The sequence below is a fragment of the Salmo salar genome, chromosome 04 (genome assembly GCF_965601325.2).
Source record: "Salmo salar chromosome 04, fSalSal1, whole genome shotgun sequence".
NCBI lineage: Eukaryota > Metazoa > Chordata > Actinopteri > Salmoniformes > Salmonidae > Salmo > Salmo salar.
The window spans coordinates 20135729-20207244 of NC_138294.1; the positions used below are offsets into that span (position 1 = coordinate 20135729).

General features: G+C 45.2%; 3 protein-coding genes across 11 annotated transcripts in view; 2 read left to right on the plus strand and 1 right to left on the minus strand.

Moving 5' to 3' along the window:
• Positions 1 to 10277: 10277 nt before the first annotated feature.
• LOC106610205 (SMAD family member 1) lies at positions 10278 to 34803 on the plus strand. Of its 3 annotated transcripts, none has more exons than XM_045716575.2 (7): positions 10278 to 10415; positions 23320 to 23938; positions 26454 to 26759; positions 27846 to 27962; positions 30573 to 30794; positions 31843 to 32099; positions 32266 to 34803. In XM_045716575.2, exons 2-7 carry the CDS (start codon positions 23539 to 23541, stop codon positions 32407 to 32409), a joined length of 1446 nt encoding a protein of 481 aa, XP_045572531.1. In that variant the 5' UTR covers positions 10278 to 10415; positions 23320 to 23538; the 3' UTR covers positions 32410 to 34803. The 3 variants fall into 3 exon arrangements, with proteins under 3 accessions (XP_045572531.1, XP_045572532.1, XP_045572533.1); XM_045716576.2 differs by having other exon boundaries at positions 26454 to 26747; XM_045716577.2 differs by having other exon boundaries at positions 26454 to 26735.
• A 1678-nt stretch (positions 34804 to 36481) lies between these two features.
• mmaa (metabolism of cobalamin associated A) lies at positions 36482 to 46083 on the plus strand. 3 transcript variants are annotated; one of them, XM_045716578.2, is made up of 8 exons: positions 36486 to 36837; positions 36955 to 37001; positions 37119 to 37568; positions 37842 to 37964; positions 38450 to 38620; positions 38897 to 38982; positions 42043 to 42192; positions 45470 to 46083. In XM_045716578.2, exons 3-8 carry the CDS (start codon positions 37157 to 37159, stop codon positions 45770 to 45772), a joined length of 1245 nt encoding a protein of 414 aa, XP_045572534.2. In that variant the 5' UTR covers positions 36486 to 36837; positions 36955 to 37001; positions 37119 to 37156; the 3' UTR covers positions 45773 to 46083. The 3 variants fall into 3 exon arrangements, with proteins under 3 accessions (XP_045572537.2, XP_045572535.2, XP_045572534.2); XM_045716581.2 differs by lacking the exon at positions 36955 to 37001 and having other exon boundaries at positions 36482 to 36837; positions 37133 to 37568; XM_045716579.2 differs by lacking the exon at positions 36955 to 37001 and having other exon boundaries at positions 36484 to 36837.
• Positions 46084 to 60772: 14689 nt separating this feature from the next.
• Positions 60773 to 71516, minus strand: part of LOC106610221 (zinc finger protein 827) — a 108601-nt gene continuing 97857 nt past the window's right edge. For 4 of the 5 annotated variants that reach the window (XM_082974171.1, XM_082974169.1, XM_082974170.1 and 1 more), the window contains 3 exons: positions 69011 to 69220; positions 67997 to 68174; positions 60773 to 65232 (listed from right to left, as the gene is read on the minus strand). In XM_082974171.1, the coding sequence (XP_082830297.1) occupies positions 64266 to 65232; positions 67997 to 68174; positions 69011 to 69220 (1355 nt within the window). In that variant the 3' untranslated portion in view covers positions 60773 to 64265. Of the gene's footprint in view, positions 65233 to 65666; positions 65718 to 67996; positions 68175 to 69010; positions 69221 to 71516 lie in introns of all 5 variants that reach the window. The other variant, XM_082974172.1, reaches the window with a different exon arrangement.

Here is a 71516-nt window from a genome sequence, read left to right on the forward strand (position 1 = left end):
CTCCCTTTGAATAGGAGAAAAACATTTGGAAACTCTGAGCTTGGTACACGCCAAGGTGACACTGGCTACGTCTGAATTGTTTGGCTTTTTTTCTCAATTTTTTTTATATTTCTTTTGTTCTCTCAGCATGGTTGGGAAGGGCCCATCAGTCAACATTTCACTGTTGGCCTACACCTGTTGTTTACAAAGCATGTGACAAATAAAATTTGATTTGATTTGAAATGGAAATCTTGGTGAGATTGTGGAGGGATCGGTTGGTTGGCCCTCCGGCCCCTGGTATAAAGTAGTACGCTATACAGGGAATAGGGTGGGATTTCAGATGCAGCCACTGTCATTTTCCAGAAGGTGACCCCCTCCATGTCACTGTCCTATGGGGACTAACCGAGAGGATGGCTGAGAGATCGGTTATCTCTCAGCCATCCTCTCCAGCCTACTCGGAGGACTCATAAAGTGTAGTATATAGTAGACAAGAGGATATAGGAGATCTGTAGACAGCAGACCTGGGTTCAAATATGATTTGAAATCTTTCAAATACTTAACTGTTGATTTGGCCTGCCTGTGGTTCTAGATGGACTGGGTTTACAGCTGTGCGACTATTCTACTGGTTCCATTGCGCCAGGCAAGCTCAATAACACTCAAATAAAGAATTTGAAGTGATTTCAAATAGTATTTGAACCCAGGTCTGACTGTCACTGTGCTGTCCTGAGAGGGTTGCTGTGGTAATTGGCCATGATCGATGGGACGGGTCTCCCCCTTAGGCCTAGGCTGCACACTGAAGGAGGTGGGAGAGAGAGGGGGGGGGGGGGTGGAGATACTAGAGGATAGAGATGGGGAGAAGATATATGAGGGGGGAGATACTAGAGGGGAGAGAGGGGAAACATACTAGAGGAGAGAGGATGGAAGATAGAGGAGGGAAGATATTAGAGGGAGAGAGAGAGGGGGGAAGATAGAGAGAGAGGGGAGATATTAGAGAGAGAAATGGGTGAAAGATTCTAGAGGAGAGGGGGGGTAATATTAGAGAGAGAAAGGGGGGAAGATACTAGAGGAGAGAGAGGGGGAGGGGGAAGACAGAGGAAGAGTGAGAGAGATGGGAAGATATTAGAGAGAGAAAGGGGGAAGACACTAGAGAGAATGGGAGATAGGGGAAGATAGGGGGAGATACTACAGGAGGGAGAGAGGGGGTGAATAACTAGACTATTGGAGGGGGTAGCGAGGGAGGAAAGAGTGGTGGTCTGTCTGCCCTGGAGGGAGTAAAATGATGCAACAACCCCTAATCAAGAACGATTGGATTGGAGCAGTTAACTGAGCTTGTAACCACATTACCCCTGACCCTAACCCCACTACCGCCTCCCTCCTAAAGTCCCTCCACCTGCCTCCCTCCTAAAGTCCCTCCACCTGCCTCCCTCGGGTGCAGGGCAGTGAGGACACAGCTACATGCAGCCCAGGGGGGCTAAGGTGTGGCGCTACAGAGATCAATCCACCACTGGTCTGGAGGTGGGTGGCATGACATCATCATTCAGTCTCTCTCTCTCCCCTAAAGGTCAACAAAGCAAGGGAGGGATGTCCCCAAGCTTCTGCTTCTTTAACAAGTGTTCAATTCAACAGCCCTGCTACACCCACACATACTGACATTTTAACAGGCATTTCATGACGGATGAAACGTTATAATGTTCATTGAACCATTTGGTTGTATGCCTCTTAATTGCGTGCCGCGTCTCAAAGTTCTGGAAATCAGCAGCCCTTTTATTTGTTTGTCTTACCAGACCTGCTTTGAGATGGTGCAGTTATCACCTGATATTCTGTTCGACTGGACAGGGTGTCCTTACTCCATGACCGTCATTGTGTTGTAACAATAATACGTTTTTCCTTCATTGAGCTAAATCTGTATCACGATCCATTTGAATAAGTCATTTCTATCTAATGACTACCACAGCTGCCCCGCTCCTTGTGATACTCTGTACTCTTTGACGGTCGACCCCAAACGTACCTAATGATCTAATTCCAACCACTGCCTGAGTGATTCTTACTTTTTATTATCTTAATCAGTCATCACCGCTTTGTTTGGGAACTGTGATCTATTTTTGCCCGCTGCTGTTACAGTACGTTCTGGTGTTTGGAGGCCAATCCAGGAAAAGAGGTGACGTCATGATGCTATCGCTTACAATGCTCTCCCTCAACTCCCAGATGTACTCACGTGTGTGTGTGTGTGTGTGTGTGTGTGTGTGTGTGTGTGTGTGTGTGTGCGTGCGTGCGTGCGTGCGTGCGTGCGTGCGTGCGTGTGTTGTGTGTGTGTGTGTGTGTGTGTGTGTGTGTGTGCTGTGTGTGTGTGTGTGTGTGTGTGTGTGTGTGTGTGTGTGTGTGTGTGTGTGTGTGTGTGTGTGTGCGTGTGTGTGTGTGCGTGTGCGTGTCTCGTGAGAGATGACCTCATCACTGCACTCCATTAAAACAACATCTAAGTAATCTAGCAGTTTTAGCTCGGGTTTTTGCCTCATTGTGACCCCGACTACAACAGCAGATCCATATTTAGTATGACATACACTACTGTACTATATCAGTGTTGTGTTCTGTGTTTATATCAGAGATAGAATGGTGCTGGATGTACAGTATGAGATGCTTTGCTTTAGGTTGTTCTGTCATCACCAGGCTATAGTTACGTGATCCGTTTTCTCCACTTCCTCCATTAAAGATCCATTAACTGGTTGAGGAGAACCTTGCGCGGTACATCTTGTCACCCCTGACATCACCTCACAAGAATATTGTGTTGAACCCTCCGTAAATGAAACCCATTACCCCATTCCCCTTATTAATGGAGCTTCTGAATGAGCGTTGTGTGCTTCCACGTTGTGTCCTCTTCGAAGGCCTTGAAGGATGTTCTGTGGTCTTCTAATCACATCCGTAACACCAAACGTGGATGGGTCATGAGATGTATGCCTGAAAGTGAAGGTCTATCTGAGAATTCACCGGCATGTGTCTAATAAAATACAACAACATCTCACAGTTAGGAGAGGCCCAGTGTGTCACCAACCCTTCTCTGTTGTAGCCCACACACCCATGGCTTCAGGGTGGATCCTTCCTTTCTCTGTTGTAGCCTACTAACCCATGGCTTCAGGGTGGATCCTTCCTTTCTCTGTTGTAGCCTACTAACCCATGGCTTCAGGGTGGATCCTTCCCTTCTCTGTTGTAGCCTACTAACCCATGGCTTCAGGGTGGATCCTTCCCTTCTCTGTTGTAGCCTACTAACCCATGGCTTCCGGGTGGATCCTTCCTTTCTCTGTTGTAGCCTACTAACCCATGGCTTCCGGGTGGATCCTTCCCTTCTCTGTTGTAGCCTACTAACCCATGGCTTCAGGGTGGATCCTTCCTTTCTCTGTTGTAGCCTACTAACCCATGGCTTCCGGGTGGATCCTTCCCTTCTCTGTTGTAGCCTACTAACCCATGGCTTCAGGGTGGATCCTTCCTTTCTCTGTTGTAGCCTACTAACCCATGGCTTCAGGGTAGATCCTTCCCTTCTCTGTTGTAGCCTACTAACCCATGGCTTCAGGGTGGATCCTTCCTTTCTCTGTTGTAGCCTACTAACCCATGGCTTCAGGGTAGATCCTTCCTTTCTCTGTTGTAGCCTACTAACCCATGGCTTCAGGGTGGATCCTTCCTTTCTCTGTTGTAGCCTACTAACCCATGGCTTCAGGGTGGATCCTTCCCTTCTCTGTTGTAGCCTACTAACCCATGGCTTCAGGGTGGATCCTTCCTTTCTCTGTTGTAGCCTACTAACCCATGGCTTCAGGGTGGATCCTTCCCTTCTCTGTTGTAGCCTACTAACCCATGGCTTCAGGGTGGATCCTTGACTGACAGACGTGAGCTGCTGTCTGATGCTGACTATTCCATTCATCCACCAAGTGAACGTGGCAGCTGACGCTTCTCCCCAAAAGTACCCCCCCCCCTCCAACCCGCCAAACCCTGGGGACAGGGGCAGCCTAGACCACCCTCCATGGTGCCCTGCCTTGGGGACCTCTACTGGGGGGGTAGTTGGGTGGGGGTGGGGGGGCAGGTGACCAGCCCCAACTGTGATTTTTAGACACAGCCGACAGTCTGCTATCTCAGTTTACATACGGCAGGTTCACAAATAGCACATTGTCCTCAGAGACAAACGGCAATCACCAGTGGACCTGTGATCAAATCAGATCAGAGGGGTGAGGAGAGAGGAGTGGCGTGTGTGTGTCCTTACAGGCTGGGGTTTGAGTCATACTGGAGAAGTGACATAGTAGGGTACTACTGATGCATTCTGTTGTTGCATACCGTGTGTGTGCACGTGTTAGCGCATGGGTGTGTGTGTCTGCCTTGTTATTTTGCAATTTAGAGAGTCATGATGACAATTGCCAATGATAGACACACAGCAATATGCTTGTTGCGGTCACTGACATGAGTGAGTGACACCTGAATGTTACAGTACGCTACTGAGGAAGGCTTAGGGCATTGTGCTGTGCAGTGATTGGATGGAGATAGTAATCCCTCAGCCCTTAGAGAGACAGTTTTAATATTATCACTCCCAACATTATTTCTAGAAGGACTAGTGGAAAGCCGCGTCAAGAGAGGCGCCCGTTTGAAATGCGAGCTGGCTGATACACTGCCTGCCAGAATGCCTGTCGTTACTGAAAAACCTACCAGGCCTGCCAAAGTCCTCTGGTGGGAAGGGGGGAGAGCAACGTCCCCACTCGCATCGCCGCCCGGTCTCTCTCACTCTCATCTAAACACGTCTGTCATCGTTCGTCGTAGAGCATTCCGATGCCCGTGCCAATTCATGGACGTCTATGGAACGCTGTGCTGCAATCCAACCTTCCAGTTATGCTCTTCCTCATGCCGTCTAGCCTAGAGACAGGCTGAGTTCCAATGCTTTTAAATGGGCCAATGGCACGCTGTCCTCATGACCTCTGATCTCAAACAACTAAGTGAAATCAAAGTGGCTGACCATGCGCCCACAACATTAAGCGTATGATATTAAATGCCCACAGTCACTAACCATTGGTTCCACCTCTTATTGGTTCCCACCTATCGCGTCTAATTTTAGTCATTTTATATCAGTGGTCACTAAGGAGTGGACGGACAGGTTTAAGATGAAAACAGGTGTACCAGGATCATAAGTCTCACTATACCAGTGATGTCAATGACTCACACTACTAACCATTGGTTCCCACCTTTGGTTACCCACCTATCGTCTTATTTTAGATCAGTGGTCACTAAGGAGTGGACAGAAAGGTTTAAGATTGAGTCGGGTGTAGTAGGTTATCTTTTTTTTGGTTAGGGTTGGTCTCGGGTAGAGCTGATCCTGGATCTGTGCTTAGAAAGCAACGCCTTCCATTATTTAGTACACAGGCAGTGTGTGTTTGTGTGTGTGTGCGTGCATGCCTGTGTTTGTGTGGTAAAGAGAGATGGGAAGGTGACGACCTCTCAAAAAGATCTTTTCTCTTCTCTGTCACTCCGAGGTATCCAGCTGTGTGATGACCTAACAATAGGACCTGTCATAGAACATCTCAGGAAAGACACACACACACACACACACACACACACACACACACACACACACACACACACACACACACACACACACACACACACACATCACTAGAAAGAATGGTGGTGGGACAGCGTATGTGTCACGTCCTGACCAGCAGAGGACGTATTGCTTAGTCTAGGTCAGGATGTGGCAGGGGGTTTGTGTTTGTTAAATGTTGGGTTGATGATTGGGACTTCCAATTGAAGGCAGGTGTGTATAGTTGCCTTTGATTGGAAGTCCTATATAGGTGTGTGTGTTTGTCTTTGGGGTTGTGGGGAATTGTTCTGTGTTGAGCCTATGCTTTGCCAGACTGTTGGTTGTTCGTTCTTTGTTATTTTGGGTGTTCATTTTTGATAGTTAATAAAAGTCAAGATGAGCCTGCACATACCTGCTGCGTTTTGGTCCTCTTCTCTCCAGTACGACATTTTTAAGGATGAGTACGACTTATTTTATGACAGTATGGAAGATGAGGGGGTTGACTCTATTTCCCAGTTCTTCCCATAGTCCTGCTTTCATGAAATCTCTAATGACTAGTTTTACTATGATATTACAATGCAGATGCATTTTCCTTTTCTTGTGTCAACAGTTATTTGAAGAACAATATGATAAGGTATCTATTGATTATGAGTAGACAAATTAGTTTAATCAAAATTAGGATGAGTTAAACATTCCATGAAAGGCCAGTGTCATACTGACCGTGATCCGCCATAATCTAGGAGTCTGTCATTCTATTCCACACCGATCTCAACAAACCATTTCTGTATGGACCTTGCTTCGTGCACAGGGGCATTGTCATGCTGAAACAGTAAAGGCCCTTCTTCAAACTGTTGCTACAAAGTTGGAAGCACAGAATGGTCTAGAATGTCATTGTATGCTGTAGCGTTAAGATTTCCCTTCACTGGATCTAAGGGGCCTAGCCAGAAGCATGAAAAACAGCCCAATACCATTATTCCTCCTCCACCAAACTTTACAGTTGGCACTATGCTTTGGGCAGGAAGCGTTCTCCTTGCATCTGCCAAACCCAGATTTGTCCGTCAGACTGCCAGATGGTGAAGCGTGATTCATCACTCCAGAGAACACGTCTCCACTGCTCCAGAGTCCAATTGCGGCGAGCTTACCACTCCAGCCGACTCATTACGTGTGGTGATCTTAGGCTTGTATGTGGCTGCTCGGCCTTGGAAACCCATTTCATGAAGCTCCTGATTTAAAGTTATTGTGCTGAAGTTGCTTCCAGAGGCTGTTTGGAACTCAGTGAGTGTTGCAACCGAGGACAGACGATTTTTACGTGCTACGTGCTTCAGCACTCAGTGGTCTCATTCTGTGAGCTTGTGTGGCCTACCACTTCATGCTGAGTCTGTGTTGCTCCTAGATGTTTCCACTTCACAATAACAGCACTTAAAGGTTGACCGGGGCAGCTCTAGCAGAGCAGAAATTTGACAAACTGACTTCCTGGAAAGGTGGCATCCTATGACGGTGCCACGTTGAAAGTCACTGAGCTCTTCAGTAAGGCCATTCTGCTGCCAGTGTTTGTCTATGGAGAGTGCATGGCTGTGTGCATGATTTTATACACCTGTCAGTAACAGGTGTGGCTGAAATAGACAAATCCACTAATTTGAAGGGGTGTCCACATACTTTTGTATATATAGTGTATATCAGCAAATGCACACATTCTTTTGCAATCAAGTAATCAAAATAACTTGTAAAGGTTCTGATTCAAATAGGTTTGATACATTGATTACTATTATCCTATGCTTACACTGATAGTCTGTCTGGCACAGAACATGTGCATTGTTTTATCTCTGTGTTTATCAGATATGATGGTGCCATAATGCAAATATTTGCATGAAGGGTAGCTGCCAGCTTTGCAAACAAATTAATTTACGGTATTTGGACAGTGAGTTGCAGTCTGTAAAAGTACAGCCAGAACAAGAGAGAGCAAACAGACATTGTTGCTGCTCTAAAACAGCAAAGTAATCAAATTTGCTGACAATTTTATTCTAATTCCGGGCTCCTCCGAGAGTCCTTGTCTTTCCTCCTCAACTGCTCCCAACACGCTCGCGCATCGCACTGTTTTCCCAGATTTCACTTCACATTCACGTGCAGCTTGCTCTCGCCTCACTCAGACATTCTGTCGCCAGCCCCGTGACGTAACCTGCGCTAGTAACTTCCACTTTCAGCGGTTTTCCTCCGCCGCTAGTAGTCCTGAGGAGAATCTAGTTCCACCGGCTTGTCTCTTGTTTGCTGCCGGAGGCTATTCCCTCCAATTTGCCAAATAGCCATTTCAAACTTGACCGGTGAAAATTCTTGACCGGTAAAAATTCAACGAATTTAACATCATTCATCTCAAAAGGAAGATCTATTTAGCCTATTTCTTATCAATTATGCCAATGGTAATTTTACGATAATGACAGGTTCACTGTCATCATGGCATAGGCCTATTCTATTCTGTTCTATTCCAGTATGTTATTTTCTATTGTAGACTATCATGTCATATTGTAGTGTATTCTATTCTTCTTTTTGCTTCATTTTCTTACAGGCTTCCAGATGTAGGCTAGGCTATGGTGCACTATCCCACATATTGTAAACGGTCAGTAATTATTATTAGCCTATGTATTGAGCCTATTTATCAATTCAGTCAATACATATAAAATGGGTTTATGTCTGCAGTCTAGTATCATCTCTTTCACACAAATCTGAGAGAGGAAATTAAACTTAATGTTCCTGTCGTCCAGCCTGCCTGCTGCCTGCCTGATACCCTAACGTCTATTTTCATGCATTAGCATGCAGTATTAATGAGATGGTTTGATGAATCGTTGCAGCTTCGTTCTCTCTGACAGTGCAACTATCAAAATGGAGGGTTGATACAAACTAAGCCGTCTTTCCCCACATTTAACACAGGCCCATTGTTGTTAAGTTGTAACACAGCTGTCATTCTTCACTTTACTTTAAAACACTGTCATTAGGCCTAGGCCCTAGAGCAAGGTGTTCATTTGAGATGGGACCCTATATGAGGACATGACGGAACATGCTCTTTGTGCTTTGTGTTGACACTTGCCTTAGACACTTTAGTTCTCCCGACTACATAAATAGTGCTTATCGCGCCACAATCAAAGGGGAACTAAGAACAAGCTTAGCACAGATCAGTTCAAGAGTTCAGATCAGTTCCATCAGATAATCACACCAGTGTTATCGCTCTTTCTCTCATATTTGCAAAAGATTACTGATCCAGTTCTGAGACAGAAGGTGTATTTTTAACTTGCGATGATAATAGGCTTATATTAGGTCTACAGTAAATTGGCATATTCTGGTTATTGAATATATACTGAACAAAAATATAAACACAACATGTAAAGTGCTGATCCGATGTTTCATGAGCTGAAATAAAAGATTTCTGGGAAATGTTCCATATGCAGAAAAATATTATTTTTCTTAAATGTTGTGCACAAATTTGTTTACATCCCTGTTCGTGAGCATTTCTCATTTGCCAAGATAATTCGTCCACTTGACAGGTGTGGCATATGAATAAGTTGATTAAACAGCATGATCATTACACGACTGTAAAGTGTGCAGTTTTGTCACACAACACAATGCCACAAATATCTCAAGTTTTGAGGGAGCGTGAAATTGGCATGCTGACTGCAGGAATGTCCACCAGAGCTGTTGGCAGAAAATTAAATGTTAATTTCTCTACCATAAGTCACCTCCAACGTCGTTTTAGAGAATTTGGCAGTATGTCCAACCGGCCTCACAACCGCAGACCACGTGTAACCACTCCAGCCCAGGACCTCCACATCCGGCTTCATCACCTGAGGGATCGTCTGAGACCATATATATTTCTGTCTATAATAAATCCCCTTTGTGGGGAAAAACTAATTCTGATTGCCTGGGCCTGGCTCCCAAGTGGGTGGGCCTATGCCCTCCCAGGCCCACCCATGGCTGCGCCCAGCCCAGTCATGTAAAATCCATAGATTAGGGCCTTTCAATTGACTGATATCTTTATATGAACTGTGACTCAGTAAAATCTTTGAAATTGTTGCATGTTGTGTTTATATTTTTGTTCAGTATAGTATAAGAATGTATATGTATACATGCTTGACTGTAAGTAACTTTGAATAAAAGCGTCTTCTAAATGGCATATACTATTATGCAGTATTACAGCAGAATAACCTACGTTTTTATGTCGGTTATATGCATTCATTTATCATTTATTCTATGCATTCCTTCGACAAGAAATTATCACAATCTGTATTTACAGTGTGTGAATGTGTGTGGCCATTTTGTTGAATCAGCAATACATCAATGGCAATAAATGTATCTTTAGAAAAAATGCAACTGTTCATCAAAAACGGCTGTGCCAATCCATCTGCAAGAATGTTCTGCTATCTAATCACAATGAATCAAACCCTCAAATGTTCACAGCTCCGTAAAATAAATATGATAACTGTACTTCTTTTCTCATTCATGCAATTTGCACATAAAAGATGCAGCACATAATTGTATCTTTTAACGACAAACATCGGATTCAGATGAGTATGTAGTCCTCTACAGGCAATCAATTTGGCGCTCCTCTAGAGTCTCCACTGCCAAAATAGCAAAATAGCTAGCCCTCTTTTTTTTTTTAACTCCACGAAATAATACATTGTTTTATAGTTACATAATCCATTCCACAGTGCATGAAAATGTTAGATGTGTAAAAGTAGGTCTTGTTATTCATGGACCGCCCCAAACTGTATCCCGCGGCATGATACTGGCGCTCCGCGGAGGGTGCGCCGGCCCTGCGACTCCCTGACGCCAGCGCGAGTAGACCGAAGACAGGCAGCTGTATAGTATGGACGCGTTGAGAGCGAGCTTCATAGCTGTTTATAAGGTACTGTAAACTTTATTTTTCACCCGTCAAAACATAAACAACCTTGGGGGAATGTGTATGTTCGGTTGGCTAGATCTATTGCTTATAAGAAAATTGTATTTGCAACTTATTAAAAGGGATAGAGACAGTGAAAGTGTATTTTGAGGCTTCAAACTTTTCTGTCTATCATATTTGGCAACAGAGATTGATTGGCAATTAACGTTAGTAGAATGTGGGATTCATTTCATATTTGTAACATTGTATTTTCGTGTATTCTACAGTTGGAACACGTACTTGTGAACAATATTAATAGTGTGCACAATGTGTGTATTTCAAAGTGTCGGTCTGCTTTGATGGTTAACCTTTGTGATGCATTGTGTTGGTATGATGTTTGATATGTCTGTCCATCTGTATTTGTTGTGATTAAATCTTAAATGCTACTGATGTAGGCCTCTTGTACTCAGAAATAGTATCAACAATCAGATTTGTGACACACATGTTTACTTTCCATCTGTAAATGTCATGCAGATTATTTGATTTATGTTCATGCATCATGCATGTAGCAGCAAAACCAAGATTTGCGATATTTAATTGGATATTAACAGTGATCTTCATCTCAACGTCAGTGTCCATTTGGAGGGAAGCTGTGTCTCATTGCTAAATGACTGGCTTTAAATAATCAACATAGGCTATCTATCTTTTCCATCGTGTGTTTGCGCGCGCGTGCACATGATTGTGTTAGTGTGCGTGTGTGTGCGTGCAGCGTGGTGTGTGTGTGTGTTCCGTGGCTCATGGATGCAGAGCGAGCCTGTGTGTCTGTGAGACCCTGAGCAGCAGGGCCAGATCTCCTGACATCATTGAAGATGACATATCAGATTACTCAAAGGACTGGAATTTGTCCTTGTCCATGATTTAGTACAATTGTTGAATCCTGCTGCATTCTTGTCAAATTCAGGTTTGTGTTTTATTATAAAAGAACAATTTGTTTCTGTTTTTTTTTTGCGGGGCACACTGTAGACTGACAGTTTGGCTTTATTCAAACTTTTAAATAGATATAAGGATTGTGATGCAATGCCTGTGTTACATAGTTATAAAGATGTGATATTTCTGGAATGGTCTGATAACAGATAGATGTTGGGTTCGCTAAAGACAGGATAATAGAAGGAGTGAAAGGGACATGTCTACTGGATCTCTAAATCCTAGTGTTGATAGTGATATTGATCATTCATATGCAATATTATCTCAGAGAATGAGGTATTTTTCTGTGTAGTTAACACTGTAAAAATGAGTCCAGTCTTAGCGTAGACATTTAACCTAGATCTTATACAGAGGAAATGGGACATTTCTCAGTTCCTCTTCTGTTCATCTATAGGTGGACATCTCCTGTATTCAGTCTGGTACAGCACATGGTGGACTTGGAGAGACATTTCTCCCTTATAGGAATAAACAACTTAACCACATTCCAGTCTCCAGCCATAACATAATTCTCAGTTCAGACAGAGGCATCCTCAGAATAGCCCTTCTCTATATGACCGACCTATTCCATCCCAGACCCCTCATGATGTGTTGGCCTGAGGTGTCCTCCCGACCATCCCAACCACCACAAACAACGCTTACCCCAAATCCCTGGGATGGTTGGGATAGCTGATTGAAAGCCCATGTGTTGGTTACAGTGGGTGAGTTATGTCTGTGGCTAATGTGAGGTGTGGTGGATGTGTGTGTGTGCGCATGTGTGCGTGTGTGATAACTGACCCTAGATTTGTGTAGACCTCCTGGGTCAATGCTGTGTCTAGTCACCAAGGGCAACACCTCTCCGTCTTCCTGTCTGTCTGTCTGGTTATTTCTGTCTACTGTAGAGACTGGGGAGGTATGGTTGTTTGGGTGTTGTGGTGTCGTGGTGTTGTGGGTAGGCCTAGTTCGTGAGGGCTTGCTTGCCGAGACAAATTCTCCCGGCTGCTTTTTGGAGATTCATCGATACTCATTCATTGAATTTTGATGTCCAGTTTTGGCACTTGATGATTGTTATCTGTGTATTAATGAACACATAATACATGGAATAGATACACCTCCTCCATGGCGATGGCTCAGGCCACACAGAGTGAGAGGGAGACAGCACAACGAGGCCATACAGTCACTATTTGTGTTGGGCTGCTGAGCTGACTGTTAGAGGGAACACTCTTGTGTGAAGTGGAAGGTTTACGCCGAGAGGCTAGACAGTGTGTGTATTAACGAGAATTTTCATCCCCCTTCGCTCTCCTCCCTCGTTCCTCTCTCTCTCTCTCTCTCTCTCTCTCTCTCTCTCCTCACTCTTTCCCCCCTCTCTCTCTTTCCCTCTCGCTCTCCCTCTTTCGTCTCTCGGTCTCTCTGTTCACTCTTTTTCTCTCTCTCAGACACACTTGCACATGCACGTACACACGAACGTCCACACGAGCGAACGCCCGCATACACACCCTCCTCTCCCATCCCTCTCTCCTCTATTTGTTATCTCTCTCCATCTCTTCATCCCGCTCTCCTCTCCTCTTTACCTCTCTTCATCCCTCTCTCCTCTCCTCTTTATCTCTGCATCTCTTTATTCCTCTCTCCATCCACTCCTCCCTTCATAGCCAGCGACTCAATTGAGTGGGGGCTAATGGAGGCCCCGTCCAGGCCCTGCTGATAAATAATGTAACTTCTTTATAATGCCCCGTCTCTGGGGAGAGAGCAGAGAGCATCATTACTGGCTCCTCATCCTACAGCCCCGGCCCCTAAATTGATTAACAGCACTGACTGAAGCAGCTAGCGCAAAATGATCAATGGGGTTGGTAGGGATTGGTGGCTAGCAGCTAGCGCAGGCTTGGAATGGCGCAGGTCAGGCTAACAGGCCTTGTCAATGACATGTGATCATGGCCTAACCTATTAGATCCCTCTGACTCCCATTAATTCTGCCTGGCTATGCTAACTACTCACCAACGGGTTAGCGTTAGCGGCAGTTAGCGCACTAACCCAATACAGGCTGAATGAATGGCAGGCAAGGAAGGGAGATAGATAGATAGCTCTGCCTGGGCACTTTTATGGAGCTCTTGTGTAAATGGCGGCGTGTGTTTCAGCTTAAATGGGCAGAGGGCGGTTAAGAGTGGGACCTGTCCTCTACAGATATTTGTGTGATGCTTCATTGGGCCCTACTTGTGTAAGTGAGAGGCGTAACACTGCATCCCAAATGGCATCCTATTCTCTATATATTACACAACCTATAGGGCCCATAGCACTATGTGCACTGTGTAGGGAATAGGGTGCCATTTGGGACACACACTAAGTATGTGTTGGGTAAGAGAGGTTAGAGAAGGGGATGGCAGGGCTGGAAGATGTTTGGGATGTTAATGTGATTTAGGGAAGAAAGAAAAGTGTAGGTCAGGCTTACCTTTAGGAGGGGGATCGGATATCAGATTATCACAGATCTACGGGGTCGCCTGTAGTAACCAACGATCAGTGATCAAATAATGACTTGTAGTAACCATTTATCAGATAATGTGTGATCTAGCTTGGTAGTTATTGTGTCTGATGACTAATAAGGTGATACTGAAACGTTACCCATCACATTACTTTTAGTTTCTCATTTACATTTTTACCACTCCTGTTCTCAGAACATTCTGTATAAAGCTAATATAAGTTTATCAGAGTAGCCCAAACCCTCCCCCATTCTATACAGTCCAGAGTAGGGCACAACACAGGCCCCCATTCTATACAGTCCAGAGTAGGGCACAACACCGGCCCCCATTCTATACAGTCCAGAGTAGGGCACAACACCGGCCCTATTCTATACAGTCCAGAGTAGGGCACAACACCGGCCCTATTCTATACAGTCCAGAGTAGGGCACAACACCGGCCCCATTCTATTTTGACTGGTCCACAGACAACCAACCCCATATGAGCATTGTCTGTTTCAAGCGTCAATACAATCCCATTTTGACCTTTACGCTGGTCAAACTCTAATCATATATCGGTCATACATTATAGATCCTCCTTGGAGATTAGTAGATTCTAATGATGGCAAATGACAGAAGAAACGTCCTGTTTTATTTTGACTGAAATAGCTAAATAAAAAGTACAGTTTTTAACTGTGAGCGAAAGTCACACCTATACCCTTCAGATCCTCAGGTTTGGAAATACCCAAGTAAGGTCTGGACTGGAGAAATCCAGAAGATCTAATCCAAGTGTATGATGTTGTTGACAGTAGGTGATTGTGTAGAGAGGCCTGTCTGTCCAGATGTTCCTGTTGCAGTCTATCACTCTCTACTTTCCTGGAATCCTCCATCTGAATTGGATTACAAGTTGCAGCTGGTCTGGAGCATGTGGTGTGATGGGCTGTCGACTGACTGACTGACTGACTGTCTGACTGTCTGAGTGACTGACCAACTTACTGACTGACTAACTGTCTGACTGAGTGACTGTCTGACTATCTGACTGAATGTCTGACTGACTGTCTGACTGACTATCTGACTGTCTGACTGACTGTCTGACAATCTGACCGATTGTCTGACTGACTGACTGTCTGAGTGACTGTCTGACCGACTGATTGACTGTCTGACTATCTGACCGACTGACTGACTGTCTGAGTGACTGTCTTAACGACTGTCTGACCAACTGTCTGACTGACTGACTGTCTGAGTGACTGACTGACTGACTATCTGTCTGATTGTCTGACTAAATGTCTGACTGACTGTCTGTTTGACTGGCTGACTGGCTGACTGACCCATCAAAGCAGGGTTGTGTTTGAGATTGACAGACAAGAGCTGTCTATGGTCTTGAGTTGTGTATCATTGCTTTTTCATTTTCTCTCCTTCTCCGTTCATGGAAGGGAATCTCATCCCAGAATGGCGGGAAAACCTGTAAGAGAGAGAATGGTTTATTTCAAATTCAATAAGGCCACATAGTATCAATGGCAGCTAATGCTGAATTATTTGACACAATTTACAAAAGTCATAAATATACAATAAAATCTACAACTTAAAAATACATATTTTCTGGAAAAATGTGTTGGACCGCAGAGTGAAGGAAAAGTAGCCAACAAGTGCTCAGCATATGTGGGAACTCCTTCAAAACTGTTGGAAAAGCATTCCAGGTGAAGCTGGTTGAGAGAATGCCAAGAGTGTGCAAAGCTGTCATCGAGGCAAAGGGTGGCTACTTTGAAGAATCTCAAATATAACACTTTTTTGGTTACTACATGATTCTATGTGTTATTTCATAGTTTTGATGTATTCACTGTTATTCTACAATGTAGAAAAGAAAAACCCTTGAATGAGTAGGTTTGTCCAAACTTTTGACTGGTACTGTATATGTATACCGCACAGGAGTCTGGTAGCACCTCAATTTGGGACGACGGGCTGGTGGTAATGGAGTGAGTGGAATTAGTGGAATGGCACCATGTGTTTGATTCCATTCCACTTGCACCGTTCCAGCTATTATTATGAGCTATTATTATGACAATGTTTTTACCATCCCTTTCCAATCATAATCCTTCCCATCCCCCTGTCCACCCATGGAGAGGTCGTCAACCCTATAGGAAATGTGCTGCCCACCATGAGAGAGCGAGAGAGAGAAGAAACATCTGTCCTCTCTTCTTCAGTCCTCTGAATGTTCTCCCTCTCCACCTGTGGAGAGACCTGCAGGCCTAAACTGGAAGTGATGTCGCTGCTATGCAGGCGGTGGTGATGACAGAGACAGAGAGAAAGATCCTATAGCTACAGTTGAAGCCGGAAGTTTACATACACTTAGGTTGGAGTCATTAAAACTCAAATTACTTGTTAACAAACTATAGTTTTGGCAAGTCGGTTAGGACATCTACTTTGTACATGATAAAGTAATTTTTCCAACAATTGTTTAGAGACAGATTATTTCACATATAATTGTCACACCCTGACCATAGAGGGGCCTTGGTTCTCTATGGTGTTTAGGTCAGAGTGTGACTAGGGGGGTGTTCTAGTCATTCTATTTCTATGTTGGTGATTGTATGGTTCCCAATTAGAGGCAGCTGGTAATCGTTGCCTCTAATTGGGGATCATATTTAGGAAGCCCTTTCTCCCACCTGCTTTGTGGGATATTGTTTCAGTTAGTGCTTATGTGTACGTCACGGTTGTTGGATGTTTTGTTGTTTCACTGGGAATTAAAATTATGTGGAACTCAACTCACGCTGCGCCTTGGTCCGCTCTGTACGACGATCGTGACAGAATATCCCACCAAGCAAGGACCAAGCAGCGTGTGATGGAGGTAAAGGAGTTTTGGACCTGGGAAGAAATCATGGGAGGACACGAGACCCTTCCTTGGCGGGAGTCGCAGAGGACTCAGGAAGGACAGCGGCCACAGAAACCCCAAGATTTTTTTTTTTGGGGGGGGGGGGGCACGAGGGGTGGTCGGCCGAGCCAAGGAGAGCCAGAGCCCGCCTGGGAGTCGATGGAGCAGTGTGAGGAGGGATATCGGAGAATGATGTTGGCGAGGAGTATGCTGCAGCGCAGGCGTGCTGAAGAGCGTGACACCAGTCCGGTGCCATCTGTGCCAGCTCCCCGCACTCGCCTTGAAGAGCCAGAGACCATCAGGGAGGCGATGGAGAAGTTGGGAGAGAGAGGAGAGAGATGTTGGTCAGGTGTGTTCTGCACAACATTCGACCTGAAGAGCCTGTCAGCAGTCTGGTGAGTCCTGTGCCAGCTCCCCGCACCCTCCCTGAAGTGCGTGTCACCAGTCCGCTGCCACCTGTGCCCGCTCCACGCACCAGGCCTCCAGTGCGCCTCCCCAGTCCGGTACGTCCTGTGCCGGCTCCACGCACTCGACCTGAAGAGCGTGTCATCAGTCCGGTGCAACCTGCGCCGATGCCCAGTCCAGGCACAGTGTCCAGTCCTGCTCCCTGGCAGGAGCCTTCCTCTGCGCCGGTGCCCAGGCACGGCATCCAGTCCCGCTCCATGGCAGGAACCCTCTGCGCCAGTGCCCAGTCCAGGCACGGCGTCCAGTCCCGCTCCAAGGCCGGAGTCTTCCTCTGCGCCGGTGCCCAGTCCAGGCACGGTGTCCAGTCCCGCTCCATGGCTGAAGCCTTCCTCTGCGCCGATGTCCAGGCACGGCGTCCTGTCCAGCTCCAAGGCCAGAGCGTTCCTCTGCGCCGGTGCCCAGTCCAGGCACGGCATCCAGTCCCGCTCCAAGGCCGGAGCCTTCCTCTGCGCCGGTGCCCAGTCCAGGCACGGCGTTCAGCCCGGCGCCATGGCCGGATCCAGGGTCTGGGCGGGGGCTATGACCCGCACCGACACTAGTCACCCCCCTACCCTCCCCATCTGGTTTCATGTTTTGCGGCCGGAGTCCGCACCTCCAGGGTCTGGGCGGGGGCTATGACCAGCACCGACACTAGTCACCCCCCTAACCTCCCCATCTGGTTTCAGGTTTGGCGGCCGGAGTCCGCACCTTTGGGGGGGTACTGTCACGCCCTGACCATAGAGAGCCCTTGGTTATTGTGTGTAGAATCTAAAGTTGTTAAATGTAACGTGAACAAGTATTATTACTAAAAGAAGCTTTCATCTCAAACCCGACGTCCCGAGTCATTACTTTGAAGATAGTTATTCTATATGGTATGTTCTGTGTTAGTTTGTTGCCCAGTCAGGCAGAGCTTATTTGATATCCTGTGTTTCTCAGTTTTTTTGTGAAATGGTTTGTATTATTGTGTTTCATTGGTTCCCAGGGGTGAAGGGGAAGGCACCTAGGGAGTGCTTAGGCAAGAGGCCCGCGGGCATACATAACCTGTAGTAGTTTACTGTCTATGCACACTAGGTAAGACCTGGGCGGACCATCCCCTGTATTTTGGTTAGTGCACCAGGTGGTGCTAGATAGGTAAGTAGTGGGTAGGAGAGGGGGCTTTAATATTTACTTTCTTTGCTTTGGTTCCGTCCAGCCCCTTTTCCCCAAAATTACCGTGCGATGGAATAAACTCCCTGTAAACGGTAATTCTCTGCCTTTTGTCATCCTTACTCACACCTACAGTCCCATACCTCTTTCACACCACGGAGAGTTGAGTTGTAGCAGGGTGTTGCGTTCCCTCTTCCTAGAGGTGTGCGTAACAGTGCTGTACTTCACGTTCGTTGGATGTTTTGTTTCACTGAAATAAAATTATGTGGAACTCAACTCACACTGGGCCTTGGTTCGCTCTGTACGACGATCGTGACAATAATTCACTGTATCACAATTCCAGTGGGTCAGAAGTTTACATGCATTAAGTTGACTGTGCCTTTAAACAGCTTGGAAAATTCCAGAAAATTGTTATGGTTTTAGAAGCTTTGATAGGCTAATTGACATCATTTGAGTCAATTGGAAGTGTACCAATGGATGTATTTCAAGGCCTACCTTAAACTCAGTGCCTCTTTGCTTGACATCATGGGAAAATCGAAAGAAATCAGCCAAGACCTCAGAAAAAAAATTGTAGACCTCCACAAGTCTGGTTCATCCTTGGGAGCAATTTCCAAACGCCTGAAGGTACCAAGTTCATCTGTACAAACAATAGTACGTAAGTATGAACATCATGGGTGTCACGAGTGTGTGTGTAGGAACGGACCAAGGCGCAGTGTGCGTATCATTCCACATCTATATTATATATTGAAACTTAGCCAAACAATAACATATAAACTAACAAACCGTGATGACAGAGGTGCAACCACTAACTGTAAATAATCTCCCACAAACACAGGTGGGAAAAACAACTACTTAAATATGATCCCCAATTAGAAACAATGATGACCAGCTGCCTCTAATTGGGAATCATACAAAAACCCCAACATAGAAAAAATAAACTAGATAAACCCCCCCAGTCACGCCCTGACCTACTCTACCATAGAAAATAAGAGCACTCAATGGTCAGGACGTGACAATGGGACCACGCAGCCGTCATACCGCTAAGGAAGGAGACGCATTCTGTCTCTTAGAGATGAGTGTACTTTGGTGCGAAAAGTGCAAATCAATCCCAGAACAACAGCAAAGGACCTAGTGAAGATGCTGGAGGAAACGGGTACAAAAGTATCTATATCCACAGTAAAACGACTTCCATATTGACATAACCTGAAAGGAAGAAGCCACTGCTCCAAAACTGCCATAAAAAAAGCCAGACTACGGTTTGCAACTGCACATGGGGACAAAGATTGTACTTTTGGAGAAATGTCCTCTGGTCTGATGTAACAAAAATAGAACTGTTTTGCCATAAAGACCATAGTTATGTTTGGAGGAAAAAGGGGGATGCTTGCAAGCCGAAGAACACCATCCCAGGGGTGGCAGCATCATGTTGTGGGGGTGCTTTGCTGCAGGTGGGACTGGTGCATTTCACAAAATAGATGGCATCATGAAGCAGGACAATTATGTGGATATATTGAAGCAACATCTCAAGACATCAGTCAGGAAGTTAAGGCTTGGTCGCAAATGGGTCTTCCAAATGGACAATGACCCCAAGCATACGTCCAAAGTTGTGACAAAATGGCTGAAGGACAACAAAGTCAAGGTATTGGAGTGGCCATCACAACCTAACCTCAATCCTATAGACAATTTGTGGGCAGAACTGAAAAGTGTGTGTGAGCAAGGAGGCCTACAAACCTGACTCAGTTACACCAGCTCTGTCAGGAGGAATAGGCCAAAATTCACCCAACTTATTGTGAGAAGCTTGTGGAAGGCTACCCGAAACGTTTGACCCAAATTAAACAATTTAAAGGCAATGCTACCAAATACTAATTGAGTGCATGTAAGCTTCTGACCCACTGGGAATGTGATGAAAGAAATACAAGCTGAAATAAAGCATTCTCTCTACTATTATTCTGACATTTCACATTCTTAAAATGAAGTGGTGGTCCTAACTGACCTAAAACAGGGAATTTTTACTAGGATTAAATGTCAGGAATTGGAAAAACTGAGTTTAAATGTATTTGGCTAAGGTGTATGTAAACTTCTGACTTCAACTGTACTTCCTCCCATATGGCTGAAACACAATGCTGCTCCAATGTGGTGTCATGGGAGTGGGCCTGGCCCTGGTCAGCAGCAGGCCAGACAGAGGATATCTGCACTCAAACCCAGGTTTCCCTTGATGTAGCTTCTCTCTCTCTCTCTCTCTTTCCATCTCTCTCTCACTCACTCACTCACTCACTCTCACACACATACAACAAAACACATACCTTCGCATACACACCTCTCCCCTCCCCTTACACCGCTTTTTAAATTAGCAAATGTGTTTGGGCGGCTAGGCTAAATATAGGAGGAGCTTTCAGCTTCCCTGTCAGCGTGGTTAGCAATAGCATGCCTCCAATGGCACCCTGCCAGACACACACACACACACAGCTGTTGTAAACAGCACCTGTTCTCACAGAACCATCACTGCCAGTTAGTCTGTAGTATTAGTACTAGTAGTAGTAGCCGTAGTAGCAGCAGAAGTAGTAATAGTAGTAGCAGTAGTAGTAGTGGTAATAGTAGCAGCAGCAGTAGTAATAATAGAGGTAGTAATAGTAGCAGCAGTAGTAGTAATAGTTGTAGCAGTGGTAATAGTATTAGTATTAATAGTAGCAGTAGTAGTAGCAGCAGTAGTAGTTGTAGCAGTAATTGTAGTAGTAGTAGTAGTAGCAGTAGCAGCAGGAGTAGTAGCATATTAGTGGATATTATAAGGTGAATGCACCAATTTGTAAGTCGCTCACCAATTTGTAAGTCGCTCTGGATAAGAGCGTCTGCTAAATGACGTAAATGTAAATGTAGCAGCAGGAGTAGTAGTAGTAGTAGCAGTAGTAGTAGTAGTAGTAGTAGCAGTAATAGTAATAGTAGCAGTGGTAATAGTATTAGTATTAATAGTAGCAGTAGTAGTAGCAGCAGTAGTAGTTGTAGCAGTAATCGTAGTAGTAGTAGCAGTAGCAGCAGGAGTAGTAGCATATTAGTGGATATTATAAGGTGAATGCACCAATTTGTAAGTCGCTCACCAATTTGTAAGTCGCTCTGGATAAGAGCGTCTGCTAAATGACGTAAATGTAAATGTAGCAGCAGGAGTAGTAGTAGTAGTAGCAGTAGTAGTAGTAGTAGTAGCAGTAATAGTAATAGTAGCAGTAATAGTAGCAGCAGTAGTAATAGTAGCAATAGTAGTAGCAGTAGTAGTAGTAGCAGCAGTAGTGGTAATAGTAGCAGTAGCAGTAGCAGTGGTATTAGTATTAATAGTAGTAGTAGTAGCAGTGGTAGTAGTAGTAGAAGTAGCAGCAGCAGTAGTAGATGTAGTAGTAGTAGCAGTAGCAGCAGGAGTAGTAGCAGCAGGAGTAGTAGTAGTAATAGTAGCAGTAGTAGTAGTAGCAGCAGTAATAGTAATAGTATCAGTAATAGTAGCAGCAGTAGTAATAGTAGCAGTAGTAGTAGTAGTAGTAGTAGTAGTAGCAGCAGCAGCAGCAGCAGCAGCAGCAGCAGCAGTAGTGGTAGCAGTGGTATTAGTATTAATAGTAGTAGTAGTAGCAGTGGTAGTAGTAGTAGAAGTAGCAGCAGCAGTAGTAGATGAAGTAGTAGCAGCAGTAATTGTAGTAGTAGCAGCAGTAATAGTAGCAGTAGTAGTAGTAGTAGCAGCAGTAATAATAGTAGTAGCAATAGTAGCAGCATCAGTAGTAGTAGCAGCAGCAGTAATAATAGTAGCAGCATCAGTAGTAGTAATAGTAGCAGTAGTAATAGTAGTAGCATTAGAAGTATTAGTAGTAGCAGTGGTAATAGTAGTAGTAGCAGCAGTAATAATAGTAGCAGCATCAGTAGTAGTAGTAGTGATAGTAGTAATAGTAGCAGTAGTAATAGTAGTAGCATTAGAAGTATTAGTAGTAGCAGTGGTAATAGTAGTAGTAGGAATAGTAGCAGTACCTGACTCAGTGGGTATAAAAATATGATACTTGTGTGTGTGCGTACTTGTGTATTTTTGTTGTGGTGGATAGATACAGTATATAACGTTTACAATGAAATGGATGCACAATAAAGCAGAGATTTATGTGGGTGCCTGAAAAGTGGGTAGGCTATACTATCCTCAACCAAAATTGTACTTGCTTCCATCACTGGTGATATCTTCAAAAGGGATATGAACTATTGTGTCCCTGGTCTCTTATTTCCCCTCCAGAAGGAGAGAGTGGGCTTGTTTCTCCTGGTGAATTGGTGTCGGGGGACCTCAGTGAATGGGGGACATTTGTCCTGAATTTCACCGTGCATTTCCTCTTTTATTGGCCTGGATGTCGCTAGCTGATTCCTGCACTTAAAGCTGTTTGTTGCTGAGTGTTTTATAGAACATTCTTTTGATAATATAAAAACCCAGTGTAGTCAATAAAGTTCTGTTTCCTTTCAAGTGCGGCCAAATGCTACCTCAACAATTCTGCTTTGTTGGTCTAATTTAATTTATGTTTTATGTGTATTTTCTTATTCAACTAAATCATTTGGATAATGAATGATATTGGATAATGCAGATAATTCCATGATCTAATGTCCTTTCTAGCATACTTCCAAGAATGCATGCCCAATACATGACTTAATTCTACTTAGTTTGCTAGTGTTGATATTGAAACAGAGGTCTCTCTGAGTGACATTTGAGAGTGGTTATGTGACGGTAACAGGGCCGTGTGTACAGGAAGTTATCTGGAGAATGACTGCTGACTGTAGTGGGACGGTGTTCATTGTAACCCCACTGCTGTCAATTCCCAGAAGTCATAACACAGTGACATCATTGGACCTCTCTCCTCGCACGGCCAATGTCGTTCTGCCAATAGAGAGAATCACTCCGTTTCCTTTGGAGGGTCGCTAGTTGCTTTCCAGGCAAGATTAGTGGGAACACTGATATCTCTTCCTTCAACTGTCCACTTGAAGGGAATCTGTTGAACTCTGCCTGCCTATGTTAGAAGCGTTATGGATTTCGTTAGCATTGGTTTAATCTCCTTCATCTTCCTCCTAGGTGTCCTGTTCAGAAGTTCTGTCCTGAAGCTTTGAAGACCGAGGACTACCCAGCCATCTCAGTGGCACCTAAAAAAAAATACAACAGCAGCTTTTAACCTCCAACTTTTTTCCTCACCAAGTGGACTATCGCTCCATTTGTAAAACCCAACCCCGCACACTCACGTGTAGCGTCCCGACAACGCCACGGTCGCAAGAGGCGACAGACACGAACGACACCATGAACGTCACCTCCCTGTTCTCCTTCACCAGCCCGGCCGTCAAGCGCCTCCTCGGCTGGAAACAAGGAGACGAAGAGGAAAAATGGGCGGAGAAAGCCGTGGACGCGCTGGTGAAGAAACTGAAGAAGAAGAAGGGAGCAATGGAGGAGTTGGAGAGGGCTCTGAGCTGCCCGGGTCAGCCCAGTAACTGTGTCACCATCCCTCGCTCCCTGGATGGAAGACTCCAGGTGTCCCACAGGAAGGGCTTACCCCATGTTATCTACTGTAGGGTGTGGAGGTGGCCTGACCTGCAGTCTCATCATGAGCTCAAGGCTCTGGAGTGCTGTGAATACCCGTTTGGCTCCAAGCAGAAAGATGTCTGCATCAACCCGTACCACTACAAGAGAGTGGATAGTCCAGGTGAGTGGGGTGAGGGTGGGGGGGTATTATAGCGTTAGAGGGTTTATGTTGTGCTGAAAAGTCAACAGAAAATTAACATCAAGGATGATATGCTTTTTAATTACGTTTTGTGTAAATATATCAAATCTTTCTCCACTAGATCTTTCCAGCCTAATTCCCCATTTACTTCACGTTTGATTTATGACCCCTTTCGAAATGTGTTTATGTGATAGTTCCTACATTTCCTATGATCCTTCACATCACTCTTGAACATGAAACATTAATGGTGAACCATACACATAACCCATAACACTCCCACCCCACCAGCCTGTTCCTCCCCTATCATCAGACGTATGTTATCTCGTCTCTGCTCGTGGCTTTCCCCTTCCCATGGTCTCTGCAGATGTTCTCTCCTTTTTTCTCCCTTTCCCCCTTTCATATCCTCCCCGTGTCAGCCAGGTGTTCTAATCTGTCTGAACTGAGACTCGGGACAAACAAAACACCACCACAGACTATAGATATGCCTCAGAAATCTCAGCTGTGTGTGCTGTATTTATGCATGTGTGTGCGTGTGCCTATACGCATGCACGTGTGTGTGTGTACGTGTGTGTGGGTGTATGTGAAACCGAAAGACATTTGTTTCCCTAATGGACAGGGGACATCAAATGTCCTATTTTGTCTGTCTGCTAAGCAGAAGATGAGGCCCAGCTGACTAGACAGAAACAGCTGTCCACAGGGTGCTACAGGACGGGGGGCGTGTGTGTGTGTGTGTGTGTGTGTGTGTAGCAGGAAATTCCAGCCGGGGGAGAATGAGGGCTTTGTTTTTGGCATGCTCTGTGTGGCCGGTCGGGCCCGGGGACACACACACACACACACACACACACACACACACACACACACACACACGTGGTGTTTCTCTGAGGAAGAAGGGGACAGGAAGCCACACACAATGGGAGGGAGGAGCGGATGCCCGCCTCACACACTTGTTTTAACAACTGGGCTGCAGCACCTGTCCGTCCACACCTCCCCCCATCTCACACACACACACACACACACACACACACACACACACAGAGACACAGAGACACAGAGACACAGAGCTAGTCCCAAAGCAGTAACACCAGGATAGAACAGATAACATGAAACGCCCTGACACTAGTTTTATATAGAACAATAGCCAGGGTTCAGACTTGACCTTGGGATTTGGTTATGCAATAGTATTCAATAGGAGATTTTCTTTACGTTCAAACTAAATTTGTCAACAGAATATGCTGTAATTAGAATTTAAAACACAACTTTTGACCAGTAATCTTTCTCGTTGTAGCATTTTACTGGGAAAGGGGGATACATAGTCAGTTGCACAACTGAATGCATTCAACCGAAATGTGTCTTTCGCATTTAACCCAATCAGAGAGGTGTGGGGGGCTGCCTTAATTGACATAATTGGCGCCTGGGGAGCAGTTGTTGTTGGGGTTTAACTAACTGCCTTACTCAACCAGCGACTTTTCAGATTACTAGCCCAACGCTCTTAACCGCTGGGCTACCTGCCTCCATTGACAAAACTCTTAGTTTCAGTATTATTTAATGATATATTGATGACATATTGGTGGAACAGATCTCTAGTGGTTTATATCTGATCTCATACCTCTGAATGGTCCTCACATCCCCATCCAGCCGCAATCATATTTTCCTCCATGTGATAGATTCTTCATAAATGGACTCACTCACCTCAGAGATGTTTTCTCTGAACAGGATGTCTGGTACAGAGGCCAAATACTGCTGGCTAAACCAACACGCTGCAAGCTGCAATTCCAAAAATGCAGGGGCATCTGCAAATGTGCACAGCGAATAGAGAGAGAGGGAGGAGGGAAAGAGAGAGAGGGAGAGAGACAGAGAAAGAGAGAGGCATTTTATGATGCTGTAATTAAAGAACTCTGTCCATCCTGGCTGTGTGTGTGTGTTTTAACTGGACTCATGGGGCTTAGGGACACAAAGAGAGGGCTAACCCCCCTACCCTCGCTACCCACAATACCCTTGCTAGCAGGGTCAGCCTTTGCATCATAGCAGGTATTCAACTAAAAAGGCTCTGTACATCTCAATGAAACTAAATGGGGAATAATAATAATAGGTCTGCTGAGAGTTGTAAAGGCTAGAATATTTAATGATTGGAATATTGATTATAGAGCAGAGTGTATTTGGATGTGCCTTTCATTTGAAACGGAAACTGGCCTCACCTATTATGAATGTGTTATATAGTGTCTATCTATGCAATGGTGCAACAGACCCGGCAGCCATTTTGTGCCGAATCGGGCCATAACTTACCATTCAAAGCAGTATAGACATACAGAAACTGCTCCTGTAACTAACCTTGGGTTGTGTTCATTAGAGTACACAACAGAAAACATTTAACAGCAGAAAAGAAAATGTATTTCTTATTGGGCAAGTCCAGGTTGTCTCTCCATGTTTTTGTCTGTTTTCTTCGGTTTCATGCCAACTGAACATGACCCTGATGTCCTTTCTCCTTCCCCTCTCTCAGTGCTGCCCCCGGTGTTGGTCCCGCGGAATAGCGAGTTCAATGCCAAACACAGCATGCTACCACGCTTCCGCAACCCTCTGCACCAGAACGAGCCCCACATGCCCCAGAACGCCACCTTCCCAGAGTCCTTCTCCCAGGCAAACACCCAGATGAACTTCCCCCAGACACAGACACACTCCCCTGGGGGGAACAGCTACCCCGGCTCCCCTGGTAGTGGCAGCAGTGCAACCTTCCCCCACTCCCCCACCAGCTCTGACCCAGGCAGCCCATTTCAGATGCCAGGTGAGCCGCCAGGTCAGATGCCAGGTACAATTCACTAATAACTTTTATAACGGTTAGTGTGGTAACAATGTATTGAATTATGGCATCACCCTCTTGGGTATCTATACTGTGTGTACAAAACATTATGAACACCTTCCTAATATTGAGTTGCACACCCTTTCCCTCAGAACAGCCTCAATTGGTCGGGGCATTGACTCTACAAGGTGTCAAAAGCGTTCCACAGGGATGCTGGCCCATGTTGACTCCAATGCTTCCCACAGTTGTGTCAAGTTGGCTGGATGTCCTTTGGGTGGTGGGTCATTCTTGATACACACGGGAAACTGTTGCGCTTGAAAAACCCAGCAGCGTTGAAGTTCTTGACACACTCAAACTGGTTCGACCTGGCACCTACTACCATAACCCGTTCAAAGGCACTTCAATATTTTGTCTTTCCCATTCACCCTCTGAATGGCACACATACACAATCCATGGCTCAAGGCTTAAATATCCCTTATTAACCTGTCTCCTCCCCTTCATCTACACTGATTTAAGTGGATTTAACAAGTGACATCAATAAGGGATCATAGCTTCCACCTGGATTCACCTGGTCAATCTGTCATGGAAAGAGCAGGTGTTCATAATGTTTTGGACACTCAGTGTATATGTGTGCGCTAGGCAAATGGCTGATCCAATATAAACAATGGAATAGGCTAAGTAGCAATAGACTTACTGAAGGTGATGACAGTAAGTAAAGGACGTAGGACAGGAATATTCAGGTAGCTGTACTGTGTAGGTCAGCGTTTCCCAAACTCGGTCCTCGGGACCCCAAGGGGGGCATGTTTTAGTTTTTGCCCTAGCACTACACAGCTGATTCAAATGATCAAAGCCTGTTGGTTATTTGAAATCAGCTGAGTAGTATTAGGACAAAACCCTAAACGTGCACCCCTTGGGGTCCCGAGAACTTTGGGAAACCCTGGTGTAGGTGAAGGTGTTTTTGTCAGCATGCTGGACTAAACCAAAGGCTCTAAAACAGATAAAGCTGGTAAGTCAATGTTCAGCATAGAGTGACAGTTGGAAGACTTCTTTCTCTGGTTTAAACCCCCTCTCACCCCTCTTCCTGCCCTCCTCCAGAGACCCCCCCTCCAGCCTACTTGCCCCCAGAGGAGCGGATGACTCAGGACTGCCCCCAGCCCATGGACACCAACCTGATGGTCCCAGCGTTGCCCCTGGAGATCAGCAACAGGCCAGGTAATCAGCTGTGACATCACCCACTTAGAGCTGTCAACACGCCACCAGCTCGTACTACAGGTGCAAGGGGTTTTCTGGGTACAAGTACGTAACCATGACACACTCTGCTTTTTATTTGTCGTGGTGAATCAAACTCAGTTTTAATAGGCTATGGAGTTGAAAATAACACTTGAAAAGTAGTCGTGGTTGTTGGGGTTTGTGGTAGTGTTCATTAAAGTTCTCATGCATGTTGTAAAGCTAGTAAGAAAAACGGATGTAGGTGTTTTATCCCTCTGTTTAAATACGGGGTGATTCATGTGATGACCTTCAAAATTGCACATCATGAGTTGGAAAAGATTAGCTAGAAAACAATTTCCTTCATATATTCAATTAAAAGACAATTAAAGGGGAATTTTATACGATCATTAATGCAGGGTAAATGGGAAAACAACATGAATGCGTATCCATGTTCAGAAAAGCAGAGTATCTCACACCATTTTGAGGCATTAGGTTTTAGATTTTAGTATGATGGACACAAAAGCGTCAGTCTATACATGCAACCCAGAGGAAAGATCAGAGAGTCTGCCAATTAAATCTGGTCTCAGAGCAGTTTTTACGAGGCCTTTAAAAGCTTCTGGCTGACATCATCTCTGCCGGTGGTAATTAACTGAAAGCTCGTTAAGAACTTGTTAAGTATTGGCCTCACTAATTACATCCAACTTTTATATCTGAAACACTTGTTTCAAATAAAAAACCCTTGTTGAAAACCCTTGTTTGCTACCACCTAGCTCAACTGTGGTTCAGTCAATCGTTAGTTGCTGTGGAGATCTGGCATTCCTACACATCACACATCTGAACAGCCAGTGCATACGCAAAAGCCACGTACGCCACCAGTCATGCAGGCTATTTACATGGCAAAAGATAATGTGTCAAAGGGGTTTGATTTTTGAAGTCGAAGCAATTTGGAAGTGTCTACAGTACAAAGTCGGTGGATACTTTCAACAGCCAAGGTATTGGGCAGAATTGTACAAACTGTTTACGCTAGCTAAAACCAGTATTGCAATCTCCTTACCAATCTCCCTATATAATTGTTATGCATCCAGTCACGGTAGTATCCCCACCCACACAGATGGATATTGCAGTGGGTGTGGAGAAATACTCCCTGGAAGTGGTGATTGGGGAATTTTCTGTCCTTCCCCAAGCTGCATCCTGTGTAGTGTTCTAGAGGTCCGGGCCGGGCCGATGGTTCTAGAAAAAGCATAAACCAAATACACCTGATGGCCGCTACTCTCAGCAGAGGAAGTTAGGGAGGAGTATGCTGCTTGGATAAACGCTCCCTCCCTCCCTTGGAGAGAGGGGGCCAGCTGGCATAACGCTCACCCAAGATACCGGGCAGAGAGAAACGGCACCAGGCGGGCACCGGCTTGGTCTATTGACTGACTGCTTGACTCAATAAATACTGATCCCAGACCGGACTAGACTGCCCGCAGTCAGTGGACAGTATTTGATCAAGACTGGCCCTGTCCAGACTGACCACAGTCAGTCTACTGGGGTTGGATGGATTTGTCAGCATTGATTTTCAGTTTCCGTTGTACGCAAACATGACCTATAGCTCTCTGCGTGTACTCAGACTTAACTTCACATACCACACATTTCATACACCTTTCCCACGTTTTGTCATCAACATACAAATCACCATTTTTTTTCTCTAATCCTAGTAAAGGAAGAAGGAGATGAAAGATGAACATCTGCTATATCAGACTGCAGCTCAAAGTCAGACTAGACAGACAGACTTTAACTTTATCAGAACAGAAGGCTTGATGCTCATGGGCCACTCCAGTCAATCTGCATGTGCGTGGGTGTGTGCTTAAATGTCTCACTGTGTGTGTGTGTGTCTGATCATACACACATCTCACCCTTTCTGTGTGTGTTTGACATCCTTTACAGATGTTCAGCCGGTGGCCTACGAGGAGGACAAACACTGGTGTTTCATAGTGTACAACAAGCTGAACAACCTCCCTCTCTCCTCTCCTCCCTTTCTCCTAGATGTTCAGCCAGTGGCCTGCGAGGAACCTAAACACTGGTGCTCTATAGTGTACTACGAGTTGAACAACCTCCCTCTCTCCTCTCATCCCTGTCTCCTCTCTCCTCCCTTTCTCCTAGATGTTCAGCCAGTGGCCTGCGAGGAACCTAAACACTGGTGCTCTATAGTGTACTACGAGTTGAACAACCTCCCTCTCTCCTCTCATCCCTGTCTCCTCTCTCCTCCCTTTCTCCTAGATGTTCAGCCAGTGGCCTACGAGGAACCTAAACACTGGTGCTCTATAGTGTACTACGAGTTGAACAACCTCCCTCTCTCCTCTCATCCCTGTCTCCTCTCTCCTCCCTTTCTCCTAGATGTTCAGCCAGTGGCCTGCGAGGAACCTAAACACTGGTGCTCTATAGTGTACTACGAGTTGAACAACCTCCCTCTCTCCTCTCATCCCTGTCTCCTCTCTCCTCCCTTTCTCCTAGATGTTCAGCCGGTGGCCTACGAGGAACCTAAACACTGGTGCTCTATAGTGTACTACGAGTTGAACAACCTCCCTCTCTCCTCTCATCCCTGTCTCCTCTCTCCTCCCTTTCTCCTAGATGTTCAGCCGGTGGCCTACGAGGAACCTAAACACTGGTGCTCTATAGTGTACTACGAGTTGAACAACCGGGTGGGCGAGGCGTTCCAGGCCAACTCTACCAGCGTCCTGGTCGACGGCTTCACCGACCCGTCCAACAACCGCAACCGTTTCTGCCTGGGCCTCCTCTCCAACGTCAACCGCAACTCAACCATAGAGAACACCCGGCGACACATTGGCAAAGGTAAAAATGGCCATGGATGGGAACACTCTTATATTGCCTTATATTATCCCAAATATAAGGCCATGGACACACTGTCCACAGGACTGGTTCAATTGTTAGTGTCAATGTTTATTTTGTTATTTATTTATTTCACCTTTATTTAACCAGGTAGGCCAGTTGAGAACAAGTTCTCATTTACAACTGCGACCTGGCCAAGATAAAGCAAAGCAGTGCGACAAAAAAACAACAGAGTTACCCATAGGATAAACAAAAGTACAGTCAATAACACAATAGAAAAATCTATATACAGTGTGTGCAAATGGAGTAAGGAGGTAAGGCAATAAATAGGCCAATAGTAGCGAAGCAATTACAATTTAGCAAATTAACACTGGAGTGATAGATGTGCAGATGATGATGTGCAAGTAGAAATACTGGTGTGCAAAAGAGCAAAAAAAAGTAAATAAAAACAATATGGGGATGAGGTAGGTAGTTGGGTGGGCTATTTACAGATGGGCTATGTACAGCTGCAGCGATCGGTAAGCTGCTCAGATAGAGTGTGTTATGGGCTGTGGCTAAATAGGAGTGGTGCTGTCCAATCAGCATTTTAATGGATCAATTAAGAATCCAAGCAAGTTGCCAAAGGCAAGAATATTCTATTCCATTCTAATCTACTGTACTCTACTCCATTCTAGTCCCATGTAACGCTCTCTTCCCCTCTCCCCAGGAGTCCACCTGTACTACTGTACTCTACTCCATTCTAGTCCCATGTAACGCTCTCTTCCCCTCTCCCCAGGAGTCCACCTGTACTACTGTACTCTACTCCATTCTAGTCCCATGTAACGCTCTCTTCCCCTCTCCCCAGGAGTCCACCTGTACTACTGTACTCTACTCCATTCTAGTCCCATGTAACGCTCTCTTCCCCTCTCCCCAGGAGTCCACCTGTACTACTGTACTCTACTCCATTCTAGTCCCATGTAACGCTCTCTTCCCCTCTCCCCAGGAGTCCACCTGTACTACTGTACTCTACTCCATTCTAGTCCCATGTAACCCTCTCCTCCCCTCTCCCCAGGAGTCCACCTGTACTATGTGGGTGGTGAAGTGTATGCTGAATGTCTGAGTGACAGCAGCATCTTCGTCCAGAGTCGGAACTGTAACTACCACCACGGCTTCCACCCCACCACCGTCTGTAAGATCCCCAGTGGCTGCAGCCTCAAGATTTTTAACAACCAGGAGTTTGCTGAGCTGCTGGCCCAGTCCGTCAACCACGGGTTTGAGGCTGTCTACGAGCTGACCAAGATGTGCACCATCCGCATGAGCTTCGTCAAGGTAACCGTCGTATACATGCATCCCATAATATAGAGAATATAATGTTAAATGGTTCAGAATGAATGATAGGGTCATTATTCAAAGAATAAAGGAAATACGATTGAAAGAGCCATGATGATAATACCTGTCCCTAAAGAGAATATCTCTCTTCCTCTTGCTCTCCCAGGGCTGGGGTGCAGAGTACCACCGCCAGGATGTGACCAGCACCCCCTGCTGGATTGAGATCCACCTGCACGGTCCTCTGCAGTGGCTGGACAAGGTGCTCACCCAGATGGGCTCCCCCCACAACCCCATTTCCTCCGTGTCCTAGACGAAACTGTCCCCAGGCCCCAGGGCTGTCCAAACCCTGCATTTAGGTTCCAGTGGAGGGGTGGGATGGGTGGGTTTCAGGGTGGGGGTAAATTCTAATTGAAATCAGTCAATTCAGGAAGTAAACTGGAATTTTAAGAGAATCTAAATTAAAATAATAGGAAATTCAGTTTATTTACTGTATTGACTGAATTGAAATGGAATTGACCCCAACCCTGGTCGGTTTGTACTTGAAGGATTATGTCTGAAATTGGGCACATTGCAGACTGGGATGTGTGGGGGGGTGAGATAGAAGCATCTGGAAGATACTTGATCTTTGTGACCAACTGTAATAATTATCAATCAGACTCAAATCATTATAAACTAATCATCAATTCAGCATTACGCAAAGTATCCTCATATGGGGCCCATATTCAGAAAGAGTCTGAACGAGGATCAGTTTGGCCTTTTAGATCATAATGAATACATTTATATGGACTGGTGGGACCTGAACATAGATCAGCACTCTAATACGTGAATATGGGTCCCTGATCTTGTTCCGGCAGTTTTCCTCTTTTCCCTTCCCCCGTTCTTTGGGTTAACATTGGAAACCCATACAGCCAGTTTCATGTGTTGCTACAACGATAATAAATGTGTACAGAATTGGAAGTATTGGAAGACAACTAATATGGATGAAAAAATGTTGAAATATTATGTTTCTTATGAACATATTTAGAACGTATGAAGATACTGAGGTCAGTAAATACAAATGTCTCCCCCAGAGCCCTAAAAATGTTTTTTTTTTTTTTGGCTCTGGCAAATAAAAAGAGTTGAAGAAAAAGACCCCTACATAAAATCCCTTTAGATTATTTACAAACCCTGTCATGATGAGAAATCAGGAGGGCATCAGTTGGAGCGGGGCGGGAGAGTGAGGTGGGCATTGTGGGATTGTGCTTACAGGACATAAGATTTAAAAAATTGTACATAAATAAATATTGCTCTTCTTGTGTTATACCCGTGTTACAACTGAATTAAACAATTTTAATCGTGTTTTAGGCATACTCAACATGGTTTTGCAAAGCGTAGTTTGGTTTAGTGTAGCAAATCACCGTTTGGCTTGTTTAGGTAGTGACTGAAGAATTACACTAAACAGAGACAGAGACGGGCACAAGCGTATGATAGTTCAGTTTGACCCTAGCTGTGCATGGTACAGCAAAAAAAGAGTCACATGGAGCCCCACAGTGGAGGTGTCATAATACCCATAAAACCTAGGTCAAACAGGGAAATGGTTCCAATCATTTTTCCCATAGGGGATTTTAGAAACACTTAAAATAGGGGCTGTGTTTTGTGTAGACTTACCCTGGCGTGACGTTTTTGATAACCATGTAAATCTCTCTTGGACAAGGTGACTTTTATCAGTATATTACGCTATTTACTCTCAGATTTGAAAATGCTAATTAACATCAAAGTAGACATCATGCAAAACTACAAATACCTTCAAGCTCCTGCACTTCATCACTAGCTGACACCTTTGCTAACAGGTATTGTGTCAATTTAGAACTTGCACAAGGCAGTTAACAGAATTGTTAATTTAAAGAAATTTAACCAATTTATTCAGTACTACATTTAGCAAACATTAGATAATTAATCCAGAGATTCTTACCTTTGCCTCGATTCGTCAGTCTCTTCCAGATCATCATGGCATTTGTAGTTCTTTATGATAGCCACATTAGCAGCTAATTAGCGGTTCATTTTTGGGGGTGAATATATTGCTAAAAGTCACCTTGTCCTAGAGAGATTTACACGGTTATCCAAACGTCACGCCAGGGTAAGCCTTCATGAAACACAGCCCTCATTTGAAGTGTTTCTAAAATCCCCTATGGGAAAAATGAATGGTGGAAAAACGATTGGAACCATTTCTCTGTTTGACCGCTAGGTTTTATGGATATTATGACACATTCTGTGGTAATCTATTGAGGATATCTCTTCTGTTACGTTCTCTGATGGCATCGACTCAGCAAAACTTACAAGACAGTTAATAAAACAATGTCATCCTTCAGAACTTGTTGACGTGAAAAAAAATGTATGAGTTTCACTGGTGAGTAAGTTACTGATGGCCCTAATACATGATTTGATCATTTTATAAAAATGCAGACTGTTTTTGTCTTCCAATTATTTTAGGCTTAGAAAACCCCATCTGCTATTACAAGTTGTATTGATTTTTGTATTTTTTCGAATATGTTTTCTTGTTGTTTCTTGTTATCTGCACTTTCACGGATTGTTGCCTCTTCTCTTTGTTTTTTTGTTTCGTTTTTTCTTTGTGCTGTTTTTGCTGAGTAGTACTCCCAGAAAGCAGTTTTATTCCATGAATATCAAGTCTCTACTGGAAGATTCAATAAATAAAGTTGTTTCATTACCTGTGGCCTTATATTGTTTTCATTTTTAAGAATAAAATAACGTTAATGTCCACGGATATCAACACGTGTAATGTTGGTATCATAAGCTGCATAAAAGTTTAAAGTTGACGCTCAAGAAAGAGGCACGCAGAGGCCAAATTGAACTCTCCCGCATCACTGTGCGCCTCTCAGATTTTGTAACAAATGATTGGTTAATGGTAAGTGGGGGCGAGAGGTCCTGTATAAACACAAACTCACTTCCTTGACAACTTCCTTCACAGCTGCTCTGCGCTGCTTGGTGAAGCCCAAGAAGTATGAATGCCCTGACTTCTGCAGAGGCTGTATCACCGTAAATGCAGACGTCCTAATGGCCATGTAGCGCCTTTAAGCAAACAGAAGAATACACCATGATGATATTTAACCTCAAATAACATAAATCACAAAATCATTCATATTTAGTCAAGAATGCATATTTTGCAGGTATGATTCTTCCTTTGAAGGGTGAGTTCTCATATGAGGAGAATGAGTGTGGATAGAGGAGTGGTGTGACCAGATATAGAACAGTGGAGGCTGATGGGAGGATCTATAGGAGGACGGGCTCAAATTGTACTGGCTGGAATGAAATGAATGGAACGAATCAAACACATCAAACAGCTCCTCCCACCAGCCTCCTCTGATATAGACTGAGGTCCTGGTATTGGAAGCACACCTGTTGTAAGGCCCTTAGGTGTAAAAACCTTCGGATCACCCTTGGGGAGTTGGGACATGAAAACAACACATTTTCAATTGACACAGCCATAAGACTCTTGAACAGTTAATCAAATGGCTACCCGGACTATTTGCATTGAGTGCCCCCCCAACCCCTCTTTTTACGCTGCTGCTACTCTCTGTTTATCATAAAAGCATAGTCACTTTAACTATACATTCATGTACATACTACCTCAATTGGGCCGACCAACCAGTGCTCCCGCACATTGGCTAACCGGGCTATCTGCATTGTGTCCTGCCACCCACCACCCGCCAACCCCTCTTTTATGCTACTGCTACTCTCTGTTCATCATATATGCATATATATGCTTTAACCATATCTACATGTACATACTACCTCAATCAGCCTGACTAACCGGTGTCTGTATGTAGCCTCGTTACTTTTATAGCCTTGCTAATGTATATAGCCTGTCTTTTTACTGTTGTTTTATTTCTTTACTTACCTATTGTTCACCTAACACCTTTTTTTTTGCACTATTGGTTAGAGCCTGTAAGTAAGCATTTCACTGTAAGGTCTGTATTCGGCACACGTGACAAATAAACTTTGATTTGATTTGAATACGTGTACCTGTGTGAAATAGGACATGAACTGTATAAGTACCCACACAAATATTACAACTCAAGACACTAACATGAAATTGTATGGCCACAATGGCTGAAAATGGAAAAATCTATTCAGCCATACATGCACAATTGTGCAAGAGTCATCCATCCCTAGATAAATGCCTTCTAAAATGATTCCTTTGAATTTCGATTTGAGTGAATTGTGAAGACAAGAGCTCAACCACGACTAACTGCTACCACCACGTGGCCTTGAGTCGTACTACTTTTCTAGAAAGGGGCGGTGTTCAACGTCACAGGAAGTAGGAAGTGAACGAAGTAAAATAATTAAAATACCCACTGGGTTTCACTAGATAGCACAGCCACGAAGTCAAAAGATGTATGAAAATAAAAATGTGCTTTTTGGTCTTAATTTAAGGTTATGTCTAGGCATAAGGTTAGCAGTGTGGTTAAGGTTAGGGTTAATGTTAGGTTTAATATCACATTTTAAGAAGATCAATTGTAGAAATGGGCGGAGTTTTTGACTTTGTGACTGTGGTAGCTAGTGACGACCAAAACACTGGTAGGTCAACGTGTGGTTGCTTTTGAGTATCAAATGACAGAATTATCCTTATTTTCTTTATTCCAAAAATGTATACTCAGTTATGAAAGTGTTTGGAGCAATAGTAGAGGACAACAGCAAAGACGAGCGAAGCAGATTTATGTACAAATAGCTAGCTATCAAGGTGAGTTCTCCATTGTATGTACACGTTTTGTAATTGTTCAGCTATATGGCTACTTGTCAGTCAGTTACCGGTGTATGTAATGTATGTATTAATATGTCCATTCGTTTCTACTGGCAGAATTTGCTCCTGAATGCCATAACCTCAAACAGTCTAAATAGCCCAAAGTGAGTGTCATAGAACAATCAGCATCAGTTTTGTTTTGGTTCTGTCTTGTTGAATGAACTGAAATGTGTCACAAACCTCTATTGAATGCCTGTTGTCTAACGTTACATCATTATCAGACTCTCTCCCCTAGAGAAGGGACCAGTGCCAGACAATCATGGGACCCTCAGTACTCTTTCCGCTTCTCCACCGCCTGTCCTCCCCCTTACGAACTGTCACCCCAACATGGGGCCGATGCCTCCTCCGCCGGCTACCCCCACCATCCTGCACTCGTACCCCTTGCACCACCTCATTCCCTGGGCTTAACTCCCAACACATCCGCGGTATGTGTGTGGAATCCACCCTCAGCCACATCAAGGAGCTGAGTCCACCAGAGCAGAGGCTGTTGAATAAGCTGTATGAAGGACTGATCTCAGGTCAGCGGGCCAGTCTGGCTGAGTCCATTACCCTGGTGGAGACCCAGCACCCCAGGAAGAAAGAGCTGGCCCAGGTCCTGCTGCAGAGAGTACTGGCCTACAGGAAGGAGCAGGAGAAACAGAACGGAGGGAAACCCCTGGCCTTCAGAGTGGGTTAGTATGTGGATTTGTTATGTTCAACATTGTTGTGTCTATGCCCAGTACACAGAATGCACACAGACCTAATAATATGTGACCATTTGAACTAGTGGCTAGCACAGTCCTTAGAGTTGGACCGCTTGAATTGGTGGCTGCAATGTGGGCTTTTTATTGAAGATTTTTGTACTCATACACTTGAGGTAGCTAAGTCTAAAATACCATATGAAGAAGAGTGTGGGCTTGGTGTACGTGCATGTTTGTTGTCTGTGAGGTGACGTCTGTCTGTAGGTCTGTCTGGCCCACCCGGAGCTGGGAAGTCCACCTTCATTGAGGTGGTGGGGAAGATGCTCACAGGACAAGGACATAAAGTCTCTGTTCTGGCTGTCGACCCTTCATCGTGCACTACAGGAGGTATGTTTCCACATCATTCTACATATTCATCGCTGTGTTTGTGCGTGGTATTTCATCAGTGTTGTGGGGTATATGTATTGGTTTAAATGGGTCTGTTAGAATGCCTCGTAATGCCAGACAGACTCTTGCACCGTAATATATGGGATTTTGTGAACATTGACATAACTATTCCTCCTTGTTCAATGTTGTTAAACATCATTTCCTCACCACAGGAGGTTGGCGGCACCTTAATTGGGGAGGACGGGCCCGTGTTAATGACTGGAGCGGAATCAGTGGAATGGTATCAAACGCATTGTTTCCAGGTGTTTGATTCCATTTGCTCTGTTCTGGACATTTTATTACGAGCCGTTCTCCCCTCAGCAGCCTCCTGTGTTCCTCACATACATCTTCTTCAAGATATTATTAAATATTGATAGCTATACTGATATACTACCACTTGTATACTTTATGTTGGCGTTATGCATAAATCCTCCCCCTCTCCCCAGGGTCTCTGATGGGTGATAAGACTCGTATGACTGAGCTCTCCAGAGACATGAGTGCTTTCATCAGACCCTCCCCCACCTCTGGAACACTGGGAGGAGTCACCCGGACCACCAATGAGGCCATAGTACTGTGTGAGGGGGGCGGATACGACATCGTTCTGGTAGAGACTGTAGGTGAGGAACTCTAACGGTTGAGTTGACTGTTTTAAAAGCCTCAGAAGGGACAAATCTTCACCTGGGACAGGCCACCTCCACAGTTTTTATTGAACCAGATTGAATCTCATTGTGATTCATGCTTTGCATCTTCCACATTACGTGGTTTCTAAAGTCTAAATGGCATAAAGGATAAAATGATGAAATGACAGAACATGGCTCATAGTTTGTTAATAAAATTCCTAAGGTAGCTAGCGTTTCATAAATACTTGGTTTCATTGTGTGTTGTGTCCTCAGGCGTAGGCCAGTCAGAGTTTGCTGTGGCTGACATGGTGGACATGTTTGTGTTGCTGATCCCACCAGCAGGGGGCGATGAACTACAGGTCAGACAGGCTGCACCTCCATCACCATCACACTCCCCTGTTCCAATGCCATTAGCCATTAAAGAACCTGTGGAAATCTTGTGATATCTACAGACATTTTTGATCATTTAAATGAATAATATATCCATTGATTCTTGATGAATATAAATGTCTCATGAGCTTAGTTCAACTGGCTTTAAAGTACATCCCTGATTCCTCATGCCTTTCATATTTGGAAAATAATTTTCTTTCCACCCTGTTGTCTTCACTTATTCTGTCTCAGGATGCACCTAAGTATTCAAACAGGATCACAGACTGTTGCACTGTCCATCAATCAGCTTAGACGTATAGACATAAGATTTACATCCAATTTCCCCTCTGGAGATCAATAAAGTTGATTCAAAGCACATCGTGTTGGTCACATACACGTATTTAGCAGATGTCATTTCTATCAAAGTGTGGACACACCTACTCATTACATTTTTAAATGTTTTTTTTCTTTATTTTTATTATTTTCTACATTGTAGAATAATAGTGTAGACATCAAAACAAATGAAATAACACATGGAATCATGTAGTAACCAACAGTGTTAAACAAATCGAAATATATTTTAGATTCTTCAAAGTAGCCACCCTTTTCCTTGATGACAGCTTTGCACACTTGGCATTCTCTCAACGAGCTTCACCTGGAATGCTTTTCTAACAGTCTTGAAGGAGCTCCCACATATGCTGAGCACTTGTTGGCTGCTTTTCCTTCACTCTGCGGTCCAACTCATCCCAAACCATCTCAATTGGGTTGAAGTCAGGTGATTGTGGAGGCCAGGTCATCTGATGCAGCACTCCATCACTCTCCTTCTTGGTCAAATAGCCCTTACACCGATAGGAGGTGTGTTTGGGTCATTGTCCTGTTGCACAAACCAGGTGGGATGGCGTATCGCTGCAGAATGCTGTGGTAGTCATGCTGGTTAAGTGTGCCTTGAATTCTAAATAAATCACTCAGTGTCACCAGCAAAGCATCATCACACCAACTCCTCCATGCTTCACGGTGGGAACTATACATGTGGAAATCATCCCTTCACTTGCTCTGCGTCTCACAAAGACATGGCGGTTGGGAACCAAAAATCTCAAATTTGAATTCATCAGACCAAAGACAGATTTCCACCGGTCTAATGTCCATTGCTCGCGTTACTGTCTTTTAAGCAAGTCTCTTCTTATTGGTGTCCTTTTAGTAGTGGTTTCTTTGCAGCAATTCAACCATGAAGTTGATGTTGAGATGTGTGTGTTACTTGAACTCTGTGAAGCATTTATTTGGGCTGCAATTTATGAACTTATCTTCTGCAGCAGAGGTAATTCTGGGTCTTCCTTTCCTGTGGCGGTCCTCATGAGAGCAAGTTTCATCATAGCGCTTGATGGTTCTTGCGACTGAACTTGGAGAAACGTTCAAAGTTATTGACATTTTCCAGATTGACTGACCTTCATGTCTTAAAGTAATGATGGACTGTCGTTTCGCTTTGCTTATTTGAGCTGTTCTTGCCATAATATGGACTTGGTATTTTACCAAATAGGGCTATCTTCTGTATACCACCCCTACCTTGTCACAACACAACTGATTGGCTCAAACGCATTAAGAAGGAAAGAAATTCCACAAATTAACTTTTAACAAGGCACACCTGTTAATTGAAATGCATTCCAGGTGACTACCTCATGAAGCTGGTTGAGAGAATGCCAAGAGTGTGCAAAGCTGTCATCAATGCAAAGGGTGCCTACTTTGAAGAATCTCATATTTACATTTATATTTAAGTCATTTAGCAGACGCTCTTATCGAGAGCGACTTACAAATTGGTGCATTCACCTTATGATATCCAGTGGAACAACCACTTTACAATAGTGCATCTAAATCTTTTAGGGGGGGGGGGGGGGGTTAGAAGGATTACTTTATCCTATCCCAGGTATTCCTTAAAGAGGTGGGGTTTCAGGTGTCTCCAGAAGGTGGTGATTGACTCCGCTGTCCTGGCGTCGTGAGGGAGCTTGTACACTACCATTCAAAAGTTTGGGGTCACTTAGAAATGTCCTTGTTTTTGAAAGAAAAGCAATTATTTTTGTCCATTAATGTAACATCAAATTGATCCGAAATACAGTGTACACATTGTTAATGTTGTAAATGACTATTATAGCTGGAAACGGCAGATTTTTAATGTAATATCTACATAGGCGTGCAGAGGCCCATTATCAGCAACCATCACTCCTGTGTTCCAATGGCACGTTGTGTTAGCTAATCCAAGTTTATCATTTTAAAAGGAAGCAATAAAACTGGCCTTCTTTAGACTAGTTGAGTATCTGGAGCATCAGCATTTGTGGGTTCAATTACAGGCTTAAAATAGCCAGAAACAACTTTCATCTGAAACTCGTCAGTCTATTCTTGTTCTGAGAAATGAAGGCTATTCCATGCGAGAAATTGCCAAGAAACTGAAGATCTCGTACAAAGCTGTGTAGTACTCCCTTCACAGAACAGCTCAAACTGGCTCTAACCAGAATAGAAAGAGGAGTGGGAGGCCCCGGTGCACAACTGAGCAAGAGGACAAGTACATTAGTGTCTAGTTTAAGAAACAGACGCCTCACAAGTCCTCAACTAGCAGCTTTATTAAATAGTACCCGCAAAACACCAGTCTCAACATCAACAGTGAAGAGGCCTTCTAGGTAGAGTTGCAAAGAAATAGCCATATCTCAGATTGGCCAATAAAAATAAAAGATTAAGATGGGCAAAAGAACAGACACTGGACATAGGAACTCTGCCTAGAAGGCCAGCATCCCGGAGTCGCCTCTTCACTGTTGATGTTGAGACTGGTGTTTTGCGGGTACTATTTAATGAAGCTGCTAGTTGTGGACTTGTGAGGCGTCTGAAATGGGTAAAACGGTATGCAAACATTATTAAAGTGACCAGTGTTCCATGACTATGTACATAGGGCAAGCAGCCTCTAAGGTGCAGGGTTGAGTAACCGGGTGGTAGCCTTCTAGGGACATTTTGTAAAGTTCAGGACACCGTACTGAATCTGAATCTGTGTGTGTCTTCTCCATTGCCAGGGCATTAAGCGAGGCATCATAGAGAAGGCTGACCTGGTGGTGGTCACTAAAGCAGACGGAGACCTGTTAGTTCCAGCCAGGAGAATCCAGGCAGAGTATACCAGCGCTCTGAAACTGCTCAGGAAGAAATCAAAGTCCTGGAACCCTAAGGTGGGTTGTATTGGGTTGAATGTATTTTGTCTGAGTGGTAGTGCGAAGGTGTTAAACTTATATATAAAAGTGCTTCAAATAGCTGCTCAGGAAGAAGTCCAAGACCTGGAATGTGGTTAGTGTTGGGTTATGTGGGTTTGTGCTCATACTTTCATACGCACAGAATTAAGAAATACAAACAGATAATGAGAAATAAATGCATACTTACAAAAATGCATGTGACAAAAAAATAGCAAAACATGAAAGAATGCATATTGACTCAAGCTCCAGGTGACTGGGGGTTGGAATCTGATATTCTTCTTCATATCCTCTATTGGAGAGCTGTGTTACATTTCCCCTGAAAATCCTTTTTTACCGCCCTTAACTCTCCACGCGCACACATCACCAGAGCCGACAGGCCGTCCCACTGCACAGCGAGGTCAGCTGACCCGGGGGAGGGGGATAATGTGATGTCATCATCAGGGCACTCTAGTCTGTCGCAGTGTTCCCGGGGTGGGGAGGGGGGGCTCTCTGCATGTCTCCCCGCCCTGGGCCGAGCGTTGTGGTGTTGTCTCTTGGTCTCAGATCGACCGTGTGCGGCCCAATGCAGCATCTGCCCACTTGGCACCCTGCCAAAGTCCCCTGCCGCCACCAACCCACCCTTCTCCCTCCATCCCCCTCTTCCTCTTCCTCCCCACTCTGAATAGAGAGCTGCTGTGTCATGTATTTTCCTGATTAGCAGCCCACCCACTCAGATGAAAGACTCCCAGACCTGTCTCGCTCTCTGGTTCTCTCTCTCTCTCTCTCTCTCTCTCTCTCTCTCTCTCTCTCTCTTCTTTCTCCAATTTTCTGTCTCTCTCGCTCTCTCTCTCTCTTTCACTCTCTCTGTTTTTCTGTCTCTCTCGCTCTCTCTCTCTCTTCATCTCCATCTCTCATCTCTCTCTGTTTTGCTGTCTCCATTTTATTGTCTCTCTCTCTCTCTCTCGCTCTGTGGCCCTGTTCCTCTTTCCACTAGTACCAGAGTCAGCAACACTGACTTCAGGACAGGAGATATCCACCACAGGGATTTTAATGGGTCTCCACATGATTCCTCCTCTGCCATATCTCAATATTAGGTTCAGGAAGGCTCCCTTCTAGCAGATGAATCATTTTGACTGTAGCTTTGTAAGACATTTCTACAGTATTTCCCCATGTCAGAAACACATTTCTATTGGCACACTTGAATTGTGAATAGACCAATTTAGAAATGACTAGATAGAATACAGCTTGATAGTGTATTGTACCATTGAGATATGACTTCACACAGTTCCCTTTTTGTAGTGCCGTCACTCTCATTCAAGCACTGGTCAATACTGAGTTGTTTAGTCCTTAAATCACTGGTGTTGTCTGAACAGGCCTGAGGTGAATATGGGAATACAGAGACCCCACTGGGTGTGTGATATCTGTGGTGTGTCACTGTGCCTGCATGGGCATATGGGGGGATTGATTACCAACTACATGGTGGTCCACACGTGTGTGTTCACATACAGTACCAGTCAAAAGTTTGGACACACCTACTCATTCCAGTTTTTTTCTTTATTTGTACTATTTTCTACATTGTATAATAATAGTGAAGACATCAAAACTATGAAATAACACACATTGAATCATGTAGTAACCAAAAACGTGTTAAACAAATCAAAATATATTTGAGATTCTTCAAAGTAGCCACCCTTTCCCTTGATGACAGCTTTGCAAATGCTTGGCATTCTCTCAACCAGCTTCATGAGGTAGTCACCTGGAATGCATTTCAATTTACATGTGTGCCTTGTTAAAAGTTAATTTGTGGAATTTCTTTCCTTCTTAATGCGTTTGAGCCCATCAGTTGTGTTGTGACAAGGTAGGGGTGGTATACAGAAGATAGACCTATTTGGTAAAAGACCAAGTCCATATTATGGCAAGAACAGCTCAAATAAGCAAAGCGAAACGACAGTCCATCATTACTTTAAGACATGAAGGTCAGTCAATCCGGGAAATGTCTAGAACTTTGAAAGTTTCTTCAAGTGCAGTTGCAAAAACCATCAAGCGCTATGATGAAACTGGCTCTCGTGAGGACGGTCACAGGAAAGGAAGACCCAGAGTTACCTCTGCTGCAGAGGATAAGTTCATTAAAGTTAACTGCACCTCAGATTGCAGCCCAAATAAATGCTTCACATTGTTCAAGTAAGACATCTCAACATCAACTGTTCAGAGGAGACTGCGTGAATCAGGCCTTCATGGTCGAATTGCTGCAAATAAACCACTACTAAAGGACACCAATAATAATAAGAGACTTGCTTGAGCCAAGAAACACGAGCAATGGACATTAGACCAGTGAAAATCTGTCATTTGGTCTGATGAGTTCAAATTTGAGATGTTTGGTTCCAACCGCTGTGTCTTTATGAGACGCAGAGTAGTTGAATGGATGATCTCCACATGTGTGGTTCCCACCGTGAAGCATGGAGGAGGAGGTGTGATGGTGTGGGGGTGCTTTGCTGGTGACACTGTGATGAGATTTATTTAGAATTCAAGGTACACTTAACCAGCATGGCTACCACAGCATTCTGCAGTGATACGCCATCCCATCTGGTTTGCGCTTAGTGGGACTATAATTTGTTTTTCAACAGGACAATGACCCAAAACACGTCCAGACTGTGTAAGAGCTTTTTGACCAAGAAGGAGAGTGATGGAGTGCTGCATGGAGTGATGGAGACCTGGCCTCCACAATCACCTGACCTCAACCCAATTGAGATGGTTTGGGATGAGTTGGACCGCAGAGTGAAGGTAAAGCAGCCAACAAGCGCTCAGCATATGTGGGAACTACTTCAAGACTGTTGGAAAAGCATTCCAGGTGAAGCTCGTTGAGAGAATGCCAAGAGTACAAAGCTGTCATCAAGACAAAGGGTGGCTACTTTGAAGAATCTAAAATATATTTTGATTTGTTTACTATTTTGGCTACTACATGATTCCATATGTGTTATTTCATAGTTTTGATATCTTCACTATTATTCTACAATGTAGAAAATAGTAAAAATAAAGAAAAACCCTTGAATGAGTAGGTGTGTACTGTGTGTGTGTGTGGGGGGGGGGGGGCTTGTATTACTATCCTTGTGGGTACTGGAAATCCCCAAAGTCCCCACAATGATAGTAAAACAAGGAAAATTCTCCCTGTGGGGCCATTTCCCACATCCCCACTTGGACAAAGGCTATTTTAAGCTTAGGGGTTAAGGTTAAGGGAAAAGTGGGACATGCTGTGTGTGTGTGTGGTTCTCCCCACCAGGTAGTGCGTGTGTCATCCCAGACAGGCGAGGGTGTACCAGAGCTGTGGGGTAAGATGGAGGCGTTCCGTTCAGCCACCCTGTCCAGCGGGGACTTCCAGGACAGACGTAGGGCCCAGCACAAGGTGTGGATGTGGAGCCTGATCCAGGAGAATGTCCTGAGGCACTTCCAGGAACACCCTGCCGTCAGGGGGGAGCTACCCCAGCTAGAGGACAGGGTCACCAGGGGAGCTATATCACCGGGCCTGGCGGCTGATCTGTTACTGAAGGCCTTCACTTCTTCATCATCCTCCTCCTCACAGTGACCTAGCTGAAGTGGAGATCTAATACCAACAGCATTATCCATATACTGTAATATTGATTACTCTTCTCGCCTTCTCAGATCACTGCTCTGTAAGGACGATTGATTGGTGATGAGAGAAGGGAAGGAATTCTAGGTCTTGGTCCCCCACCCAATGCCACACACAACACACTGCCTTCAAATTGAAACACTGACCTACGTTCTCATACAAGAGACTTGACATTGCAGTTTATCGGTTTATACTTGAAGAGTATCAATGGATGCAGTTTGATAGATTTTATCATAATCAATGAGTTGAATAAATTATGAAATGAATTAGATAGTTGTGGCTGTTTTCTGTTGCTGAAATGTTTGTGTGGGGACGTAGCTGCTGAACCAGGGCTAGGAAGCTTTGTGTGGGGACGTAGCTGCTGAACCAGGGCTAGGAAGCTTTGTGTGGGGACGTAGCTACTGAACCAGGGCTAGGAAGCTTTGTGTGGGGACGTAGCTGCTGAACCAGGGCTAGGAAGCTTTGTGTGGGGACGTAGCTGCTGAACCAGGGCTAGGAAGCTTTGTGTGGGGACGTAGCTGCTGAACCAGGGCTAGGAAGCTTTGTGTGGGGACGTAGCTGCTGAACCAGGGCTAGGAAGCTTTGTGTGGGGACGTAGCTGCTGAACCAGGGCTAGGAAGCTTTGTGTGGGGACGTAGCTGCTGAACCAGGGCTAGGAAGCTTTGTGTGGGGACGTAGCTGCTGAACCAGGGCTAGGAAGCTTTGTGTGGGGACGTAGCTGCTGAACCAGGGCTAGGAAGCTTTGTGTGGGGACCTAGCTACTGAACCAAGGAAGCTTCTGAACATGACAACTTTTAATACAAGCGTCATATTATTCCCGTTGTCCTGGTAAAGTTTTACATTTAATCCAGCCAAAATTACCACATATTTGCAATGATGCCTCTTGACCACCAGATGTCCCCCTAACTTCACAACCTCATCTAATCCATAATGACTGGCCTGAGAGCCAGCCTCCACCCCTCCACCGCTCCTCCACTCAGGATGTGCTGGGTGACAGGTCACAGAGAGGCTGCAAGACACCAGATCCTTCTTCCCTGGAGCTCTGAGGACACCATGGTAATCCTTCACATCCATCCTCCATGCCAGTCAGAGCCTGGCTTCTAGCAGATACTAGGCTACCTACCTACCGCTGGGCAGAGGAATGATCAAAGAGACAATAGTATTATCATAAAGCGTCTGTTACACCAGCCCAGGTCGCAGTAGACATCAACCTCTGTAAATTAAAAAAATATATATATAAACAGTGGGAATTGCCCTCGTTGTACAGCGCCAGTGTGAAGTATGTAAAGGACAGTCTGTACATAGTGGGGAGAAAACTGCTTCTATGCTGCAGTCCATAGCCACAAACCTTTTGTTGTTGTTAGGAAAGAATCCCTAGATTCTTAGTCAAATCCGTCCCAGTCTCCCCCGATTATTCCATCCACTTCGGTCTTTCCTTGATCGTTTACATCTGTCTGTTCCGGAGGAGTGAGCCCCAGCCTCCAGAGTATCTCTGTTCGCAGGTTGGCGGTCGTTTGCTCCTGTCTGCGCCTGGAGGAAGACTGCCCCCTGAATGCAGATGGATTCATTAGGCTTGAGTAACACCCTTCATCACGCTGTCTCTCTCTCACTCTCACTCTCTCACACACACACTGTACCGCTCTAGGGAACAGTCAGTTCTAGCTTAATCTCTGGACACACACACACACACAGCGTACACTAGGCTTGAGTGTAAACACCCTGATGCGGTTTCTCAGTGGAAAGATTAACTCAAATGCTGTCATATCATGTTCAACGTTCAGCCATTTTAGCCCAAACACAGACCAGTCCACATGTGTTTACCATTTAGAGACATTTCTTTAATGTAAGCACAGGACATGGACACGGTCTTTGATGGGGTCGGACGGGGATTTTCCATTTCTCGAGACTTGGATTGATGTTTTTTCTGTCCGTCAGAGCAGCGGTCCATCCCCACATTTTCATCCGTCACACAAACGTCCCTTTATTTGAACTGGTGTTTAATTGCAGTCCGAACCCAGCTCCACTAGACAACATCTGTAAATGATGACTAATTACATAACAATGGAATCATTATGAATGGTTAGCAGTATAGAGCGTTGTCGTAGCGACATGACAGTCACATTCTTGTGCGTGTTGTTTCTATGAATGAAGACAACCAAGTCTTATTGTTAGAAATGGTAGTGTAGGAATTGTTGTGGTGACAGAGCTATGCAGTCTGTTGCTGGTGTACAGAACCATGTCTTAGAATGATGAATGGTTAGTATAAAGCATTGTCGTGGTAACTTGTCGTGTGTAGCACCAGACAGAGGCCTAGGGCTCTATTCAATCCGTATCGCGGATATTCATCACTAAAGCCCAATTTGAAATTGAAAGGTAATGTTCCCAAGTTGGCGGAGACGGTAAACGCTACATATGTCGGCTCAACCGTAAATTACCTTTCCATTTCTATCTGGAAATCTGCAATGCTTCAGTGATAAGGATTGAAAATAACCCCTAGGTGGTGGTGGTTTTGTTGTGGGTTCTGCTGGTGTTGTATTTGGGCATGTTGTCTGCTCTGATCAGAGAGAGTGGGATGCGTGACACTGAATGAAATGTCACCTGGGCCCTCCCACCATGCTAACACTGGGCTCTTTCTCTCTCTCTGTGTGTGTGTGTGTGTGTGTGTGTGTGTGTGTGTAGTGTGGCCGCTGGTCATGGTCTGCCGATCCACAAAGCCTCTCCCTCCCTGCTGTGTTGGCTCTCTTCGTCTCCCCACAGTCCCCCCTACGCACACACACACACCATCCCCACCTCCCTCTTTCATACACACAAACCCTCCACACACACCCACCTCCCTCACACACACTGCCCTCCTCCTTCCATGACACACACACACACACACACACTCCTCCCGCCCGGGTCGCTCCGACTCGGCTGGCTGCTCTGCCGTCTCTCTCAAGTGACAGATGAGTGTGTGTGAAGCATTTCATTCAGGCTCACAGCTCAGTTTCAAGACTGCTGAAAAACGATCCAAGGACCCACAGTCACTAGTAGGGATGGAGTGGACTGGAGAGAGGGGGGGGTGTGTGTGTGTGTGTGTGTGTGTGTGTGTGTGTGTGGATTTTTGTTGTTTGTGTGCTCACCCTCTAAGCAACCCCCTCATTACACCATAGCATCTCTCTCTGCTCTAGCAGTAGAACCCTAGTGGCTGGGGGACATGTTATATTATAAGGAGTGTAGGATGGAGCGTAGGGTTAATCTATCTATAGGGTGTCTTCATATGGACGACGAGGCACTGATTGGCTAGTTTTTATGGCGTCTCACTACCAGTTTCAGTGGGGTCTAGTCATTCTACTGAACCTAGTAGGCAGATCATGGTGGTAGAGGGGGGTCTAGTCATTCTATTAAACCTAGTAGGCAGCTCATGGTGGTAGAGAGGGGTCTAGTCATTCTATTAAACCTAGTAGGCAGCTCATGGTGGTAGAGAGGGGTCTAGTCATTCTATTAAACCTAGTAGGCAGATCATGGTGGTAGAGTGGGGTCTAGTCATTCTATTAAACCTAGTAGGCAGATCATGGTGGTAGAATAGGGTCTAGTCATTCTATTAAACCTAGTAGGCAGATCATGGTGGTAGAGTGGGGTCTAGTCATTCTACTGAATATAGTAGGCAGATCATGGTGGTAGAGAGGGGTCTAGTCATTCTACTGAATATAGTAGGCAGATCATGGTGGTAGAGTGGGGTCTAGTCATTCTACTGAACCTAGTAGGCAGATCATGGTGGTAGAGTGGGGTCTAGTCATTCTACTGAACCTAGTAGGCAGATCATGGTGGTAGAGTGGGGTCTAGTCATTCTACTGAATATAGTAGGCAGATCATGGTGGTAGAGTGGGGTCTAGTCATTCTACAGAACCTAGTAGGCAGATCATGGTGGTAAATATTATGACGGGGCCTCTCAGGTGGTCAGCTAGTGTGAGTCTCCCCCTTTATTAAAGCACCTGAGGAAAACTCCTTCTCATCCACACACTAATGTTCTCTTCCTCTCTTTCACACACAGACCTGTGTTTGCTGTGTGTAATTTGCTCGCCCGCCTGCCTGCTGCCTATGGGCCTGTGGACGATGATCTATATATGGAGAGGGAGAGAGAGAAGGAGCCTTCCTTGGCGCCCAGTAATTGGACTTTAGAAGCCGATTGGGGGATCTTGGTTGACCTCTGGTAATGGATTTGAGTGAATAATTATTTGTAGTTATGGTTGGAAGATGATATCGGAGGGAGCGGGAGAGAAGGCTGAATTCCACTGTGTGAGTCACCACTGCTGCAAAAGAGAGAGATGGAGAGAGAGACGTTGCTGGGAAGCACTCAATTAATGAAATCCAGCTGCTTAGGCTCCCCGCGCGCACTGCCTGATCAAAAAACAAAATGCCCTGGCTAGTCTGGTCAGGAAAAAGGGTTCTCTCACGCTGCCCCTTTCCAGCCAAAACTACAAACTACCGACCCATCACCCACCTCGATTGCGTTGTTAAAATCTTAAAATCCGCCCCCACTCCAGACTCCAGGTAAAATACATGATAGCGAGGGTCCATTATTATAAAAAATATCAGTGGTGCTGGTGCTTAGCATTTGCGCGTGGGTGTTAGCTTATTTTAGCATAGCCAGCAGCCGCCATGATAATATAACCTAATGAAAGCGATTCTCAAGATGGCAGCCAGTGCCAGTCTGCGCCACCTCAGGACACAGAAGGCAATCACTCTTAATCCACAGTCTAATTGGCCTGGCTGTGCCTCCTCTGGGCCCAAGTGAATTCAGCTGTTCGATTACTGTGGGCCAATAATCGGTCTCTGCTACTCTGACAATGTCTGGAATAACATCTGAGCGACTGAGATGTCTTGTTTAAACAAAAGGAGGTCCGACGAGACCCGGCAGACACAGTGCATCTTTCAGAAGGTGGATGGACGTCTTGGACCCGGTCTCCTCCCTCTGGTGTGTATCTGTTAGCACTCAGTGTTCTCTGGCAGAGACAGAGACATCAACCCAGGCAGAGATGTCCTGGCTTGGCAACTCTCTGCCTCCCCTCTCTGCCCCCCCTCTCTGCCCCTCCCCTCTGCCATCTCCCCTCCCATCTCTCTGCCTCAGCTCTCTGCCTTGAGAGGCTGTGTCCTAGATCAGTGATATGTAGGGTGAAAATTAAGCTACTAGCTCTCCCTTATTATCTCTGGCTGTAGTCTCTCACTAGCCCTCAACCCTCTCTCCTCTCTATACCCCTCTCTCTATCTCTACCCGTCCCTCACTCCCCCTATCTCTCACTCCTGGCCCTTCTCTCTCCTCTCAATTCAATTCAAGGGGCTTTATTGGCATGGGAAACATATGTTAACATTGCCAAAGCAAGTGAAGTAGATAATATACAAAAGTGAATATCCCCTGTTCTCTCTCTCTCTCCACGCGTCCATCTCTCCTGGTCCTGCTGCCCTCTTGCCAGTCTCTATTATCAGTGTCTTTCCAGTGGTCTCTTCCAGGCTGGGCAACCAGTGGTCTCTCCAGGCTGGGCAACCAGTGGTCTCTCCAGGCTGGGCAACCAGTGGTCTCTCCAGGCTGGGCAACCAGTGGTCTCTCCAGGCTGGGCAACCAGTGGTCTCTCCAGGCTGGGCAACCAGTGGTCTCTTCCAGGCTGGGCAACCAGTGGTCTCTTCCAGGCTGGGCAACCAGTGGTCTCTCCAGGCTGGGCAACCAGTGGTCTCTCCAGGCTGGGCAACCAGTGGTCTCTCCAGGCTGGGCAACCAGTGGTCTCTCCAGGCTGGGCAACCAGTGGTCTCTCCAGGCTGGGCAACCAGTGGTCTCTCCAGGCTGGGCAACCAGTGGTCTCTCCAGGCTGGGCAACCAGTGGTCTCTCCAGGCTGGGCAACCAGTGGTCTCTCCAGGCTGGGCTCCAGACAGACCATGTTTTGACAGGCAGTGCTGCACTACACTCCTTCACTCCTCCCTGGCTGCATACGGAGGTCAGCCTGTCACACCTGTCCACAGCTACACACACTCTCTCTTTCTCTGCTGTGTAGGGAAAACTACCAGACAGCTCCCTGCACGCCACAATCCCAGACTCCACTAAATTGATTCATGTAGAGAAGCAGAAGAAGAACGGTACAATCTTGTATTTTATTCCACTGTACTTTGAGCCCAGTGTCTTTTATGATGGAGGAATTAATGCTACAGCACTTAAAGCCTTGGCAACCAGTAACAAGTGTTCTAGTCCGCGTCCCAAATGGCACCCTATTCCCTACATAGTGTACTACTTTTGACCAGGGGCTCTGGATCAAAAGTAGTGCACTATATAGGGAATATGGTGCCATTTGGGACGCAATCTAGTTTTTACTTTCTGGAGCGGAGGAGGTTTATATTGGATAGTTGCTATTAACTACCGATAGACTGCACTCTGCCTTGCCCTCTCCTTGGCCATATGTTAATGACCACTCAGTGCTGCTGCCCTGGGGTAACCCTGCCCGCTGCTGGACTGGGTCAGCCAAGCACCAGACCCTCCAAACGACTAGGCTACCACTCAAACCTGGTTAAAATAACTGCACACGCTTGTTTGCCTGGATTTTTGATTAACATAATCTGAAAATTGGCCTATATGAAATGATAAAAAAAAAATTGTATTCCTAAAAATGCACCCTTTTTAATATGCGATATAAAGGGGTGTGTTTTGATTTGGTTCACTAATGGCCGGTAATGGATACAGCCCGTTCTCCACCCTGCCCTAAGCCTACCAGGGTCGTATTCATCAGGGTATACCGTATCAAAACGTTTTACAACAGAAAATAGAAACTAGTGCTTCCTATTGGACATGGTTCAACTGGTCCATCCCTGTTTCAGTCCATTTTTACTCCGTTTGATGCCTAATGAACACGACCCTGTTCTGCCCACTGCGGTAACAAGATGGCAGCTGAGCTCTGCTCCCTGGTAGTTGATCACTGGCCGTTTTACTGCCCTGGCATGTTCCTGGCTCCTCTCTCTGCTCCGGGGGCAAAGCGGACACGGCCCACAGTAAAAGGCCTGTGAGGCGGGCAGGAAGCTGTGGCCGTGGCTGGCGAAGCTGGCTTCATCACGTCACGTTGACATGTCAGGGAGCCGTGCCAGGGCAGTGGGCACCGCCGTGACTCATTGTTCCCGCCACTTCCCGCTCTCCCTGGACAAGTTGCGTGGGAGCAGGTAGAGCGGGCGACGGGGCGAGTTAGCGCCTGGTGGCAGATGGGCAGGGTAACCGGTGCCAGCCACACTGGACCACTGGTCTGGCAACTGGACACAGACTGACTGGACAGCCGGACGTGGCGTTTTTCTGGCACGAGGATATGGGCCAGGTGTCTCCCTCCAGCAGCAAGCTGTGTGTGTGTCAGAGAGAAGGAGAGGAATGTGCTAGTATGCATCATTTAACATGACCACCTAAATGAATCCATGCTAGCAGTGTGTGTGTTTATGAGAGAGGGAGAGAGATTGCCCCATTTTATACTGAAAACCGAAGCCAACTTTACTGTACAGGCAGGACATAAATCTTAGGGAAACAAAATAAATCAAAATTGGTTTAGAAAAGAGCTGTCAGTCTAATTGTTGTGATAACCATTCATGTGGTACTCTCAGGGCGTCTGTTGAAAGTCAGTGCCATGGAATGCATGCTCATCGACATCCAAACATGCTATGGCCCTGAGAACTGACTGAGAGAGCGCTCTTGTGTGGTGGAGGAAGGTCTCCCGAAAGGATGGCCTTTTCAGATCGTACATGCCCTACTTGTATTATTCTGCCTCGATTTCATGTTGGACTGCAGTGAGAAACGAATGAGATTTGAGTTTTGAAGTCCAGCCATTCCTGCTATTGACCTCTTTTATGTTTCCAATAGAAGTGATTATCGTTGTTTCTCGCAATTAGCCTAAATCACACCCAAAAGCAGAATGCAGGCTTCTTACTGAAATGAAAGAGCATGGCTGGCATTTGCAGATTACAGAAATCCCTCTAAAAATCTGTATTTATCTGTTAAACAACAGGGGAGATATTGAGAATGGAAAGAGCCCAGTTTGAAAAAATGACTTTGCCCTTCAGCTTGTGTGTCCCTCCACCAATGAGGGTTAAATGACTCTCTGGGCACCTTGGCAACCATCGCTGTGCTGCTCCTGAGTCCCTACCTACATCTGGACTGGCTGAACTCAAGACTGTAGAGCTCTCTGCCTATCTGTCTGTTTTGGTAAAGAAACGGATGTGTTATCTGACATTGGTACATGATATTTTCAGAACAAATGCTGGTATAATCATGTTCTGTTACTGTAGTCATGGTGATATGTGACGTGTGTGTGAGTGTAATTGAGAATCTTATTAACCAAGATATGTAAACCTTTGAGGCAAAGACAGTACAGTATGAAGATAGGCAGAAACTGCTTCTCCAATAGAAATCCCAGATATGAAGTTGTTTTTGATGAAAATGAACACGTCAGTTTGTCACTTTCACAAGGTTGGAGTAATAACATGCTTGACTAGAGCAGGGGTAATAACTGACCAATGCAGGGTTGACGCTTTAGGCTTTCCCAAACTTGGACCTGGGGACCCCCCTGGGTGCATGTTTTGGTTTTTGCCCTAACACTACACAGCTGATTCAAATGATCAAAGCTTGATGATGAGTTGGTTATTTGAATCAGCTGTGTAGTTCTAGGGCAGAAACCAAAACGTGCGCCCACGGGGGGCACCAGGACCGAGTTTGGGAAACCCTGGACTAGGGGAGGGTTGAGGAGGAGGGTTGAAACTTGACTAGGGGAGGAATGAGGAAGTTCCTAATATGTATTCCGCACAATAAGCTTGTATTCAGGTTGACGTTTCCAACTGGGCACAGACGTCAATTCAACGTCTATTTCACGTTGGTTCAACATCATTTCAGTGTTATTGTCCTGAGTCTTGCCTGGAGGCAGAACTTAGACAAAATTGGGTTTATTGTAAAAATACATGAAAAGTGCTTTTTTGTCTTAATTTAAGGTTAGGGTTTGGCATTAGGGTTAGCAGTGTGGTTAAGGTTAGGGTTTGGCATTAGGGTTAGCAGTGTGGTTAAGGTTAGGTTTATATTGTGGCTGTGCCAGCTAGTGACCACTTTGCATAACTGCCTCCAGAACAACGCTAACTTGCCTTGTAAGCTACTGTATAATGATCCGGATGGTGGACATGAAATACTAATTGATGATATCTCCACACTCCACAGCAGTCTTATATGATATACAAATCATTTATTCCAAGATGGGAATACAAGATGTCCGACTTGCCCAAAAATGTGTTTTATCGTGTAGTAGTAGCCACGTACAACGACTAGACCAGACATCTGGATGGATGCGATCCAAGTTAATTTGTTTGACCCGCTCTCCTCTTAAATGAGAATTGATGGTAGGATTCCCAATGTCTTGATTGGAAGACAAACGAGTATGGGGCGGTCCCGTAATTGATTGAAGACCGCAATTTGATTAGGCTAATTGAAATGCATTGTAGAAATCGTTAGATGCTCAAGTACATAGAATCATTTAAAACACTACTAACCAGGCAGTGATCAGGTCTCAACACCACAAATAGGAAGGATTCTATTAAAGATGGTGGTTTCTGTTTCTAAACATGTCTGTTCAACGCAGTAGTGGTGCGTGGGTAAAATCACTGGGGAAGCCAATCCAGAAGACAAAGCCACATTACAACCTGTGTGTTGTGATAATTGTGTTGTTTGCTTCAACTTCAACATCATCTCATCACCTATGCTTAGTCTAATACAATGACAACTAAAAGATAGCTAAATATGTGGTTGTTCATGGTTCTGATTTGTGTCTGCTGCGTGTTGGTGCAAGTAGAAAAACAACATTCTGTCAATGATGTATGCTCTCAATGCGATTTCACAGGAGAGACGACAAATCCAAACGGGCTTCCCATTACACTTTCCTTTTGGTGCGCCAAGACCATTCACAGTTGAGCTCGCTCAGTTTAGCTCAATGCTGATTGGCTATTATTTGATGCTTTTTTTTAATCAAGGGAGGCCAAATGCTCGCTGGCTTCTCATGCATTCAATGCTATGGGCGGCACGATGTCATACTCTTCTGGACCAGACAGCATCAGATAGCTTAAAAAACCATCTGAGGGAGGACGGATGACGACCCACGTAGACAGAAAAGCTTGCTCGAATGCTTTCTCCGGTTAGATACATTCAGCCTCTTGCGAATCGAAGGACAATTATGAAACATTATTTTGTGTTTGTTAATTACAAATGTTTTGGGAAAGACTGGCTTCCCTTGGCATCCATGAATACACACCACTGGTTCAATGTCACATTGGATATTGTGGTGGATTTGAAAACAAGAATGATACCCTTATGCTTCTCTGTGTGGTTTCCTCAGTAAACAACCACTGTACCTGGTTTTACTGTATTTCCAAACCAAGAATAAAGTACAACTGTCTCCAGATCAGTTTTTTACCTGGCCAGCCGGAGCAGATCGTTGTGGGTGAGACTGGGGTCAGTGTTACACTTCATTACTTCACCAGGGGAATGAGGAGCAGGATTAGCTCGTCTCTGACCTTGGATCTTAAAAAGAAGCCAGACGCACAAAAACCTGCCAGCCTCAGATCTCTACGGACCTGAATCATTGAAATCATTGCTGGTCTTGTAATAGACAGAAATGGTGAGGAATATAAATATAAAGCAGTAATAGATCTAAAGATAGAATAGAGTAGAATGGCATAATTAGAAGAGATACATTTTAGATTGCATTTGATGGCAACTGATTGATGCTGGCAAGATGCTGTAAATTACCATATTTTAAGACTGTGCACATACTATCATGTTCTAAATGTCAACAAAAGCAAAACTGAAGATGATGCCAGTATCACTGAGCGTGATGTCCAATAGGAACATGAAAAGACCTATTCATGACATTGTGTTATGACCGAAGAGCTCATATCCATAGAAACCAAGTAACCTATGGCTGGTCAGTGTCCCGTAGTGCCATGGTAACAGTCTAGCCCTGACAACAGTCGTGAGATTTACTGGGTCTCCATTTCAGATGACTCTTCCTAGCTAAGTGGTATGACCCCCCCCCCCCTCCCCCATCTGTTTCACCAAGTTACATGCCTTCCTTGTCCAATCAAAATCACCCAGCTTATGTTTGGGGTTGTGTAGTGAGGCAGTGTGTGTGTGGCTATACGATCCATCCCTCTATAATGTTCCGGGGCTGCCCCAAGTCTGGATACGCCGGAGCCCGGTGGCTTCTCGGTAATTCCTCTTCCTCGGTGGCGATGGTACCCCCTGTGGAGCTTCCTGAATCAGATTGTCGCGGACCCCCCTCCCCCTGCCGAGCGATGTCTCACCCCTGCGATTAGGAGCTCACACCGCATGGGGTGGTTGGCTAGTGATGGTGACGTCTGGCCCTGGTTGGTGGGATTGGCTGCAGAAGGACAAGCAAGTAAATGCATGTCCTCTCTGTTGCCTATTCTGGACGGGCAAATGAGTGATGCGCCACAGGAGACTGCAGGGCTCCCACATGGAACCCTATTCTCTATAAAGTGCACTACTTTAGACCAGGATCCCTAGAGCTCTGGTCAAAAGTAGTGCACTTGGGACCTAGCCCAGACTACAGATCATCCCTCTATCCCTTTTTTATTTGGCTAGATCCCAGCTCTTGATTGGATAAGATGTGTTTTTCTCACCTGAGGTGGAAGCTGTCCAGTCGTAATAGAACGTGATTATCAACGAATGGATACGGTTGTAGCACATTGGATTTCATTGAACTCAATCTGAAATTACATTAACTTTATAAAATAAGTTTGGTTTGGAAACTAGTCATTTCTGAAAAGTTGCATTAGTGCTGGTATACCCCATGCTAAATCAATTCCGGAGTCAGTTTCCCCCTTATTTTTCTCTACACCAACTCTCTTCTCCTAGTACCACAGCCTCTCTGTTGCAGGCCTTCTCTTTGTCTCTCTGGTTACGTACAAAATGGCAACCCTATCTCCTTTATAGTGCACACTACTTTTGACCAAAGCCCTATGGACCCTGGTCAAAAGTAGTGCACTATATAGGGAATAGGGTGCCATTTTGGACACAGCCCGTTTGCCCCCCTCAGTTTGTTTTCTCTATGGAGGGGAGAGAGGATCTGTCTTTATTTAGCTCTGCCTCAGCTCCTTCTTCTTCACATGCTAAGACCTCAAACCCACCATGGACAGACAGTGGTGAAGAGAGGGAGCCTGGGAAGTATTGATGCTCCAGGGCAGACATGAGAGTAGAGGGAGGAGAGAAAGAGGGGGAATAAGAGGGAGGTGGAGAGAGAGCGAGATTGAGGGAGAGAAAAGGATGGTAGGGGAGGGGTGAGAGAAGAGGGTAGGGGAGGAAGTGAGAGGTAGAAATAAAGGGGAAGAAGAGAGAGAAATGAGTGGAGGGAGAGAGAGGGAGGTAGATAGAGGGGTACAGTGAGAAAGAAAAAGGGTAGATAGAGAGAATCACCGTACTACAGAGAAAGAGGAAAAGAGGGAGAAGTGGAAAGACAGAGATAGGCAGGCCGCTGGGTGGCAGCTCCCTCCTGCCGACACACACTTCTGTCTAAGCAGCTTTCCTCTCAGGGCGGGGTCAGCCCAGGTCACAGTGGGATTACACTTTTGGCAAACAAGAGGGAGCTCCTCTCGCTCTCCCTCTCTGTCTCTTTCCCTCTCTTTCTCTCTCCCTCTGCCTGAAAAGCTGCGCCGCTGCGACTCCCCCGTGACTCGAACCAGCTGTAATAAAGCCAAGGCAGCCTGAACCTACAAACAAAAAGCTAACACGCTATCGATCGGTGCCGGCCAACTTTTGCGAGGTGGTGTCGAAAGGTCTTCGCTGTGCAGACAGCTTGAGCCCAGAGGTGGAGGGATATTATTATAAATATATATACACCTTTTTTGTGAGGAAGGAGAAATTCTCATTTTTGGACAATAGCATTGTATAGTAATTAAGGTGCTATAGGCATGAGCTAAATATGAATGGAAGTCAATCTTTAAACGTCTATATACCCTTGAATCAATACATGTCCTGCCGTGTGCGTCTCAACTAGTGTGTATGTAAGTCATGTGCCCTCGCGAGTGTCTCCATCTCCACTTCCTAATCAACACTTCCACTCATAGCGAGGTCAGCTGAGCAGGCCCCTAGTGACCCTGGCACTGCTTTGAACTTAATTAAGCAGCTTTAAACACACTGGAGAGAAGACTCATTAATACCACGCTATGGCAAACGGCCAGACCAGATCTAGACGCCAACATTTGAACTACATAGAGAAGAGAGAGAAGTTTCAGACTTGAACACGGGTGAACTCTGTAAAGGTTAAGATCCAGGGCAGTGAGATGACCATTTGATCAAGCATCGCCGGAGCTCCATACTTTACTCTGAGCAACACTGAAATCCTGTGGATGAGGTACTGTATATACAGATCATTGGCTCATATGAACAGATAACATTACTGCATAATACACACTGACTTTCAACTGAAATAGTGCATGTCATATAAACAGCCATATGTAACTGTCAATAGTCAAAGTATTGGCTGTTTATATGATATGCACTATTTCAGTTTGAATTAGACATGTTTTTAATTGTTTATTTCCCTTTTGTTTATTATCTACTTCATGTAAACATGTTTCCCATGCCAATAAAGCCATTGAATTGAGAGGGGGAGAGAGAGGGAGAGGGGGGAGAGCGAGAGGGGAAAGAGAGAAGGGGATAGACAGAGGGAGAGAGTGTGTGTTTGGGATACTGACTGTAGGCCTGTTAAAGGAGAACTTTAGACCAAGGTGTTCTATAGGGGATAGACGGAGGGATAGACAGAGAGAGTATGTTTGGGATACTGACTGTAGGCCTGTTAAAGGAGAACTTTAGACCAAGGTGTTCTATAGGGGATAGACGGAGGGATAGACAGAGAGAGTATGTTTGGGATACTGACTGTAGGCCTGTTAAAGGAGAACTTTAGACCAAGGTGTTCTATAGCTCGGGGCCTAACGGTGATAAATGAGTCCCTTAATTTCTGCAAACACTTTATCTCTGCTTCATCTGTTTTCATTAGGCTGGCCCCAACCTCTGGCAGGGTGAGAACGTGCTGCTGCTGTCTGCTGCCTCCATTACAGCACTGTGGACACGCCCCAAATTGCACCCTATTCCCTATGTAGCGCACTACTTTTGACCAGGGCCGCAAGGCAGGTTGGTTGTTTAGCAACAAAACCGAGGCGTGCGCAACTATGGGGCTAAACAGACGGGGTTGGCTTAGATTGTTGATAACACGTAAACTATACTTAGTCTCTAATGTTTATTGAAATCATAAATAATAAATATATTTTCACAATGAGCACTTGTCTCTCAAATACATTGTTACTGTTGTTGGCTAGCTAGCTAGCTAATTTTAGCCATATTAGCATAGATGTGACATGAGTCAAAACACCTCAAAACAAGACATGGTATCAAGAACAGTTGAAATGAGCCAATTGCAATTCACTACATGGCAGCTTCTTGTTACTGTTGCTAGCTATCTGACCATCCAGAATCACAACACACGGACTTCTGCCCCATTGAAGCGCGTGCATCGTTTTCGTCGTCGTCAGTTAACCCTGTCAGGCCCTGGTCAAAAGTCGTTCACTTGATAGGGAACAGGGGTCAAAAGTAGTGCACTATATGGGGAATAAGGTGCCATTTCTGACACAGCCTATGAAACGTATAGAGAGCTGCGTCGCATCAGAAAGAGTCCTCCGCCGTCTCTCATAAGGCCTGAGTGTTGGCCGGTTAGATTGCTTTGAGGTATTCCATAATTAGATTTTTGGGATGATCGATTGCTGCTCTTTTCTTTACCGGTGTAAACGTCTCCACCCGTGTAGCAGCTATACCTGGAGAGAGGCAGTTTCAACTATATACAATCAAGACAACATGACATTGAAAATCATCTTATAGAATCAAAAGAAAAACCAGACCTGAGGTGGAATATCTGTTGTAAGCTTTACTTTCAAATCCTGTTACATTTAGATCTGGCAACTTTTGAACATAAAATAATGCCAAAAACAAAGAAAAAACGAATACAAAAAACCAAAAAAGTACAAATGATCTATTTACCAGTTATTGTCACAAACAACCCTGTACAGCCTTAACAATGACCTAATCAAAAAGCTTTATACAGCACATACCAATTTTTACTGAGTGCCAAAAAGATGAACAAAAACACACAAAAAAGAAGATAGTTGAGTCTTGTCGAGTCATAAAATAGAGAGAGAGAGATGTCATGCATACTCCGAAGTGCTCAGAAAGGTAGTCAACCGACATATTAAAAAATTAAAAATACAAATAATTTTTTTTTTTTTTTAAATCGCCTTCTGCTGCTTCTTTACAATTAGGCAAAAAATAATAAGCAAACGATAAGTGCTTAAAAATACTGGGTTGGGAAAGGACAGAGAAGCGATCCCTGTCGGCCTTTTCTTCTCCTTAGACACACCAACCAGACCAAGGGGCCGTTTTATAAGAAGAAAGAACTGCAGCCATTCTCGATTACATAATGATTATGCGGTAGCTATATATATATATATATATATATAAAAAAAGGCATACAGTCAGTCGTAAAAAGTCGGGCACATTCTTTTTTTGTTCCTCTTATTTTTTGTTTTTAGATTTGGACCCTGAAAATCAGTTTGACTCATTCTCAGTGATCTCAGGCGGTTCCCTTCCACCAAGTGGCACTAGAGTATTACATATTAGAGGATAGATAAGGAGCTGGAGCTGACCTAGGAGTGTGTGTGGCAGGGGTGGGGGCTCCTTGTACTCCTATAACGTAGCAGCGACCAGCGGACAGCATGCTGAACATTGCTATGTTGTCAAAGGGAACTAAAAGAAAACCAACCACGGGGGAGAGATTTAACTGTTACACCCCTCCGTTACCAGGAAGTGACGGATTTAATCCTAGCATCACAACCTCGTTTTTAAGTTTCATTTGGTCTTAACAATGCATTGTTCTCTCAATTTTTTTGTTGTCATTACAAAGAAATAAAAAAAATACAATCACAAGAAAATGAAAAGTACAAGAAACAAGGAAAACAATTAAGGTTAAAAAAAAAATCCCTTTACAAATAAGAAACCATTTTGGCTTAAAGACCACTTGGGAATGCGAGCACGGTCAATTAAATGGGTAATGCTTTTGAATAAAAAAAAAACGAAATGCCTTTATTATGCTGCCTGGTCTCATGTACACTCTCCATGTTGAGCATCTCCATCTGTACAGATAAATACATTTTTCATGTTCAAAAAGTGCAGCACTGTGCAAAATTGGCTTTGACAATTTAGCCTGGGCCCTTTGGGTCTCCCAGCGTAATATAGTTCAACCTCCACTGTCTAATTCATGCAATTTGTGTTCATCTGCGCTCTGCAATTTTACAGAGGTAAAAACCCTCCGCACTAAACCAGAAAATGTCTACACAACAAAAATCAGGAAATCACGGTTTTGATTCAGATCGTTCACAGCAAACATCTTAAAAAGGTAATAAGTCTGTTTCCGGTGATATCCTATCGGACCGACAGCTCAAACGTTTGCACTATAACAATATGAACTAGCTAAGTGCTTTTGGTTTAGAAATGGGACTAAGCTAAATGCAATTACAACTGAGAGATGGAGCGAAGGGGGAATAGAAAGCAGTACCATGTCTTCTCACTGAGATAGAAGCTACACCACCAAAACCAAACCAATGGCTGCTTCCTCGTCGACAACATTGGACCTATCGGAGCCTTCCTCAAAATGGCTTCATAATAGCGATGCACGTTAGTAGAAAACGCTCATCGTCCTACGTTTAAAAGGCTCAGTAAAAAAGAGAAAGAGAGAGGGAGAAAAACGAATGAACAACCTAAAAAGACACAGAAGGCCACCGACCTACAAAAACCAACCCCTTGCTTTCTGTCATATAGGCAACGGTACCCAACAGTCCCTGCCTGCAACTACACCGCACATCTGTATCACGTTCGCATCACGGACATCAACAAAGGAAAATACATTCATTCAAGTCATTTTGGAACAGTTTCTTTCTGTTTTATCTTTTACACAAAATTACAAAAGAGCTCCAAAAAGCACCACTGAATCGGCCTGTGGTGACCGGAGCTGTTGGGGGGTTTTAACACCCCGTTAGCTGGTCACCTCCACAAAACAGTTATCTCTTACAGCTTATCTAACGTAACGGTGCGCCAGTCCATACATAGTTCTACACATGATGCTGGACCGAACAACACCTGGGTCCTATTCATTAGGGCGCAACGTAGCATAACGACAAGTTCTGGTGATTCAGTCCTTTTTCTTCCGTTTGGTGCCTAATGAATAGGACCCTGGTCTCAGGGGTTACAGGTGTCCTCATGGAACCTTTGATGTGGGCTGGTGGGGTAAAACTAATCTGGTCCCAGATCTGTTTGTGGTGTCTTGCCAATTCCTACGGTCATTGTCACGACAGCACAAACAGATCTGGGACAAGGCTACGGTTACACAAGGGGATGAAGCTATAATGTGTGTTACATTGATTTGAAAACCGTTTGAATTGGCAAAGGGCCTTGAGTAGAGAATGTCACTTGTTCTGCCCACCCCACCGCACAACGTCAAACAACGTACAAGATGTCACCTGTGTGTATGTGTTGCCAAGACGACCGCCACCCGAGACAGGTGAGTTCAGTCGGCGTTTGATGCATATGGTTTCACCATTACACAAAACCAAACAGATAAAGTCAAAGCTTAGTTGTGGGGGAGATTGAAGGCTACAAAACTATTTACAGTACACATTAGTTAAATAATTCATTAAGTGCGTGGTTTGAGGCGTTGCTTTGGAAACGAGACTTTTGAGAAAAAGCGTTCCGTTTCATTGGTTCTTGTTCGCGGCGCATCACAATTGAACAACCTGGGGATTGGTTCATCATACCCTATTAAATGACGTGCATCAAAGCTAGCGGAAACAAAGAGGCAGGCATGCTATTCTGATGCGTAGTAGCCAGAAGACTAAAATGCACTAAAAATGTCAGAGCACTTGTTTTGTTTCTTCTACTTTTTCGACTTTTCTAACAAACACAAAAAGAAAACAAGGATCCGTTTTACAGGTAATGCAATTGGGTCCTGGTCATTCAAAAGTCCAAAAAACAAACATTAGAAAATAAAAAGTAGAGAGAGAGAGAGAGTAATAATTCAATCGATATAACAGATAAGAAAAGCAGCTTTTGATATAAATGCATTTTTTAGCACATACAGCCTTTTCTCTGATAAATTCTTTTTTTTTTTCTTCATTGTCTACAATAACTACTTGTCTGTCTCTGTCCAGCTTACTCAGCTGGCTTGATTGGAAAGTTTTCCCCATCGCAGTGGATAACGATCATTCAGACCACTGTCCAGGGAGAGAGGGATGGGGAGAAAGGGGAAAGAGAGGGAGGGGGAAGAGATAGGGATGAGAAGGAGGAGAGGAGAACAGTCACACAGTCTTGGCTCTCTCCGTCAGTCCCAGTCCTAGGTAAGCCAGGAAGGAGTGTTTGAGTGAGGTGGGCGAGGGAGGAGAGGAAGAGGAGGCGGTGGAGGAGAGGAAAAGGGGGGAGGAGGAGTGCGGCCTCTGGAGTCTGGAGAGGGGCGAGTGGAATGTGGAGCGGTGGCGGTGGGTGAACAGGGTTGTGAGGGGGATCAGGTGCGCCCGCTCGCAGTTTCCCAACTGCTCGTAGACGTGGCGTGGGGAGGGGAAGAAGAGGGAGGGGCCTCCGCCATTGGTTGTGGTCGCTGTCAGGTAACGCTGGGCTGGGGGCGGGAGTTCCTGTTGACGGTGGTGTTGATTCCCTGTGATGAGTGACAGGGCGACAGACTGCAGGGCCTGGGAGGCAGAGAGAATCATGAGGGGGCTGCTGCTACCGCTCCCCCCGCTACTCCCATCCCCACCTCCACCTACCCCCAGGAGGAAGGGCTCCCCGCCCCGCAGAGACCCCACCAGAGAGCCCCCTAGCTGGGCCTGGAACTCCTCCTCGCCGGCCTCCTCCCCTTCCCCTCCACCCTGGTGCTTCTTGAGGTGGCGGCTGAAGATGAAGGGGTGGGTGGTGGTGAAGGGGCACTCCGTGCAGCCGAAGGTCTGGCGCGGGGCGTGCTTCAGCTTCTTGTGCAGGTTCAGGTTGTCCTTGCGCTTGCAGCTGTAGCCGCAGCGGTCGCAGTGGAAGGGCCGCTCGCCCGTGTGCACGCGCACGTGCTCAATCAGCTTGTTGGCCGTCTTGGACAGGTAGCCGCACTGCTCGCACTTGTAGTGGTTGCCGAGGCGATGCTCGCGCACGTGCCTCTCCAGCGCGGGCTGGTCGCGCCACACCGACTGGCAGATGCGACACTTGTACTCCATCTTGTAATGGGTCTTCAGGTGGCACTCCATGGCCGCCGGTCGATTGGTGGAATAAATGCAGACGGGGCACCTGGGAAACAGGAAGGAGGAAGTGGAAGGGGGCAGGACATGGGAAATACACACACAATAGCAAGGGGAGGTTTAACAAAGAGAGGACTTAAATACACAATGACCAAAATACACACCTTAAGACTTCAACACAGGGGAGGATGAAGAGGGGGAAAGGTGAAGGGAAAAGATGTGTGTGACGTGTCCCGAATATTTTACCCTAAAGGAATGATACGGTGTGTGTGTGTGTGTGTGTGTGTGTGTGTGTGTGTGGTGGAAAGTGTGTATGTGTATTGTTGAAATTTGAGGTTGGGGTTGAAAGTGTGTTTGGAGTGGGTTGGTGGTAGGTGGGTGGGGCATGTAGAACTGGGCAGAGACAGGTTGTGGAAAGAGAACAGGATTGGACGGAATTAGGAATGGAAGGATAACTGAAATAAATGGAAATGTGGCACTTACATTTAAATAGCACCATTCATCTGCTCTGGGCCCCAAAGCGCTTCACAAACCCTGCAGAACAGAATCACCTCAGAATACAACCAGCCACGTGGTGAAGACCCTACACACGCCTTCTCTCTCCCATACACTCCTGGACATACACTCCTGAATGAACACTTCTGAGTACACTAAGGATGCACTGGTAAAGGGAGGCCCTTCTCTGTCCTAGACACGCCTCAGTACACACTCCGAGTGCACAGTCTTTAGTACACTCTCCTCTTCGGTACACACTACAGCCTCGTCTCTTTCTCTTATAAAGTGTTTTTTCTCCATTGTCTACAACTTCTCGTCTGTCTTTTGCCCAGCTTATTCAGCTGGCTTGATTTGAAAGGGTTCTCCATTGCAGTGGATGACCATCACTCAGTCACCCCACCGTCCACTGCTGAGCACACACTACTTAGTACACTATCCTGTCTGGACATACTGCTCTAGAGTCTAGACTAGAGATACCCTCTTGAACTGGACGGAGGGGGCAGCTGTGTTTGAGCTACCTGCTTTTAATTCTGACCTCTCAAACCTTAACCGCACAGCTAATGTGGACTGTGTCTGATTTTGATGTCAGGATAGAGGATCGACTTTTAACAGATATTAAAACACTCAACTACTATAATGACTGAACTAATTGCACCCTTGAACATTTGAAATGTGAAATAATACATTCCCATGTACCTAAAATGGACTAATACTGTTTGCAGTGTTGATGGTGTGTGTGTTCCTGTATTGACCAATGAACGTGGAGAGAATCGGTGGTGGCGTATTGAGACCTTAATCGCGCCTCTACTCCTTGTAACAAGACGAGACACTAACAGATACCTCAGTAAACTACTGCCCTGACTCTCTCACTCCAAACACCAAACCAACTAGTGATCTAACTCTACCGGTGGCTAGACAACGGACAGCATCTGGTGAATAGTGGTGACAGCTTGACATTAAACATGGTCAAGTGACAGTGTAGGCCGATCAGTTAATGGCGAGATGAGTTCAATGGCGTCTGATTGATATCGATGGCTCTACACGTGCATTGACTGACTGCGTTTCATGGCAAACAACTTCCACAAATAGATACAAACAAAAAAAAGAAACACATAAAAATGACAGTGACTGTTGTGTGTTAACTAACAATCTGTTTCTACGGCGATTCAATATTTTCCTAGATGTCTGTTCAGATTTTCTGTTAAGTGATTGCATGTGAATGCATGTACTACTTTCATTCAAGATGGTTTCAAATGCAATCTGGAAAAATAGAATATCTATGTGGTATAAAATATGCATCTGTGTGTGCAGGCTTTAAAAGCACAGTGCTAGGCTAGGCTAATGTCATTAGCATGTTGTTGCGTGTGTGTTGGAGGAGCTTCATGGCTAGGCTAATGTTATTAGCATGTTGTTGCGTGTGTGTTGGAGGAGCTTCATGGCTAGGCTAATGTCATTAGCATGTTGTTGCGTGTGTGTTGGAGGAGCTTCATGGCTAGGCTAATGTCATTAGCATGTTGTTGCGTGTGTGTTGGAGGAGCATCATGGCTAGGCTAATGTCATTAGCATGTTGTTGCGTGTGTGTTGGAGGAGCATCATGGCTAGGCTAATGTCATTAGCATTTTGTTGCGTGTGTGTTGGAGGAGCATCATGGCTAGGCTGATGTCATTAGCATGTTGTTGCGTGTGTGTTGGAGGAGCTTCATGGCTAGGCTAATGTCATTAGCATGTTGTTGCGTGTGTGTTGGAGGAGCCTCATGTACTGGCAGCATTGGTTTAACATTAACAGATTGGCTAAACAGTTATGTATGGTTTACTGTTTGTGTGTGTGTGTGTGTGTGTGTGTGTGTGTGTGTGTGTGTGTGTGTGTGTGTGTGTGTGTGTGTGTGTACATCACACAGTACAACAGAGGCTCCTATAGGGGTATAGGAGTATTGGGTTAGAAGGGGGACAGTGTTTGGTATCTAGGGCTGTGAGTGTAATAGGGGTTTATATATACTGTGTGAAGGTCTTAATAGCTTCAGTGAGCTAGATGTCCTATGCACGTAAATGTGTATGTTGGACAGTGTCTGTGTGTTGACGTCACCTAGTTTGAAAGTGTGGCTGAATGCATGCACACATTTACAGTTCAGACTGCGTGTGTATTATGTTTATGCATGTGGTCTTACACGCATGTTTTTGACTTAACGTGTATACTACAGTCAGCCGGTCAGTGGGTTACCGTCTGGCTGTGCGTCTGTACATGTGTGAGGGAGGAGTCGGGGTAGGGTAGGGTGGGAGGGTGGTGGAGTAGGAACCTCTGTCTGTACTTGCTTTCCTTACTTGAGCCCTCCGGTGGGGACGGTGTGGCACTTCTTGTGCTCCAGCAGCTGCTCGGGCGTCTTCAGGAACTTGTGGCACACGTCGCACTCGAACATGCGCGTGATCAGGTGGATCTGGAGGTGGCGCTCGTACATGGTCCGCGTCTTGCACACAAAGTTGCAGAAGACACACTCAAAGCCTGGGGGGAGGGGGAGGGGGAGGGGGAGAGGGAGTTAGCATGACTGCAGTGCTCCTCGTCCTCTTAACTGTGTGTGGCTCAAATTATTGCTCGTATTTTACCTCACATATTCTGGACACATCACACACACCTTTACGTCACTGCATAATTTACGTGAAAAAAAGTCTGTGCTTTTGCATGCTAGCTGTTCGAGGAGACTTTCAGTTATTGCGCTAACGCTAGTTAGCAATAGCGTGCGAAACTACATCTCACTTCCTGCATACTGGACGCAGGTATGGTCCAACATGGTATCCATGAGTTCATCTGACTCTGGGGAAGTAGATAAAGGGGTGGGCTCACACTATCTCTTTAAAGGCCCAGTGCAGTCAAAATTCTGTTTTCTGTGTTTAATATCATATTGTACAGCTGATGAAACTAACACTGTAAAAGTGTGAAAAAATGTGATCAGTGTTATTTCCTGATAGCTGCTGGTTGAATATACAACCTACACAGGACCTTCTAATCAGCAGGTTTGCATGAGCGGGAGTTTCAGATTTCCATGGTGACATCACCAGGCGGTAAATGAGTTAATAGACCAATAAGAGCTAGTTTTCAGTTTTCCTCTCTCCACTCAGACCCCTCCCAGACAGTCCTAGCAAAGATCTTGCTTGAGAAGTAGTTTTTTGCACATTTTTAATGGAATCTATTACAGTAAGGTACTTATTGTTACCCAGAAATGATTTGATATTAATAAAAAAACGGCTGCATTGGGCCTTTAAGGATATAGAATTGTAAGTAGATTAAATTAACTGTAGTTCTACATAATGTTTCTGCCTATACATCCCAGAACTCCTTGCCTTTCTCAGACTTCTCTTCAGTTCCTGATCCCGAGTGGCTGCTGGAGCTGGATTGGCTGCCTGCTGAGGAGGGAGGGGCCAGCAGGTTCTTGAGCTCCTCATTGGCATGGGTAGGTTCTCCACCCTCTGAGCTGTTTAGCGAATCGCTGAGGGCAGACAGGGAGGAGGAGGTGCTCTTAGTCTCACTGAGAGGGCTCCGCGAGTTCAGACCTAGGAAGAAGAGGGGTCAAGGGTCAATCATCATCAGCATTGTCGTCATCGTGACAATCATCATCATCGAATTCAGAAATTTGTAATTACATTTCACTTTACTTCCTGAATGATTAAGTAATATACCCCAATTCTGTCACTACCAGCACTGCCACCGTCATCATAACTGATTTCTCAACATCAGACAGGGTACCTCAACCCAATAAAAGGAGGGAAAGCACTAAACTACAGTCAAAACCACACACACACACACACACACACACACACACACACACACACACACACACACACACACACACACACACACACACACACACACACACACACACACACACACACACACACACACACACACACACACAGTCTGTTGAATACAAAATGAAAATCACACACACTGCAGGCAGGCAGGCTCAGCTTCAGGGCCATGTCCTCTGACTGGAGCCCTGCTGCCAGTCCAATCAACAGCCAGTATGCTTTTATTGATCTCTCTTTTTCTCTCTCTCTCTCTCTCTCTCTCTCTCTCTCTCTCTCTCTCTCTCTCTCTCTGTTTGACCGCACTTCTCTGGGATAGAGAGAGAGTATGAGAGAGAGAGAGAGAAGAGGGGAGGAGGAGGGTCACGGCTAAGGGAGCTAAGATGGCGGGAGCAACTCAGGGCACAGCTCAACAAAGGGCATTCAGTCAGGGAGAAGGAGAGGGAGGGAGGTGAAGGAGTATAGGGCTGCTGGCTGCCATGGATTGTGAAATGGCCGACGAGAGCTACCTCACACACATTCGTATGTGTGCGCACACACGACACAGGCACATACACACAATCACACTGAGGCATTCACACAGACGCATTCAAAGACACATATTGTACATAGCCTACACACTTTCATCCTTGAGAATGAGAGAATGCAGGTATAGAAAATGCAGAAAGCAGAGAGTGAAATACCATTGAATCCATCTCTCGCAATGCCGAAGACCTCGAGAGGTCGATTAAAGACAAAACGAGACTCACCACTCCACTATCTAAGGGAGCTATAGAGTACATTATGCTCTGAACATTCAGAGTACTTGTCCCTTGTGGGAAACCACATCATTTATCATCCCGGTTGGCATATTCCTTGTTAGCTCTTTTTCCAAGGTCCAAGATGATATTGAAGCATGTATATAGTCAAACGCACTTCACTTTTTATGAGGGTGGACAACGTTGTAAACTAGTGTTACACTCCCCTACGGATTGGACAGTGAAGCGAAAACTTTAAAGGTGGCTCTATACTCCACCATTTTGGATTTGAGATCAAGCGCTTAATATGATGCGACAGTACAGAATGTCACCTTTTATTTGAGGGTATTTTCATACATGGTTCACCGTTCAGAAATGAACGCACCTCATGTATCATGTCCCCCCATTTGAAGCGGTCATAAGTATATGGACAAATTCACTTATGTGTATTAAAGTAGTAAAAAGTGTAGTAATTGGTCCCATATTCCTAGCATGCAATGACTACATCAAGCATGTGACTCTACTAACTTGTTGGATGTATTTGCAGGTTGTTTTGGTTGTGTTTCAGATTGTTGTGCCCAAAAGAAATGAATGGTAAATAATGTATTATGTCGTTCGAGTCAGTTTTATTGTAAATAAGAAAATAATATGTTTCTGAACACTTCTACATTAATGTGGACACTACCATGACTACGGATAATCATGAATGAATAATGATGAGTGAGAAAAGTTACAGATGCATAAATATCTGCAAATTGGGCCAGAATATGGGAGATTGAATGTGTCTCTGTCCCGTTCCTACTGTACCAACACACACAGCGTCTCTGTCCCGTTCCTACTGTACCACCACACACAGTATCTCTGTCCCGTTCCTACTGTACCACCACACACAGTATCTCTGTCCTGTTCCTACTGTACCACAACACACAGTATCTCTGTCCCGTTCCTACTGTACCATCACACACAGTATCTCTGTCCCGTTCCTACTGTACCACCACACACAGTATCTCTGTCCTGTTCCTACTGTACCACCACACACACAGTATCTCTGTCCCGTTCCTACTGTACCACCACACACAGTATCTCTGTCCCGTTCCTACTGTATCACCACACACAGTATCTCTGTCCTGTTCCTACTGTACCACCACACACACAGTATCTCTGTCCCGTTCCTACTGTACCACCACACAGCATCTCTGTCCCGTTCCTACTGTACCACCACACACAGTATCTCTGTCCCGTTCCTACTGTACCACCACACAGTATCTCTGTCCCGTTCCTACTGTACCGCCAAACACAGTATCTCT

Excerpts from the sequence above, each read along its gene's own strand:
- LOC106610205 (XM_045716575.2), top strand. The coding sequence starts at position 23,539 with ATGAACGTCACCTCCCTGTTCTCCTTCACCAGCCCGGCCGTCAAGCGC. Across the intron at positions 30,795-31,842 it reads CCGGCGACACATTGGCAAAG|GAGTCCACCTGTACTATGTG; the intron begins GTAAAAATGGCC and ends CCCTCTCCCCAG. Across the intron at positions 32,100-32,265 it reads TCCGCATGAGCTTCGTCAAG|GGCTGGGGTGCAGAGTACCA; the intron begins GTAACCGTCGTA and ends TTGCTCTCCCAG.
- mmaa (XM_045716581.2), top strand. The coding sequence starts at position 37,157 with ATGGGACCCTCAGTACTCTTTCCGCTTCTCCACCGCCTGTCCTCCCCC. Across the intron at positions 38,983-42,042 it reads CAGGGGGCGATGAACTACAG|GGCATTAAGCGAGGCATCAT; the intron begins GTCAGACAGGCT and ends CTCCATTGCCAG. Across the intron at positions 42,193-45,469 it reads CAAAGTCCTGGAACCCTAAG|GTAGTGCGTGTGTCATCCCA; the intron begins GTGGGTTGTATT and ends TCTCCCCACCAG.